This window comes from Barbus barbus (genome assembly GCF_936440315.1).
Source record: "Barbus barbus genome assembly, chromosome: 2".
Classification (NCBI taxonomy): Eukaryota; Metazoa; Chordata; class Actinopteri; order Cypriniformes; family Cyprinidae; genus Barbus; species Barbus barbus.
In genome coordinates, this window is record NC_136730.1 from 36,324,834 (window position 1) to 36,385,781 (window position 60,948).

The following is a 60,948-nucleotide window of genomic DNA, read 5'->3' on the forward strand; positions in this document are numbered from 1 at the left end:
GACATGAGTCCAAACCAATGAAATATGATTTTCAAACCCGTGCTGATGACGATCGTGCTGACTGACATTTTCAAAGCATGCATAAGGCGCGCCTTTCCGCGAGCGCGCGGTTTCCCTTATAAACCACATGTGAAATATTTATTGGCAAGACTCACATCATAATCTGTTATGACTGACATGAACGTTTAGTTAATAGTTGGGGGGAAATCTGATGTGTAACATTATATTTGATCCATGTATTACAGTAGGTCTTAATATAGCCTAGATCTGTGTTACATTAAAAGAAAAGACTGAATCACTCGCTGCTGTTGATTAAATGCTGTTTATTTGCACCTTTGTTCTTGTTTTTAATAACAAAGATAAAATAAAATAGCTATATTGTGATTAATAATGTAGTAATTATTATTAAGAAAAGAACTGGAGAAAATGCTTTTTTTTTTCTGCTTTGGAATCTTTAACCCGATTCTTCTCAAAATCAGATCTGCTGCCTCTATTGCCTTCAAACGGCAGTCATTTTTATCCGATTCCAACAAGTCATATATCATTTTGAAGGTATTTTAATGGAGAATGTGAAAATAAAAATAACTCATTTTTGAAAATTTGCGCATTCCTACCAGGGTTATTATAGTTTTGCATTTTTCATTAGTTTCGTTTTGACTTTTTGTTTTCAAATTCAGTTTAGTTTTAATTAGTTTTTAAAGTGAGTTTGCTAGTTTAGTTTAGTTTTTATTTTTTGAAAATGCTTAGTTTTAGTTTAGTTTTTATTAGTTTTAGTGTTAGTTTTAGTCTTTCTTGTAATTTGGGTTATTTGTCAGGGGCAAGATTCAAAAAGGTCAGAAAAAGTATTGTGTAATAATAACTCAACAAAACCATCATACAATTTTAGAAAATATTTATTCAACAATAACACCAGTACATAAAATGTACATATGGGCACAAATATGTATGTAAACCGTCTCCGCAGTAAGTGCAAAATGTGTAAGTGACGTACGTGTGCCAAGAAAAAAACAAAATAGCCAACAGACTAAAGAAGACATACATGAACCACATGTATTCAACCCATTTTTGAGCCACACAAGACATTTCTGTCAAGATTGTCAGGGAGCTCAATCTGAGAAAAGAACATAACTAATAAAAATAAAAAATAAACTTGTGTCCCGACAAGTTCCAACATGGTAAACAAAATAATGTAAGTCCCTTGCATTAATGAATCAGCTGTTTAAAATACAGCTTTTCAATTTTTTTTTAGTGTGGATGTGTGCCGTGGGTGTGTGCGTGAGTGAGTGTGCATGGGTGAGTGAGCGTGTGTGAGTGTTTGTACGTGCGATCGCGAGTGAGCAAGAGTGTGTGTGTGCGAGTGAGCAAGAGTGTGTGTGTGTGTGTGTGTGTGTGTTACTTGAGTGTGTGTGTGTGCGAGAGTGTGTGAGCATGTGTAAGAATACCTCTAACAAAATCCACACGCCGTACCAAAAATCTGCATGTTCTAGAATTCACACCCTACAAATACCACAGCTGTACAATTTTCACACCCTATACTAAATTTACCCTATAGCCTACAGTCAATAGCCTACTCATCTGGATTGAAGCAGCAAACATTCAGTGTAAAAGTAAAAAAATTACATAGCATTATATTTGAATCACAGCTTATATAGTGTTTTGACATCGACAACCACAACCAAAAAGTGCATTTTACCTCAAACTTGCGACTAGTTAACTTTCTAAAGAAGGCATAATCGCTTCTCGGGTCAACATTAACACACTGACAAAATTATATTATATATTATATTAATGTTTGATTGAAGGTGTTCAAGAGATGGAGATACCAACCTTTCGCGAACTTTCAACGTCGTCGTCGAACGAAGTCGTTCTCATGGAGACGCGGTGTGCACGGAGGGGAGGGGCTGTGTGTGTGTGTGTGTGCGCGCGCGCGCGCATGTGAGAAACACATGAGTGACAGAGAGGCGGAGGGAGAGCAGGGAAAGGAAATGCAGCTGAACAAATACGCTGCATGTTCTAAATAGCGTTAAAAAATTAAAGACCTTGACAAAGACGAAAACTAAGGACATTTACTCTATAATTGTATTTTAGTTAGTTTTGCCAAACACACATTACAGTTTTAGTTAGTTATCGTTTTTTTGTAATGCCTCGTTTTTATTTTTATTTCAGTTAACGACAATGTTTTTTCCCACCTAGTTTTCGTTTTTTCGTTCGTTTTCGTTAACGATTATAACCTTGATTCCTACTCATTTTGCCAGCACCGGTCACAAATATTATCATTGAGGACCAGAAACTGTTTGGTTACCCACATACCTCAAAGTATTTTCGTTTATTTTCAACAAAAGAAAGGAATTGTTACAGGTTTGGAACAGCTTGTGGGAGTAAAAAAACAATTTTTGGGTGAACTGTCCCTTTAAGTCAGACAGTCCACCGCAAATGCTTCTCTGCAAACTGCGCGTTCATCATTAGTTACAGGACGACGCATTGATAACTTTCCCGTTCAGCTCTACATCTTGAGAGTCTTGTGTTCAAAGGGCGGACGTGAGCTCCTCGATGTTTTAAACCGCGCAGGTTTGCATAATGTTCCTACAAAGTTCTTTCCACCTACATTTTATTAAAAATACAACATCCTAAATTCATTTATTTGGAACATTACAATGTTTAATTTAATAAAATGTTATTTTAAGATTAGCAATGTTGCAATATTCTCTTTCAACATCATTTCAACACAACCTTCCGGATACGAGCAAGTATATAATTACACGTGCATTTCAACAGGTATCTGAATTATTAAAGATAATCACTTTCAAAAATCTCATTAACATATTGAACAGACTGGTGAAAATTGCATATTGTGTAAAATATATATATATGTAGTTTAATATTTATGACAACAAACTTTAACTTCACAGCTAAATATAAAGTATCATATTAACATTTAATCATTGAGAACTTCTATGTGAATTTGTGTGTGTGGGCGCTGAAAAACTATCACTGAGGGAAATGTGGTCCATGTCCTGTCTCTCCACACTCCATTGGTAAAGTAAACAGATTGGCTGATGTTACAAACTATTATTACAAAAATAATTAGTGTGGCTATGCCAAAAAAATTATTAGAATATGTGCTGTGAGTTCTACAAATATTACATTACTCAAGAATCAAAGGTAGTTCACAAAGGTTATACAATAGGATGGTTCAAGAATACACTGTAAAGGAGTACACCTGAAAAGGAAAGCTTAGAGAATAAGGTAAATGCTGTGTCAAAATGCTGTAGATGCCAAATTCATTTGACTTGGCATATGCTACTTTCATTGACAAGCTACTTTCATATCAGCATTAAGAAAAACGTCTTCTGAAGCATCATTAGATTATGAAAAAAACATAAACATTCAAATAATACATTTTCAACCAATTTTTAGGTCAACATAAATTGACCTAATTTATTCATCTTGATAGGTATACACATGCACACTACTGGAAATATGGCATAATATGGTAGTTAAGTCAACTGAAATTTCACTTTTATACCAATTTGAAACAGGAAAAGTCCCTTCAAATATAGTTAACATTTAGAAGTTATCAATAAAGTTATTAAATGGCAAAAGTGGCCTTGTTACATGTTATTCGCTGATAAACTGTCACATGATTTCAGTCAGGGAAGGAAACTCAGAGATAAAACTGGTAAGATTAATAGATTAATTATAGTAGGTGTTTCTGGGTAGACATTGACCCATTAACTGACAGTAAGAATTTTCACAATTAACACATCAGTTCAATTGTTAAAGAATAATTTGTAATGTTTTTATATAAAAAAAAAGCTGCATGGATAAAGAAATTTCATCATCAAAATTAATAAATAAAGAGAACAGTAGAAGTGAAATATGGCATTACTTTGGATACAAAACAGATGACAAAGGTGAAGGAACTGACCTTACTGCACATGTATGCAAGCGTTGCTATAGGCCTAAATCATGTTGCCACAGGAACACATCAAACCTTTTTAAAGGGGTCATATAATGCTATATCCACTTTTAAGTTGATTGTACTGAGATGTGTGTTGGCAGTGCCTGTACACAACCATCCTATAATGATAAAAATCCATCCAGTTTTTTTTTTTAAATCTCCTAATATGTTTTCCCCTGTCTCAAATCGAGCTGTTCGTCTTGTGACGTCACAAGATCGGAGGCCCCTCCCACGATTGTTGATTGACAGGAGCGTTTCAGCACAGACTCGCCCTGAGCGAGCTGTTCTGATGGCTCATACTGTACAGCCTCCCCCTACTGGACGCATAAGGAACAACAGGGGCGTAAAACCGTCTGGACCGTAGATCTGCCTCCTCCAGGTCTGCAGCCTCCCCCTACTCGAGTAGTCCGCCGTTGTTTATACGCTGGAGCAGAATGGCGTCTAAGCGATCGTGGTGTTCTGTTCGTGGGTGTAATAACGAGCACAGCAGTCGTTTTGATGTTCCTAAATCAGAACCGCTGAAAACGCAGTGGCTGTGTTTTGTTTTCGAAGGGAATAGTCCCCCAGATCAACCTCAATTCTTTCATGTTTGCGCGAATCATTTCTCACCAGACTGCTTTATAAACGAGGGTCAGTTTAAAGCTGGTTTTGCCAAGAAGCTGCTCCTGAAAAAAGGATCGGTACCAACTATTCGTGTTCCTGCGGCACCACCAGAAGAAGTGAGTGTAACGTTTTATTAACCTTTATATTAATCTTTGCTAATCGCTTGCATGTTTCACCATGAATGTGGATAAAGTTTACACTAACTTTCATCACGTGAAATCAAGTGTTCATTACGGCATGTTTTCTATCAATATAATTCATAATTCCACGTTTGTAATGAACAACGCTTTATCGTTATTGTGTTATTATAAACTGTGTGGTAAAGTTAACGTGGTAACAGTATATTAAGCTTACTTTTGTAGATGGTTTGTAACGGTGTCTAAAAAAAACGTGTTGTAACAGTTATAACTGCATGAAGATGAATGGTAACTTTAACACAATACCTGCAAAATACTGTTTACATCCTGCAAATGCATATGATTCAAGACTATAATAAATACTCTCATTTATGTTTTCCAATATAACAGCAGAAGTTATGTTATCTGATCACTTATTTGCCTTTGTATAGGCTAGCACATCAGAAGAATTGGACATGGTGCAACATGTGGCCAGCCAAAAGAAACTGTGCACAGTTGGCACCCAGCTGTCAATGAAAACTCTACGTCCGCACTACAAAAGCACAGGTTTGCTGATCCAGATCCTAAATAGTGTGAAGTCATATATTCAGTCAGTAATAGTATTTATTGCATTTTTTAATTTTATATTACTACACGGTATTAAAATGTCAACTATTGTGTAACAGGCACACAGACAACTATGTTATACCCAGATATTGGTGTTGGCCCGTCAATGCCACTGTTATCATCAACACCAATAAAGAGGCCAAATAAGAGATCTCGCTTGGAGCTAGAGGAGGAAGAGGAAGACCCTTCTGGAGCCAGCTCAAGTATTAATGTGGAAGAGTCTATGGATTCCACATATGATCCAGCTGACTCTGTCACAACCTTGACTGAGCCAATAGATGTGACGTAAGTGACAAGACTATTTTTTGTTAATGTTGCAATCAGATCGAATGTATTTTTTTTTTTTTTTATATATGTTATGTGTAGTTTGGAAATTATTAAAGTAAGTCTTTATTATTCTAATAGACTTGAGTCTTCAAATCCGGTTCATAAGACAGCAACTTACATTGTTTATGAAAACTGCCTGCTGCAGCTCTTTAAGCAGTGCCCCGTGTGTCAACGTGTTACCAATGTACGGAGAAGCGTACTTGGCACATTCCTCGCTGTGGAACAACTCTGCCCACACTGTGCCTTCTTCAGAAAATGGAATAGTCAGCCAATTATACAAAGCACTCCTGCAGGGAACCTCCAGCTTTCTATTGCAGTGTATGCCAATGGTGCCTCTTTCTTTAAAGTTAAACAGGTAGGTTGGTGATTGGTGATTTTAATGTCTAGCCTATAATTTACTATTGCAAGTAATATCACTAAGATCCACCCTGAACATAAATAAAATAACATACTGTCCCTGAAGTCATGCTAAATTAAGGAATCCTCTTTTCTGACCTTAGATATTCCAGGCAATGAAACTGAAAATGATCCACTACACCACCTTTCGAATTCATGCCCGGAGGTACATACAGCCTGCAATTGTACATAGCTGGAAAAAGGCACAGGATAGCATGTTGCACCAGCTCAGACTGAAGCAGGACATTGTCCTAGGCGGAGACATGAGGGCAGATTCACCAGGTACTAAATACTGAACAACTTTACATATTACTGTGAAAACAAAACATACAGAGTAATAATAATTAATAATAAATTCAAAATGTAATGCAAAATAAACATACATTTTCTACGTAAAGGTCATTCTGCCAAGTTTGGAAGTTACTCACTAATGGACTTAAGGACCAGCAGTATTATTGATCTGCAACTAGTTCAGGTGAGTCTAACATTACAGACTTATACAAGATGTAATGCATATGCAATGTAAGAAATTAAATGTACAGAAAAAAGGCACAGGGATTTTTTACGATGTACCTATTCGCTAACACAACAGGCATTGACAACTATTGTCAGTTACTTAAGAAGTAAGTTACTTCTTAACTGTAATACATTACAGATTACTCGTTACTGTTATTTAAAAGTAATTCCTTACCTTACAATATTACTGTCTCAGAATTGTAATGCGTTACATGACTCCTGTATTACTTTTGAATTACTTTCACTAAAATAACTACAGTAGAACTTAACATTCTAAAATGACAAAATGTACTAGAGCCCTGCTCTAATGGCAAAGTTTTTCTATTTCGTTCCGGATTTTTATTAAGTTCATTTAGAAAAAACGTTTGGAGCATTTTTTGTTCATTAAATACGTTTTTTTCTTTCTTAAAGTAGCGACCAAGTGCCAGCAGCAGACCGGCAGGCTGATCATAGCCATGTTTGATCAATTTAGCCTTCTCAAATCATCACGACTTGCCTAAAATAAAATCTATAGATATACTAAAACAGGTCAAGCATATAACAATGTTTAAACGTTAAACCTAGATAAATGTGCGGTGCATCCAGTAGTTTGTGCGGAGAGTGAAAGCTAAAGCGCAGGACATGGAGGCACCAGCGCAATCAATTGCAATTTTGTTTTAATGGAAACAACTTACGCCATAATTTTTGCTCATAAAGGTAAGAGTAATACATCATTCGTAACTGTAAAGGGTCTACTTTTATTTGTGTGCACTCACAATATCAACAAAACATTGGGCTTTTATCTTGAACAGGAGCGCTTCACAAAAATGAACCAAAAGTCAGCGAATACATGCCTCACAGACATGATAAATATATCTATAGAAAGCTTTAAATTACTACTTAACGAAATAAATAAAAACGAAAACTATTTAATACAATCGTTATCCGTGAAGATGCACTTCTCTCTAAAGGCACGTCTAACGAGGAGATGGCGAATCCTTACTATTTCCACCGGACACATTCATGGTAATTACTTTTGCTGGGGCTTTTGCTTTATTGTGTGTATTTGAACGCAGAACTCTTCAGCTGCGCTGACGGCTCGCTGCTGCTGCGGGACGCTAAACACAGAGCCGCTCTTGACAGTCGCAGTAGCACGGATTCGTGTTATTTCCACCAGCACGGCAATTTTGTTTTCATCAACAATTGATGGATGTCTAAAATATAAAGATAAGGAAAAGCCTAAGACCGGCCCGCGTCTGAACTATGACGTGAATATTGGCCCGAAGCCCGGGCCTAGGGACATAAAAAAGTCAGAGCTCGACTTTAAATTAAATTAAATAAAAAAAAAATTATAAAAAATTGGGGACTAAAAGTGTCTTGCAACGCAAGCGTTACTGAACATGTACCGAGTAAAATATTACTGAAATGATTAGTAATGCCTTACATCAAAAAGTAATACGTTACTGTAATGCATTACTTTTGTAACACGTTACTCCCAACACTGACTATTTTCATATATGCCCTTTATTTTCTAATCAGATTAATGAAGTTGGAGGAAGCAACAACATGGAGAAAGAGGGTCTGAGGAGGAGCCTTGATCTCTTGAGGGCACACGGTGTGACTTTTGACAGCATTGTTACAGACCGGCACCCTCAAATACAAAAATACCTGCGGGAGGCCAACATCACACAGTATTACGATGTATGGCACCTTGAAAAAGGTATTAGCTCCTGTCTGGGTATGTGTTGTTTATGTGCCTAATGACTGTCATAGTCTCACAGAATGGTTACTTATTAAATAGATCAGTAAAATTATATTACAAAACATTAAGATACAAAACCATACCTTTGATCAGAACTTCCTTTATATTATATTATTTTATGTTCAATAAACACACTGTATCTTTCTGCATGTCTGACTTAAAGTTTGTTTGTTTGTTTATATTATTAGGAGTATCAAAGAAACTGCTGAAGATTGCTCAGAAAAAAGACAGTGAAAAACTGCAGAAGTGGTATCGCAGTATAAAAAACCATATATATTGGACAGCGGCTTCTTCTTCAACAGGGCCAGAGCGAGTGGCAAAGTGGACGTCAATTCTTAATCATATCCGAGACATGCACACACATGATGATCCCATTTTCCCACGGTGTTTGCATCCGCGACGCACTACAACGGACAAGAGCAAGTGGTTGAGAGCAGGTGTGTTTACCCTATTAGCTGTGCCAATGTAACTCATGTTTCTATGTGCATACGACAAACAGTATGTTTTTTCCTTGCATTAAATTATGATTTTTTTTTTTTTTTAAATATAAAGTTTAATAAGTTCCAGTTTCCCACTAGGGACAACTGCCTTCACTCGAGTTGAGAAGATCCTCCGAAACAAGAGGATTCTGAAGGATGTTCAAAAACTGAGCCCTCACCATCAGACCTCATCACTGGAGGCGTTCCACAGCATAATTCTGCGCCTTGCCCCAAAGAATGTTGTCTTTTCTTTTCTGGGAATGTTATGCAGGTAACTCAATATAATAATTGGGAAAGGAGTGTATACACATTTTCAAGCACGCTAGTGTGACCTAAGTAATGTTTAACCATGATTTCTTCTCTATAGACTCTACCTGGCAGCCCTACATTTTAATGAGAATGCTGGGCGTCCCCAAGCCACAATGGCAGCTGGGGAGCCACTATTTAAGGTGGTTTTCCCAAAATACAAGAAAGGACAATGCTCTGCAAAGCCAGTGAAAGTAGAACCAACGTTCCGTGAGTGTAACAACTTTTATGCAATATAGTCATTGTATGTACAGACATAATATCAGAAGCTGAACATAAATTTTGTTTAAAAAAAAAGACACCTTATAGACTATTTTATTTACAAAACCATGTAGCCACAACACTAAGTGAGCAACCAAACTTAAGAGTAAACAGAAAATAAAAAACATTTTTTTTTTGTATTTGTACAGAGTACGTGGACAACCTGTTGGAACTTATCTTTGAGAACGTGGTGGTGGACCCAAGCCCTTATATGAACGATATCCTGAAGATCTCCATACCTGAGGATCTTACGTCCCAGTTTGACAAAACAGACAAACAGGAAGTGATAGACAGCTACGTGTCTAGGTTTAATCAAGGGCAGGTCTGAACCCTACATATTGTCCCTGAGCATTAGGGAACTCTGCCCTTATTCGTCGCACCACACAGGAGGGCAGCACAACCCTGATTCTCCAGCCCAGAATGCCCCAACACCAACTGACGAATCTTCTGTAGGCCAAAAACCTGTAACGGCTGAGAAAATTCAAACATTTTTTGTTGTGTAAAGTAATGTTATTTAATGTCGTAATTACATTTATTTATTGCTGTTCGTTTTTTGTCAATTATTTTTGCTGTTACAGCATTTTTGTTTTTATAACTTATTGCAAACCTCTGTGAAATTCATTATTTTTGTCAATAAATGTTAGTCCTAACTGTTTTGTGTTTATTCATTATTTAGTATTTAATGCTGAATGGCATGTTATGTGGTTATTAAAAATTACACTACAGATGATCAGTTACCCATAGTGAACTTTATGCTTTGCTCTGCAGTCGCTTATATTATAATAGAAAATTATGACTGAAATTAATCAAAACATAACTTACCTTGTATTCCCCTCAGACCTAAAGGCCCATAGTTTGCTCGGTAGATGTTTAATGCATTCTGAACTGAGAACACATTTAAACAAACAGGTTCCAGGCCTGGATGATCAACCATACATTGAGGTGGATTTTCCAGCTGCTATAATCTTCTTAAAACCTACAAATTATGAATATGCTAACTGCCCTGAGATTTTTACAAGATGATTGCATGATAGCAATACAATTTAGGAAAAGTACTGTACCTGTGGTATTTCCCTGCAGCATATATTCTCAGCCTCTGTAGGCATTTGCCCACAATTTCCACACAGACACCTATAACAGGAATATCAATGTAGTTACAATACTATAGATGTACATACAAAGATAGATCATCAAAGTGACATTACCTTAACCAACGATTCAGAAACGTCCTGTTCGAGCCTTAATTGTCAAACTTCTTCGGGCCCATCATCATGGTTGCACAGTGTCCTCAGAAACTCCAGCTGTCATTTCAAAAGATACCCTCAACTGTTGTCAAGGCAACACTCCACTGTGTGTTGTGTCAAGCCCCACAGATCAGAGGGGGCGGGGTGAGCAGAGCTCATTAACATTTAAAGGCACATGCACTGAAATGGCGTGCTGAACAGAGAGCTGTTTTTGACCAGGTAAAATTAGTGTTTTCTTACAATACTAACGACAATTTTTAATTAAAGTATATTACAAACTTTTCATTTAGACCCTAAAGAATCATATTAACTTGTACAAAAATTGCATTATATGACCCCTTTAACCTGTGGGAGGACGCCAGCTCGCATTACTGTAGTGTTCCAAGTCCAGGTAAGCATGAAGAGTCAGATTCCAGAAGTTACAATTCAAAGATTTATTGGCATCAGCGGTCAACAGCAAACACAGCCAGCATGCCACATGGTTGCACATATTCAACTGTTCTTCTACACCTTTTATAGGTACCAACTTAGTAACCCATAGTGCCCTCTTTTGGTGAATCAATAATACAAGAACACAACATATTCCCCCATTACTTAGAAAATCATACTTTCCTCCTGAATCCAAAATTTAAAGTTAACACAGTAGTTCCATATTATTCACACTAAAGCAAATATTATTGAACAGCTTAGCTATACAGCATAACTGATTCTAAATATACACCATGGAACAATGCACTACTTTAATACTAGTTACTTTTTAAAACTAAGTAACATAATCCTGCAGCCAACGTGTGGTGGTCTTACACGTGCTGAACCTCTTCCAGGAGCAGTTGCGGGGTCTGTAGAAAGAGGAACTTGAATAGGTGGGTTCGATTGTTCATTTTTAAGCAACACTCACTCCAGAGGTAGATGAGGAACCAGTATGAAGGGGCAGGGCCACAAGTTCATTTTTAGTGGAACATTCTATAGGTGCCAAGGTAGAAGATAGATGAGATGCATGCCACTTTTTCCCATCTGACAACTGGTAAGTACATGAACCAATCTGACGAGTGATTTGCAAAGGTTTTGAGAATTTTGGATGTCCTTTTGGAACATGAACTGGACTCTGTATACGCACCCAATCTCCCTGTTTGAAGTTAGGGGTACGAGCTCTTCGTCTAGAGTCTATATATGCTTTCATTTTGTTTTGTGACAGGAATACTTTCTGACTCACAACACTTTTGCTGGTTAGAGGAGGAGGAAAGATGTTCAGACATGTACACATTTTCCTACCACAGAATAACTCAAATGGAGATAGTCCAGTAGCAGCATGAGGAGTAGGGCAGTAAACTTGAAGAAACTGTGTTACTATTGGATTCCATGGCTTTCCAGACACAATAGCAGTTTGAATACAGCTCTTGAGCACACAATGAAATCTCTCAATGGCGCCATTTGCAGCTGGATGAAAGAGTGATGTACATATATGCTGAATATCTCTCTTATTCAGAAACTCAGCAAACTCCACTGACCAGAATTGACATCCATTGTCAGATACAAGGTACTGAGGATTTCCAAATCGACTAAAAACAGATGTTAAGAACTTAATCACATTTTGAGTTGTGATCGAGGACGTAAATGCCACTTCAGGCCACTTACTATGGTAGTCAATCAGAGTTATCATATAACGACAATCCCAAGTAGCAGTTTCAAACGGGCCCACAATGTCAACAGCTACTTTATCCCATGGGCCAGAAGGATAAGGTACAGGTTGCAGAGGTGCAGCAGAAACAATAGCTCTTTTATCAGAAGAGCCACAAACTTGACAGTTCTTAACCTTTTCCTTGACCAAAGAATCAATACCTGGCCACCAGTAGAGCTCCCGAAGGCGCTGCTTTGTACGTACAATTTCTTGATGGCCATCATGGGCCAGATTCACCAAGATGTGCCGTAGTGAAACAGGAACAAGAAGACGTGATCCTCTGAATACAAAGTTCTTTTGGACACTCAGTTCATCCCTTACTTGAAAATAGGGACGTAGATCTTTATTAACAGCCATTGATGAAGAAGGCCATCCACGATCAATTTGTGCACGTAACAAATTCAAATTTGGACATGATGCAGAGGCAGAAGCAAAGTCAGTTGGAGTTACAGCAGACATCTCAGAAGACAAAAATGCAACATTCAGGTTCTGCATCAGAAAGATCCTCTTCAGTGGCTGGCAAAGGCAATCGAGACAGACAGTCAGCAGTATGATTTTGTGAACCAGAACTGTAAACAACTTCATAGTTAAAACATAAGAGTCGTGCTGCCCAGCGTGCAATTCTCTCATTTAAAGCTTGATGATCAGTACGCAAGAAAATTTTTCGCCCCCATAGATTGATTCTCCATTTTTCAACAGCCCAGACACATGCTAAGGCTTCTTTTTCAACTGTTGAATACTTGTGTTCAGCAGTTGACAAAGTTCTGGAAGCAAATGCAACAATGCGTTCAGTTTTATCTTCATGCACTTGAGCCAGTACAGCACCTAGTCCATAATTTGATGCATCAGTTGAAACCACCATGGGCAAATTAGGATCAAATAAAGCCAAAGCAGAACTTTTAAGCAGCAACTTAAGTTAACATTGTTGAAACTTTTCTGAGCTTCTTCCGACCAACTGAAGTCAACTCCTTTCCTGATACAAGCACGCAATGGTTCTACCACAGTGGCAAAATTTGGAATAAACTTGCTGTACCATGATATTAACCCAAGAAAGGAACGAAGCTGATGTGCATCTGTAGGAACTGGTGCATGAAGCATTGCATTAAGATGATCCTCGTTTGGATGAACACCTTGTGCGGACACTGTATGACCCAGAAAACATAAACTTGTCTTACTCGATTGGCATTTTGGAGCATTCAATTGAAGTCCTGCACTCTGCAAGAGTTGAACAACTTTGTTGAGCATGCAATCATGTTCACTCTGTGTCCGGCCCCAGACAATGATATCATCGAGATAATGGGCCACATTTGTCAGTCCTTGCAGTATGGTTGATAACATTTTCTGAAATGCAGAAGGTGCCGAAGCTAGGCCAAATGGTACACGGCAAAACCTAAATAGGCCTTCATGTGTTATAAATGCAGTCAAATCACAGCTTTCTTCGTGTAATGGAAGTTGGAAGTAAGCGCTCTCCAAGTCAATTGTAGAGAAAACAGTTGCTCCACATAGCTTAGACAACAATTCATCAATATGTGGCAGAGGATAACTGTCCATAATCACAGCTTTATTTGCTTCTCGTAGATCTACGCACATGCGAATGCCTCCTGATTTTTTCTGCACTACTACAATTGGTGAAACCCAAGGTGATGCATCAATTTTCTCAATAACACCTAGGTCAAGAAGACGTTGAAGTTCTTCAGAAACAGCATTCCTAACAGACAATGGTAAACGTAAAATGGAGTTTTTGACGTACAGGTGCAACATTAGAAGAGGTCTTTACCTTATGCAGGAAACCCTTTGCACATCCCAGTTTAGCCACAGGCACTGAAGCAGAAAGCCCCATCACATGTGCAGGAGGTTGAGCAGATTTTGTCGGAATAGAAGATCCTCCAAAGTAAAGATGCAGGCCATTAATTAAATCCATTCCTAGAAGAGCAGTGCCAGACTCAACTATAAAAATTGAAGTCTCACAGTTAACATCATTCTTGGTGACAGTAACAGCTAAGCATCCAAGCACTGGTATTGGATCACGGGAATAAGTCACCAATTTAACAGAAGGAGGCAGCAAGGAGTCTTTCTTAAAGTATATCTCGTACACAGATTTTGGCAAACAGAAACAATGGAAACAGAGGACCCAGAATCCACTATCAACTCCACAGGTACAGAAGCAGAAGCAGTCATGATTGTAGCAGTACACTTAATCTTATCGGTTAGCACATTTTGCAAACCGATAAGATTTCTTGAAAAATGTCCAATCTTTTCACAATTATGGCATTTTTCTGAAGCAGCAGGGCATCTAGAATCATTTGCAAGATGTTTTGTTGATCTACAACGATAACATGCACAAACTGATGAAGTCATCTTCGAAGATTTAGAAGTCTTAAAAATCTTAGAGAAACCAGAAGGCTTTGTAGATGCTGAGTATTTAGATTTATACTGACCAACAGCTGCCATAGACTTTATTTGTATTGCTTGCACAGGCACCCACATCTGGTCTGATATGGTTTTAACTTGTTCACCAGCAACTTCAATTTGAGTAGCAATTGTGATGGCTTTACTGAGAGTCAAGTCAATCTCCAGCAACAGTTTTTCTCTAATACGATGACTGGCCACATTTTTGACTAATTGATCACGTAACTTTTCATCAAGATGATCCAAACTCACACGTGGCTGCTAAATCTTGGAGTGAGGTTACATACTGTAAGACTGTTTCACCAGGTACTTGAGTTTGCTTTCTAAATCCTTTACTTGAAAATTACATTACATTAGTTCAGAGTTACTGCTAGTTTTAATGTAAAAGAATGCAATTAACTTCACAAACTAGCCTATATCATTAAAAAGGTCTAAGACTCAAGCTTCATATCGATCTCGACTTCGTTTTTCATTTTCATAACTCCTGGCATAAATTAAGAAATGACTGTCACTGGAAGATTAAAAAAACGAAGCTCTTTATATTAAAACTAGCAGTAACTCTGAACTAATGTAATGTAATGCGAGCTGGTGTCCTCCCACAGGTTAAGTGATTTTAAACAAGCACTGTTAATACACATTTAGGTAGGCTAACCAAATTAAACTACACATTTTAATGCTATAAAAGTGTGCATACTGAGAGAAATAAAAAGCAGATGTTCATATTAACAACTTCTTTAACTTGGGAAAACGCTGCTAATACACATATACATTTGTTAATAAAGTTAATAAAATGAAAAATGCATGCTTTAAAGCTAGTGAATAAAAGGAAACGATCCACCCGCTTGCCTCAATGACTGGATCAGCTGTGATCTGCGTCTCGGGCCGATGACGTCACTTCCAGGGAGGCATGCCCAGGCCTGTTGGACACGCCCCCCGTCCCTTGACTCTGCCCCCATGTCAAAACAGTGCCACAAAGTGACACGCGCAGAAACGTGAAGCGCAAAAGGAAAAATGGTATCGCAAGCTCAAACTTGACTGAAACGCAAATTAAAAGCAGCGTTGCAAATAAATTAGTAGATATGGCCATGGAAAATATGTTTTGCAAAATCATTGCAAATCATTGTTTCATTTGTATTTTGCAATTCTTTATTTCTGGTTGCAAAAAGCATATCTATTTTTCTCAATACTTTCATTTTCGTTTGCAAACCTTTATTTTCTTTTGGAATGCTTCAATTCTCTTGCAAATATATATGGCATTAAATTGATTCCATCAAGTCGTCTGGTCTACTCGTTACTCCTCAGTGTTCCTGTCTGTGTTCCTGACCAAGGGCGATCATCTTCTTTCGAATTTGGTTGAATTCCATCCGCTTCCTCGCCATCTTGTTACTGGAATCGGCATAGAAGGACAGGGTCTGTTCGTTGTGTCTTACAGTGTAAGCCTCCCTCGCACCTTTCAGAATTGCCTGACGATAAGCGTAATCCAAAACCTGAAAATCAAAGTGCGAGAACGCAAGGATTCAGTTTCTCTCCTGTTGTAAATGCAATGTGCACTCTCAATTTTGATCTCACGACCAGCCAGGGAGGGTATCCACAATGGTAAAAACTTCTTGAGAAACCCAATCAGGTCTGATTTTTCTTCAGATTCTGGTATGCCCACTAACCTCAAATTCGAACTGCGGCTCCTGTCTTCTTGGTAAGCTTTGTGGAGAGCGATAAAATCTGTCGATCGTGGTCACTAATATCTTGATTTTGAGCTCATACAGTAGCATGGAGGTAATCGAGAGTTCACTTTTTGGAAGAATTTACCCAACTCTTCAACGTCATGCGTGAGACAGCTGACAGATTAATTTGTCTGCTTGACTTGACATTTCAAATCTGTTAGTTGCGGTATCACCAAGTTGTCTACAGCCCCGTTACTGTTGCTCTGTCAGGGCCTGTTTCAACTGCAACTGCATCCTCCAGTCGACTGTGTACCAAAAAGTCCACATGCCCTGATGGTGTTTTCTGCTTATTGTAAAAATCTTGTTAAAGTATTTTTTATATTTTGCATTTTTAGGGATTTTATGGTACTACATTGTTTATAGAGTAGTTATGATTAATATATTACCTGTTAACTACTTTTTGAGAATTAACCTGAAATGTAATTTCCAATTTAAAAGTTGGGTCTCTTTTTAAAGAAGACACTTGTCAGATTATTACTGAAGTGAAAAAAGTGTAAACTGTGTGAAAATCAAAGCCATGTCTAAACAAGATGTATTCCAAACTCAAGGTTGATATCTCAAATATTAGCTTTCAGTAAGCTTTTCTTTGGGCGCAGTACCAAACGTTTCCACTAGATTAAATTAGTTTACCATTAATTTCCAATGTGGTCAACAGTACAGTACAGCGAGCAGTACAATTGTGACTTTTATTTTTTTATTTGTATTTATTTTATCCTTTTTTAATTATGTTCCCCCAGCTTTCATTTATGAAATGTCAATCAAGCAGATATGTTACAAGTACCTGGTATTCACATGGCTAATACACTTAGCTGGGGGACACATGTGGACACAAGTCTGTTCCCATTTGTTCCTGTGCGCAGCAGAGTTTTTATGAAGTGGAACAAAAAAAACACAGTTAAAAAAAAGTCTACACTTGCAGCGAAGACCATGAGAAAATAATGGAACATCAGTCCAGTGAGTCATTATATTGAGGGGTGAGAACCAGACAGGTGTAAGTGACATTTCACCAACTTGGAGACTACAGTAGAGCCAAAACTAAAATTTTACCATAGTTTGATCTGACTTTGTGTACTGATTTCAATTGCTTATAATAAGAATTTGTACACTCGTGGATGAAAGTATAATTTTGCCAGTAGAAAGAGCTCATTAAGAGCTTTCATTTGATATATATATATCTCAATTTCACCAAAAATGTCACTTACGCCCTTCTGATTCTCACCCCTCGATATGACGAGTCAGATCTTAGGGAAGTACATAAAATTTTAGATGACCCACTGCACATATTGCACACAGAGTATGAATTGTTGCCCTCTGGAGGAAAGATTACCAGTGTGCGGAAACAATCGTTTTATAAAAAAAAACAGAAAACAAAACACTTGCTATGTGTACTGCGTTAGGCTATCCAAGACTTGTCAAAGCGCTTGCATGTTGTTGCTCTTTTGTTGGTTTTGATTGCTTCTATTGTCCTCATTTGTAAGTCGCTTTGGATAAACGCGTTTGCTAAATAACTAAATGTAAATGTAAATAAAAATCTAATTTTACACAACAAATGAATGGTATCTTAGTAAGGGTATGTATAGGGACTTGTGTTTTTATAGGGAAGGCTTTTTATTATTATGTATTGTTGTATTTATTTTTGTTTTGATTCAACTCATTGTTATTGTAAATGCTCTTTGAGTCCAATACAAATTTCCTCTTCGGGATAATACAATTTATTTTCAATGCCTGACATTTTTATACATTTAATCTATGCTTTCAATAATATGAACTTAACAAACAAAACTCCATTCTTTGAGAGTGCTTACAGTCTAAACATTTATCAATGAGAACAATGCCCAAGTTCATATTATCAATTTGTTTTATTGTTTCTTTCACTTTCTTTCTTCCATTCTTTTTTTTTTTTCACAAGATCTTTTTTCATTCAGTTCAGTTTCCAGGTATTAAATAACATGAAAATGTTTGTTTGAAGACTTCACAATTCTATTTAATGATATCAATTCCTCCACTTCTCACTCCAAATCCTGTCCTTTTCTCTACTCAGCTGCACAGAAGAATTAAATATTGTAGCACCGTAGAGAGATAATCTACTCAAAAACAGAGCATGTGAACACAAGTTTCTTACAAAAAGAAAAAGAAAAAAAACAACAACACAGAAGGTCTGATAGTTAAGGTTTTAGCAACAAATATCTAACCAATCTAAGATTATTGTTTTCTATAGCACTACCTGTACATTTTCCAGTTTATTTACTCTATTTTGGATTGTAAACACTGAAGCAACAAATATAATCATAGTGCATACTGAAATGTAAAAAATATATCCCAACAAAGAAAGTTACAACTAATTTTCTGTGAAACTTCTGCATGTTGGGACAAAGTCACACCCATATTTGATGTGTATTACATATGAAGAGTGGGATTTTGGACTAATGAGACATCACGATGGGTGGGGATACCCAGAGTGATATCCCAAAACTAGAAACCGATCAATGGTCAAAATTTTCTGTTGCTTTTCACAGTCTCAGCTGGTTTGGACAAAACAAAAAACAAAAAACATGGGTGAGATATTATCACTTGTTGCTTTATCAAATTTCACGTAGTTACATCTCTCCATAGCTAGTTTGCAATTTTGCTGTCAATTGTAACACCACCTTAATGATGGAGAAGGAACACCATTCAGATGGAGAAGGTAAGATATAGTAATATAAATCACTTAATTCCTAATCAGTCCAAGAACATAAATGAGAGAAAAAAAAGTGAAGAATTAGACCTAGAAAGACCTAGAATTTGCAGAATGGTTTACCATAGAATCTCTGTAATTACACAAATCACAATTTAGTCCAAATCACCCTAGGTATAGATAATTGTTTGTAAAGCCAGATCCCAGTTAGTGACTCTTTTTCAAAACAGATGGGGCATCTCCACTGGGTGTGAAAATTGTTAAGCAGTGCAGACCTATGATTAACTATAACACTCGGGTGTCCATTGGTTCATATCTCCTTTGGTGATTGTAGTCATTCCAACCTTGTGAAATAAATCACGGCTGGTGAACCTTAGGAAAGGTTCTACAAAGAATATATACTGCAACTAATAATTGTAGAATTGATTTGTATTTAATGTTTTCAGCAGCTTATTTTCAGTGGTGTCTTTCTACTCATCTTTCTCTACTACGATTTCTCCATGAAGTACCCTCCTCCTCTGACGTAGCATGTGGAAGTACAGCTGAGGAAACACTAAAAGAAAAACAGACAAAAAAGTAAAGTAAAATATCTTTGTCAAACCATTATAATCAGAGGCTGTTTTATCAGCCTCAATTTCCAAAGCTTTAACACCATCCCACAAGTTATTATACACTAAAATTAAACTATTGCAAAAAGCAATAATGACAGAAAATTTACATAGGAATTTACATCATCAGGGTCGAAAATTAATCTGGGCTTGGGGCAAAAGATATCCAGAGAAAATGTATTTTGCAGTGCAGACAGTTTCTTTGATTATAACAGGAGTTTTTTTTTTTTTATGTGTGTGTGTGTGTGTGTGTGTGAAAGTCATTGGTCACTGGCCACTTTAAAGTGATAGGGAATGCTCGCTTTCTGTACAGTATATCATTTATTTTCAGGTCAATTAAAACAAGGTTCAGATGACTCTAAGTTGGGGTAACTTTTAGATGACCGTTCATATTTAATCAATTATAAAAATCTTTATAATATATAACAAAATTAAACTTATTTCATGTTTCTTCTAAACAATATTGTTTTGTAGGTATCAAGCTGTCACACTTGCCTACGGAGCTGAGCAAGGAACGAGGAGTAAATACAAGTCACAGTCTTTTAATCTTTCCAACACGGGATACACCGGGAACGTGGGAGACACAGGAACACATGGATAGATGTTTAGAACCGACAAACACTAACTGAAAGGACTGGGGCTTTTAAATACAGGACAATCAGGGAGGAAGACGAGACACTCCTGGAATCAAATTAACAATTAACATGAGGGAGAAACTGGGTCACAGAACACATGGGGAGCAAAACACAACAAAAACAGGTCCATGATCCTGACATGACGCCCCCTCCCGGAAGGTGCATCCTCGGACCATTGAAACATCCAAAGGGGAGGGGCTGGTGGGAACTTAGGAGGCGGCTCAGAAAGAGGACGGACACCCGGGAGGGGGCCGGCAGACAGGGGCCAGGGAGGCGACGAAGGAGGGAGGAGACAGGAGGGACCCAGAGCAGGAGGAGCACAGCTGGACCCAGGCCGCAGCCATGATGGTGGAGCCGAAGGAGGGAGGAGCCATGGAGGAGGAATGGCCGCCGCAAGTGGAGGAGGATCCCGAGGCAGAGACTAAGAGCTGAAGAGCAATGGCGACGGGGAGGATCCGGGAAACCAAGGCAGAGCAGATGGCGCCGGCGACTGAGGCAGAGATGGGGATCCAGATGGCCGCGGTGGAGCCGGAGCGACAGAGGACTGAGGAGGAGCCGAGGGGATGAAGGAGCCTGACGGAGCCAGAGGGATGAAGGGACGAGGTGCAGCCAGAGGAGTGGAGTCCCGAGGCGCAGGATGGTCGACACCAGACCAAGGTGGAGCCGGAGGGACGAGGGAGCCCGGCGGAGCCCGTGGACAGATGGGCCAGAGGGAGCTAGGAGCCATGGTGGAGCCGACGGGTCAACAGGCTTAGGCGGAGTTCGGGCCTCAGAGGCGGGAGGCGGAGTCGAGAGAAACTTCGACCACGGCGACGCTGGAGGATGGCAGTCCTGCCGAGCTTGCACCAGAGACGAAGGAGAGCTGTACGGAACCAGCGGGGAGGACGGAGAGAGGAGAGGGGGCAGTTCGATCTCCAGATCAGTCTCCCAGTCCATCAGATCCCCCTCCATGTCCAGCAGCCCCAGCTTTATAATCAGCTCACCCTCAGCCACGATGCAGGGGGTGGAGCTCCTCTCCGCGGCATTATCCCACTTGGCAGGCTCTGTTGCTGGCTCTCGCACCTTGACTGACGTCATCAGCGGCTCTGGCTCTGCGGCGATCCTCAGCACTGTCGCTCCGTGCGGCGATAGCTCGTCGGTCGCGGCGGGCTCCAGCTCTCCGTCAGCGGAGGGCTCGGGCATGCGCTCCGCGCAGTGGTGAGATGAGTGGATCTGGCGAGATCATTCGCGGGGCAATGAGATCCGAGTCCACACCACGAAAGGCGGCAAATTCCGCTCAAGGACCATCTTCAGACGACAGTGCTCTGCACGCGGCGTTCAGGCTAGCATCATAGAACACGCAGAGCGCGTCGTCCGGGTAGCTGGTGAGTTCCGCGAGGGCCAGAAACAGTCTGGTATGGTCTTCGAATGAACGCTCCAGCAGGAGGAGGAGGAATTCGGGCCGGAAGAGGGGAACCATGGGGCACACAATGGAAACAAAAACACTGATAGAAATCGGAGGTAAGGCAGAGGAAATGGAGGGTAGACGCAGAGGTAACTGTTATTGGTCGGTTCTTCTGTCACACTTGCCTACGGAGCTGAGTAAGAAACGAGGAGTAAATACAAGTCACAGTCTTTTAATGTTTCCAACACGTAGAACGTGGAAGACACAGGAACACATGGATAGCCGTTTAGAACCGACAAACACTAACTGAAAGGACTGGGGCTTTTAAAGACAGGACAATCAGGGAGGAAGACGAGACACACCTGGAATCAAATTAACAATTAACATGAGGAAAACTGGGTCACAGAACACATGGGGAGCAAAAACACAACAAAAACAGGTCCATGATCCTGACACAAGCTCAAAGGCACCCTTTGTAATTATATTTATAAACTTTTATTTTCTTTTGTTTTTTTAATTATAACAACACATTCAATTTAGAATAATAAGGCACAATTAGGAAGCATAAGATGCCAATCAAATCTTTGCACTACAGAGGTGCACAGAAGAACACAAAAGTGGCATTTAGGTATATTTACAGACAGTTTAATGAAGCTTAAAGGTGGCATGAAAGCACTTAAGTTCATAATAACAATTTTATGAAATTAATGTTTTAAATATAAAGTATTGAATATACAAATGTGACCCGTGACCAAAAAAAACCATCATAAGGGTCAATTTTTCAAAATTAAGATTTATACATAAATCTTAAAAGCTTAAAATAAATAGCTGAATAAATAAGCTTTCCATTGATGTATAGTTTATTAGGATAGGACAATATTTGGCCGAGATTGAAAACCTATTTCAAAACCTAGAATCTGAGGGTGCAAAAAAATCTAAATATTGAGAAAATCGACTTCGGCTGTATAAATGAAGTCTTTAGAAATGCATATTACAAATAAAAAATTAAGTTTTGATATATTTACGGTAGGAAATTTACAAAATATCTTTATGGAACATGATCTTTACTTAATATCTTAAGGATTTTTGGCATAAAGGAAAAATCTATAATTTTGACCCATACAATGTATTTTTCGCTATTGCTACAAATATACCCGTGCTACTTAAGACTGGTTTTGTTGTCCATGGTCACAAATAGCATATTATTTAATTAACTAAAATGATACTTTAAAAATTAAACAAAAATGGCTCAAAAGTCATAGTCTTTGTCAATGAATCATTCATTCAGTCGGTTCGTTCAAGCTGATTTATTCAGGAACGAAGCAAGACAGTTCAAAAAGATTTGTTCAAAAATGAACATTCATTCATAAATGAAACACTATGCTTGCTTGGAGATGTGCAGTGGCTCAGCTGTGGATTTGTTTGGAACTCTTGGACTAGAGCAAAATGAGATGATTGTGTTCCAAAAATGTCACTGAATATTAATACATTTTTTATTGAACTGTTTTATAAAATCAATATCACATATGCAAACTCCCTTTATGATCATCAAAATGCTGTCACTCATCTTAGCTCATCGCGATCTCACAAACTTCCGTTGCAATCTATGAATTTCTTATTTACATCGTCTCTACTCTTTGTTGGTTATAATGAGAGGAATTGCGAGCTTGCACAACTCAGCACTGAACAAAAACTGAGATATTTTGAGTGGTGTGGCTTTGACTGACTTAAATGTTAACACAGCTTTCCCTATATCAATTTTTTTAACTAAGATGTTCAGATCTTCTGCAAAAATCATGGTTCATTCCAGATAATTTACTTGAAGCAGTCTGAAGCTTTCATAATCTGTGCTGTGAGAAGCAGGATGCACAACAATAGACAACGTAGACATGAGCTATAGAGTGGTGCACACACCCATACCGAAAACACAAATTTTAAAGCAGTTATGTTTATTTTTGAAAATATATGTATCTAATAACTTACCAGACAAGACAGTTATGTTAGTGTGTCCATTTTATACTTACACCACTCTATTAGCAGTCAGTCATGGTCAATGTATTCCTTCCAACAGTAGCAGGGTTAACATTATAAAGACTGATTCAGCTGGTCTTGTGACAGAAACGTGGCAACCCCAATCAGGAAATAGTGGCATGCAGGTAGATGTTTTATTGTGAATTGAGTTCTTACACGGGATGTAGGACAGCATGACGATGATCAAGAAGTAGTAATAGTCAAATGACACATTGTATTTGTTGGGGAGCCTCAGGGAATACATGCCAGATCTCCGCACATACGGTAAGGAGGCATGTATGGTCAGCAGTTCTCCAATTACTCCCAAGGGGTACATGACAATAAACATGTTATACCTGAGGAAGACAGGAGAAAAGAAAAAGACAAAGAAGGGGAATAAATGAGGCTCAACTTGACATGAGACATCACACATTATAAAATACACACACCAACAATTATAATGTAGCACTAGGCTAATTTAGTTACCATGCATTGCATAAATATCATGTGGTTAATTATAATCAGGTTGAAGAGGTATAATATGCAGGTTAAATTGTGAATTAGAGCAACTTAGTTTTGGTCATACCTCTTTTTTTTGCAGAGTAGACAGTATAAAGTAATTACTAAAGCACTAAATAATTTTCCACTGCTAAAAGATTCACAACTATTTATCCAGGAAAAAGAAAACAGGTACATGAGACATGTCTCATTGATCGGGGATTTCCCACTCTCCAGTCTACACATACCTGCTACTTATCCCTGTACTGAATTATTTTTCATTGCTGGTGGGGTTAAAAAATATCCCCACTGGTGATGCCAACAGACCGTATGAATTTCCAAAAACAAAGATATTTTTTAAAATATTGCCAAGTATAAAACTGCAACGTGATACTGGCAGAACATTTGTAATGGGCTGAATTGGAAAGTCCCAAGCCCATTATCACTTGGAATCTGTTATGGAGTTCATTTATTATTTACATATTTTCCCTTACAAATTTGCTTGATGCAGCATTTTGTATTTATATAATTAATTATGTTGTGGGTGTTTTAAACATTTTAAAAATAATTAATATATCATAGAGTTGTTTGAGGTGGAGTTGATGTCACATTCGTGTTGCATTGTGGTATATGGAGCTGCTTGAAGTATACATATGAAGTATACTTGCTCCCTTACTCAAAATCGAGGGGCTCCATCATTATAAACTCCCCTCATCCACTTCACAAAGTGGAAGGTACTTCAAAATGGCAATGGAAAAATTAAGGAAGTTTGCGAGTGTGTGTCTAAAACCAAAGTGGAAATTGTGAAATTTAGTGGTTTTTCAAACTGGTTTTGGAGCAACCCCAGCACTGCACATTTTATATGTCAGCCTTATCTGACACACCGACTTCAGGTCTTACAATCTCTTGTCCACACTTTCAGACTTTCACTTTCCTAATGGACATGTTTATTGATGACTTGTATACCCTACACTTTACAGTAAGTGTGCTCCTCTCAGTTGCTCACGGCCCAAGTGAATGCTCCACTCGGAAAAACTTTGAACAGTGACACTGACAATGCTAGGAACGCCATCACTTTGGGGTGTGTCTTTAGAAAATGTATTTAATCTATGTTTAGTTCAGTGCACAGCCAGTAATCATCATAGATATATGTGAATACAATTGGAAAGATGCTCTATGTCTTTTAAATGTAAAGATACTGTGTCAATTTAATAAACTTTTGTAAACCCAGCCAGTATAATCACAATGAAAGCATCCAAACTGCAATCTTTATTTAACAACTGCAAAGCATCCATGAATGCTTAAATCTGACTGGTTGACGAAATGTCTAAGGTGTGCATTTATTTTCAGGGAAACACATGGCTTAAGTAGCTCTAGGCATGTTTTGACCACATTACATGACTTTGCCAAATAATTTCCATTATTTTAAGGTCCTTACAGTCTACAACAGTAAACGAACCAGAACCCACAGTGACACCGACCACGCAAATAAATATAGTAAACAATAGGGGGAAAATTATTTCCATATTTTTGCCACAAAATTCTTTTATTATGTACAGAAAGCACACACTCTCTTTCTCCCACTCTGTTTCCCATACAACCACATACAGTACAGACACTCACACAAATGCAAACATACATGCACACACACACACAGAAACAAGTACAAGTGATTCAAAAGCATTTAGTGACTTTTTTTTAACACTTTAGTATAGGGACCGATTCTCACTTTTAACTAGTTGCTTATTAGCATGCTTATTAATAACATATTGGCTGTTTATTAATACTTAGCACATATTCTGCATGACCATATTCTACATCCCTAATCCTACCCAATATCTAAACTTAACAACTACATTACTAATAAGCAGCAAATAAGTTTATTGAGTTTATTGAGGCAAACGTTTTAAGGTGTTATGGTTGTTATATTTTACTGATAAAATTGTCAGAGCACTGGGCGGCCCCGCCTCTCGTGTTTCTCTTCTCCCAGTCACCTCGGAGAAGGAGACAGATATAAAAAAAATAAAAATAAAAAAAAGGCTTGAGTGATTTTTGCGTGCCGGCATAGCCCTGCGTTTTTCACTCTGCATACAGTCTTTGATCTGCCAGTGTGTTTACACTAAGGATTAGCGCCTCTTGCAGCTCTTTGATCTGCCAGCGCTACTTTCATTATGAAAGCGCGTCAGTCTGTCCCTGCCGCGCTCACGGTCCCTTTCTTCAATGAAGGTGGCCACACCTCCCCTGCTCTAGTGTTTCTACTCTCCCAGTTATCTCGGGGAAGAAACTGCAAGCTCCAGGGTTCGAGCGATCAAGCTTGAGTGAATTTACGCCAGCGCAGCCCCGCGTTTCACTCTTTGATCTCGGCTCGCCTTCTTCAGTGAAGATGGCCCCTCCCCTCGTCCGCTACGAGCGGATCTGAGAGGATGCGCGCGGCACTTTTGATCTGCTGGTGTGTTTACACAATGGTAATTAATACCCCTCTTCTAAGAGTGGTTGATCCTTTTAGGCAGATCGAAAGCAAGTTGTCACTATGATTATAACTGACAGCTTCAGACTCCTGACGCTTCTGGGCTGTGCCCACGGCCCAAATGGCCTCTGTCACGCCTCCAAACACCCCGTTTAGCTCCGGGTGCCGATGGCAATGAGTTTGTGGTAAATACTGTTGTGAACACTGGGCCCTTTCAAAAAGCGCCCACACAACTGATCGCTGTTATAGCAAGGAAATAAAACACAAACATTTTCAAAAGGGAGCACATTCCTCTCCCTCTTATCACGAGCTTCAGGTCCCCGCTAGGCGGCCTGCCACTTGAGTTTATCCAGCCCCTTGCCACGCGGGCCAAGGCCTGGAGGGCCATCCCCGGAGTGTCAGAATGGGTTATACGGATAATAGAACGAGGTTACTCACTCCAATTCGCTCGCAGACCCCCGTGCTTCAGCGGCGTGGTCTCCTCTTCTGTAGACGGCTAGAACGCTCACGTTCTACGTTCAGAAATAATGATGCTGTTGGAAAAAGGAGCCATAGAAATGGTTCCTCCAGCTCAGAGCGAATCAGGCTTTTACAGCCGTTACTTCCTCGTTCCCAAGAAGGATGGCGGCCTCCGGCCCATCCTCGATCTCAGACGCCTGAATCGCGCCCTCGTGAGGAGGTCGTTCAGGATGATCACACTGAAGCAGATCCTCTCGCAAATTTGCTCAGAGGACTGGTTCTGTTCCCTGGACCTGAAAGACGCATACTTTCACGTCCAGATAGCCCCCCATCACAGACGATTCTTGAGATTCGCCTTCGGGGGAGTGGCTTATCAGTAGACGGTCCTTCCCTTTGGACTGTCCCTGGCCCCACGCACTTTTACGAAGTGCATGGACGCGGCTCTTTCCCCTCTCAGGCAGATGGGAATCCGCATTCTCAATTACCTCGATGACTGGCTCAGTCTGGCCCAGTCAGAGGTACAACTACTCTCACACAGAGCCCTCCTCCTCAGCCACCTAGAATGCCTGGGGCTCAGGGTCAATTTTGCCAAGAGCGCGCTGTTTCCCAGCCGACGGGTGTCGTTTCTGGGAACAGTTTTGGACTCAGCTCAGATGAGAGCTGTGCTAGCGCCGGAACACGCTCTGGCCATTTAAAAGCTCGCAGCCTCCTTCCAGAGCGGCACCGCTCGCCCCGTCAAAGCGTTTCAGAGGATGCTGGGCCTCCTGGCCACAGCATCGCCGGTGCTACAGTTGGGCCTGCTTCGCATGCGGCCCCTTCAGCGCTGGTTGAAACCACGGGTTCCGCCCCACGGATGGCGACATGATCGCCTACATATCAGGGTGAGCCAGGCCTGTGTAACAGCCCTGGTCCCCTGGAAGAACCCACGATGGTTCAGAAAGGGTGTGACCATAGGGATGGTCTGCAGCAGGAAAGTTGTCACAACAGACACCTCCAACATGGGTTGGGGGCGCTGTGCGAAGGCAAACCGATCTTTGGTCGAAGGCGGAGCAGAACCTCCACATCAACTGCTTAGAAATGCTAGCAGTGTGTCGAGCCTGCCAGTTTTTCCTGCCAGAGCTAAAGGGACGACATTTGCTGATCCGCTCAGACAACATGTCAGTGGTGTCCTACGTAAATCACCAGGGAGGTCTCTCCTCGAAGCGCCTCTTCCTTATGGTAGAGCGACTTCTGGAGTGGGCTCAGCTCAACTTGCGCTCGCTGAGAGCAGCAAATTTGCCGGGCAGATTGAACCGAGGAGCGGATATGCTATCACGGAGCAACATCCCCTCAGAAGAGTGGATGCTCCATCCGCAGACGGTTCGAATGATCTGGAGAATCTTTGGCAAGGCCGAAGTAGACCTTTTCGCCTCCAAAGACAACTCTCACTGCCCAGCCTATTATTCGAAGGTCAAGGACGCGTTGGCCCACGACTGGCCCAACCTCCTCTATGCATTCCCTCCGATCGCTCTGATTCCTCAGGTCATCAGGCGAATCAGGGAACAACGACACGTCTTGTTGGTGGCCCCCCTGTGGGAGAACCAGCCTTGGATGTCAGAGCTGACCCAGCTGCTAACCGCAGCCCCCTGGCCCGTGCCCCTGAGACGAGATCTCCTCTCTCAGGCGAACGGTTTGTGGCACCCTCGTCCCAAACTGTGGGCGCTTCACCTCTGGCCGCTCAACGGGAGCCTACCAGCCTCCCAGAGCGAGTGCTAAAAATCATTTCTGAGGCTAGAGCCCCGTCTACGAGACGCCTCTATGCCCTTAAATGGGCGGTTTTCTCCGAATGGTGTCTAAACCGCGGTGAGGACCCCCCTACATCTGATTTGGCGGTGATTCTGTCCTTCCTGCAGGAACTGCCGGATAAAGGACGCTCTCCCTCCACACTCAGGGTGTTCGTATCGGCTATAGCGGCCTTCCACGCCCCTATTGCGGGCCAATCAGTGGGCAGGGACAATGCTATCGTCCGCTTTCTAAGGGGTGCCAAGAGGCTGAATCCGCCTCGGCCCCTTACTGTCCCTACATGGGACCTACCCACTGTGCTGAGGGCCCTGAGGTGCCCTCCTTTTGAGCCGCTCCAGTCCACGAACCTTTGGTCACTGTCGCTGAAGACTGCTCTGCTACTAGCACTAGCGTCAGTCAAGCGAGTAGGAGACCTGCAGGCGCTCTCTGTGAGCCCCGCCTGCCTGGAATTTGGGCCAAACAACTCCAAGGTCGTCCTAAAACCAAGGCATGGATACGTACCTAAGGTACTTTCCACTCCGTTCAGAGCTCAGGTCATCAAACTCTCCGCGCTTCCTCCCTCCGAGGAGGACCGGGAGTTAATTTTGTGATGCCATGTTAGAGCCCTACGGATCTACTTTGAGCGTTCCGCCTCCTTCAGGCGCACGGAACAGCTCTTTGTTAGCTTCGGTAACCGCGCCAAAGGGCTTCCGGTCACGAAGCAGAGACTCTCTAAGTGGATAGTGGATGCCGTTACGCTGGCTTACTCTTCCTTGGGCCTTCAATGCCCCATTGGAGTCCGAGCCCATTCGACTAGAGGCATTGCCTCGTCACAGGCCTGGTCTAGCGGTGTGTCTATTAAAGAAATTTGTGCGGCGGCCGGCTGGGCCTCGCCGTCCACATTTGCAAGGTTTTATAAGCTGGATGTACCGGCCTTGCAGGCCAGGGTCCTATCTGCTTAGATGAGTATGACTTACGTTGTGGGAACAACCCTAACGGAGAACTCTTGACTGCACGGGCACTCAAGCTCTCTGATGGGTTCATTACATATCTCAGCCCTGAAAGTGCTGAGTATGCGAGGAATACATGGAATGACCCGGGCCGAGCGTGACCCCTACGAGCTCAGCTCGCTTTAGCCCGAGTATACTATTATACTTCCCTCTGAGCATGGAATGCTTATGGAGGTATTTTACACAGTCGTTCCTCTACCATAGCACGGCGTGATTGAATTGTGTTCCCATAGCGTCTTTAGCAAGACGCAGTACGAGTGGAGTATCGATAGGGAACGTACTCGGTTACTATCGTAACCTCGGTTCCCTGAGATATGGAACGAGTACTGCGTACTTTGCCGTGCCAGGTAGCTGCACGACTCAGTCGTCGCTTCAATCGAAGTAAACCTGAGGATCCTATGGCCAGACGGCCGATTATATAGCCAGATAACCCCGCCCATTCTGGCGGGATCTGGCGGGCTCCGTCGCCATAGGCTCGTGCAGCTCCGCTGCCGACACATTGGTTCGTTTTTAACACACTGGACGAACCAATGATCGTGCAGTTTCACTGCGTGATTGAATAAGGCTTCAGTAAAGGAGAAAAAAGGCTTTTTCCCATAGCGTCTTTAGCAAGACGAAGTACTCGTTCCGTATCTCAGGGAACCGAGGTTACGATAGTAACCGAGTACGTTTTTCAACATATTTTGGCCTTTCTGTTGTTCTTTCATGACCTCTTTCATAACTATTTGGTCTCATAACTTTTGGTTATAATTTGTTCCTCTTAAGATGTTACTTGATTGCCTGCCCCCACTAACACAAGTAATTGGATGCTTTGTCATGATAACCAATAATTTTTTGCCTAGGCTGCAGTTTCTCACCGGCATGTTTTATGGCAGGACATACTTTAATGTTACACATCCTAATTCCCAAACAAATAACTCCAATAAATAAACCGCATAACAAACTTGTATTTAAGATATTTTATTATAAAAAACGTATGTAAAATACACATCTTCTGGAATAAAACAATGTCTTTGTCTCTACACACAGAGGGACTTAAACGTGAAAGTGCAGATGCAAAACAATGTGTAAAGAGCAAAAGAAAAAGAGGTTAGGTTGGTTCAGTCCACATCAGGGTGACGCAGGCTTTGTGTCCCTGCTACAAGTCTGTTCATGGTGATCAGAAGGCCCTCCATGAAAGCAGCCTGTTGGCGCCTTTCCTCTGCCCGCAGCCGCTCATGCTCTTCCACCTCTCTCTGGGCCTGTTCCTTCAGCATATAAGGCTTTGCATTTGTACGTGGCTTTGTCTGCAGTCTTTCTCCTCTTGTTCCATCATTTCTTTTACAAGAGTCAGGATACTCATGTCACCCCTTTTTCTCTTTCCTGGCAGAAGAGAAGACATTTAGTCCATTGTTATACATTCTGTGAATATACTTCAACATACATAATATACATAATACATACACTTCAACATGAATTCAATTTCATTACCTAGTCGGACAGGTGAAGAACAGCTAGGGCAGCTGGACGAAGTGGGACGACTAGGGATGCATGGAGTAGCAGAGAGGTCCAATATATCGGCATTACAGTGATATTTTCCTCAGCCACCAAAGAGGACTCTGGTGCGATCTCTTCAAAAAAAAATAAAAAAATAAAAGGGTTAGGCTCAGAATCAGAAATCAAATTTTTTAAAAAAAATTGTACACAGGTTAACATGTAATTGCTCAAAAGAATAAGCTTTGCACCTTGTTGGTATATAATGAATTTCCAGCTAGTATAAAGGGCTTTAACATTTGCTTTGTAAGTAATGTGATATGTGTTCACTCATTAGAAAGTAACACTAAATAGCATAGCTAATAGCACACTAAATAGTGCCCCCTCGTATAGTGCAGAAAACTACTATCTGTGCTCTTTTAAGTCGTATAAAATTACAAAATCAGCAGACGTCTTAATTATATGAATCAAACTGTTAATTATATATGAACCACTAACCTTCAGCGATGGCTTTGGTCGGTAAAGTTGAGCTCGCCATGTTGAGTGTCTCCACAAGCCCCACAGTGGAATCTTTGGTCCCCACATTACCAACATAAGCCGGTCTGTGGCCAAGGATACTATCAAGAAGCAGGTACAATTTGCTAGTTTTTCGGGCCGATCCACTCTGGTTGTTGTGGTCTTTAATTTTTTTGTAGTTCTGCTTTAGTTTCTTGATTTTTTCGCGGCACTGCTTTGCTGTGTGATGGATGCCCAATGCCATTAGCTGGGCAGAAATGCAGGCAAACATTCTTATGTTTATCTTGGTTCCTTCAAAGTCACATTGAATTTCCTCAGTAGCATAAATGTTTAGAAGTGCTTGAACTTTGGCGTCGGTCCATTTAATCACTGTTTTTCATCTTGTAGCCTACTGCATATTGCTCCATGAATAATAAATCTGTTTTGTGTTTATCTGGCTTTTTAAAAATGGTGGGTGCCGTTATTTTCACACATGCGTTCGGCCAATCAACGTACACTGACGTCACTGGTAGTTCCTATAGTGCGGGTTTAGACCATACTCTGAAGTAGGAGCTAATTTAATTTTAATTTAGACGGGTATTTTGACATAATTTTGTATGCATTTGTCGGTACAAGAGCAAGAAGAGACAAATTCTGTGTTCAAGCGATTTGAGTGTCTCTCTGCGTGCACCCTGTGCGCACAGAACACCGTGCGCTGGTGCTGAATTGGGCTCTTTCACATCTTTTTCTGTTTGCATGTTTAAACTGTGATTTGTATTTGTTCGTTCAGGTGCAGGAGGATGCAAAGGAGAGGTCGGTTCGGTCTTGCTGTCTGTGAGACGCGGCTCTCTGCGCGGCGCGCGGGTACTCAGTTGAGCTTTTCCGCGTCTTTTGTTTGAATGCTTTAAACTCTTTTGAATGTTTAAATTGGCAAGGCTTAAAAACACGTGCAAATGATAAGCTTTCGTGACGACGTGCAGCAGTGGCCCGTCAACTGTCCTGAGCGTCTTTTTAGGTTGGCCTCAACCAGTCGGTTGAGATTGCCGGGGGTCCCCTATAATCATCACCACCTTTCACCCCACTAGCGACGGCCCTGTCTGTGACCAAAATAAATCTACCTTCTGGGTCTCCAATTTGCATAATAATAGAGTGTGACTGGTAAGAGACTGCTAATGTCTGATGTTATACCTGCTACCAACATAAGGTTCAGTATCATACTCAATGTGAGAAATGCTAAAGTTTATCTGCTCCATTAAAGGGGTCATCAGATGCGACATGCACTTTTACAAGTTGTTTGAACTGAAATGTGTGTTGGCAGTGTGGGTACACAACCACCCTAATGATAAAGATTCACCCAGTGTTTTTTTGTTTGTTTTTAAACTTGTTAAATCATTTCCCCTTTCTCATATCAAGCCATTCTCAGATGCCTGTCTGTGTGATGTCACACAGACACAGGCCCCTCCCACGATTGTTGATTGACACTAGCATTGTACCTTAGACCTGCCCTGAGTGAGCTGTCATCAGTCCACCACCGTTTTGATGCCGGAGCAGGAGTAGACAAGAATGGCTCCTAAGCGTTTGAGGTGTTCTGTTGTTGGATGTAATAATGAACATAGCAGTCGTCATTTACTTTTAATTTGTTTTTGAAGGGAATGCACCCCTGATCTACCTAAATGCGTTTATGTTCGCGCAAATCATTCGTGATCCAGCCTCACCTACAGAAGAAGTGAGTATAAGGTTCTTTTATGAATCTTTGCAAATCGCCTTACCTAATAACGTGCTAGTTAGCAAGTTTTGCGGCTAACTTAAACAGTCTCATGAGAATGGCTCGTCACCCCACGGAAGAGAGGAGCAGAGTGAGCAGAGCTCATTAGCATTTAAAAGAACATGCACTAAAACGGGTTGCTGAAAACAGAGCTGATTTTGACAAGGTAAAAAAGGTGTTGTTTTACACTACCATTGAGAAATTTTAACCAAAGTATGTTATAGACTTTTCATTAAGACCCTAAAGAATCATATCAACTTGTGGAAAATGGGCATCCGATGACCCTGTTAACATCATTATCCTGGAATACTCCTACAGAAGAAAATGGTGGAATGTATATAAAGTCTATTATATGGACTTAAAGTCACATTTGCCATTTCAAACAGATTAGAAACAAACCCAGAAACCAAGGAAAATTAAGTCACTACCCCATTTTCGGGGAAGTCGTGGCCTAATGGTTAGAGAGTCGGACTCGTAATCCAAAGGTTGCAGGTTCGAGTCTCGGGCCGGCAGGGATTGTAGGTGGGGGGAGTGAATGTCCAGCGCTCTCTCCACCCTCAATACCACGACTCAGGTGCCCTTGAGCAAGGCACCGAACCCCAAACTGCTCCCCGGGCGACGCAGCACAAATGGCTGCCCACTGCTCCGGGTGTGTGTTCACGGTATGTGTGTGTTCACTGCTGTGTGTGTGCACTATGGATGGGTTAAATGCAGAGCACGAATTCCGAGTATGGGTCACCATACTTGGCCGTATGTCACTTCACTTCACTTCACTTCATTATCGCACCAGACTTTTATTTTGACGGCGCTGAGAACGACAGGGCCTGAACACACAGTGCTCACATTCTGCTGTTGTCGTTAACAGTTCTGTCTAAAGCCCCGTTCAGACTACACGATTTTAGCCCGATTTTGCCACGATCTGCTTGACGTGGGTGTCGTGGGGATTCGTAAACGACAATGGGCGTCGGGACTCAGGATTCAATCGTTTCATCTCGTGTAGTGTGTCATAGTGCACGACACCTCTTGCGATGCTTCACGACCTCAACACAGAAAGACTAGCATGTTTAATTTGGAACGACAAGTTCCATCACATCTGTGACACTGGCCAATAGGAGCACAGAAGCGCCTTTGTAAAAGCTTTTAAACAAGCCAAAACTCTTGCTAGGTGTAATTTTACAATGGAGAAAATGTTTGTGGAGTTACAGCAACAATACTCCTGCATTTATAATGAGGGACTACCGAATGCGACACAGAGAATAAAAACTATTTTACCTCAGTTCTCTTTGACAGTCCATGGCTGCATTTCCCGAAACCTTCTTAACGCTACGTTGTTCTTAAATTGTACCTTAAGCTGTACCTTATCGTTAATACGTGTTTCCCGAAACCTTCTTAGTTAAGTATACCTTCTGTAAGTCATTCTTTCGTAAGGTTGGTCTGGACCACTCTTAGCTATACCTTAGCGCTGTTCACAGTTCACTCCGCTAGTGGCCACCACGGCTGCGTCCGCGGAGCCAGTAATTGTATGTGCACTATTTCATAAAATAAAACTTTAGTCCCCTGGCTTCCATGTCAGAAGATAAAATGCTACAAAAATTTTGCCTGCCACGGGAGCAAATTCAAGTAGCTTTTACATCTTGTTGGTCCAACTTTGTCTAGACAAATTCAGCTGCTGGCGGCTCTCCATTTTTATGCTGTTGGGAGTTTTCTGGAGGTGGTTGGCTTTTATATTATTAGTAAAAGAAAGGCAAATAGTATAATACTTTCTTATTTGCCGTAAGCATTCAGCAAATATGCATGTATATCATTTAAACAAATCTTTGATTGACTAATGAACATTTAATTTCACAAACCTTGAAAACTTATTCGGATCCAGCTGTGAGATCTTATAAAGTGTGCATTTGTATCCTGCATAATCGCATGTGCTCTGCGTGACGGTAGGTCCGTGTGAATTGAACGCGGACAGGAGAGTTCAGCTTCACTGGAGATGCACAATCGAAAAACTTAAACTCGTGATTTCAAATTATGCTGCGCTTTATGCATTTGTCCACTGTCATATTCATGTCATTTTCACTGTGTGCTGTATGCAAAATGGGTGTTGCCTTGGCTTTTGTTGAAAAAAATATAATTCCCAATGCAAACACACTTCCCAGAATACTGAGTGCCCTGTTGGTTACAGTGTTTACTTCCTTTTTAATTACATTTTTATTAAATATTTAATTATTTGTGAAAAAAATACTTTTAGTATTTAAAGTATAAGTATGTTTATTTTAAAATAATTTAAAATTTCTTAAATATTAATTAAAATAAATAAATTATATCGGCCGCCCTGCTTTCCAAGATATCGGCATCGGCTGTCAAAAAACCAATATTGATCGACCACTATTCAAATCATACTGTTATGCATGTATAATTTTTTTTTCTTCTTAAATCAGCATCTCTACATGTATGACAACAATTCTATTCCAGTGTCTGTTGAATTTCAATTCACATTATTGACCTAGACAGTCCAGAGAATTGTACAGCTGTTTTTTTTTTTTTTTTTTTTTTCAGATTGATCGAAAAGCCTAGGACTCGTTTGCAAAAGTAGTTTTTAATTTTTTACTTTTTTTAATTTTACATCTTCTCAATCGTTTAACAAACAATTTGACTGACAGCAGTGGGTCTAGAGGCAAAGTTGTCCGGAATGAGGAGTTCTATCATATGATATGAATATTGCGCATATGTGCAAAAATCCATGCAATGTACAATTGTTTATGGCCTTGAAAAATGCAATATTGTACCCCCCAGTGGCCACTTTCTTTCAAATTTCTCACAGACCTGAGAGACAGGCCAACCAAGTTTTGTTCCAATCGGCCTCCGTTAACCTTGTCTAATAGGTGCTCAAACTTCATTGGCCAAAGGCGGCTATGTTTTTTGAGATGTGCAAATGTACTTATAGACGGTTTTCATGTTGATAGGACAAATGGTTGTGCAGTTATAGCGATTTTTATGCTTTTTCCATATTATAGTGCAATATATAGTGCCATAATATACAATTATAGTGCCCCCCCCATCCCTTTGCAACGCTGAGTCGAAAGTTCAACCTTTTTTATAATTATTGATGTTCATTCTCCAGAGAATCTTTCTGCACTGTTTTGGTTCCTATCAGATGAAAAACCTAGGACTAGTTCGCAAAAGTATATTTTTCAAAAACTTCAAAATACCTGAAGATCTGAGATGTCTATTTTGTCTGGCGTGAGCCAAGGATTCCAACGGCATAAACACTTGAGCCTGCGACTGAGTTATGAGTGATTTCATACTTTTGAACGCTGCAGCGCCCCGGTCAGGCCGATTGGGGTGAACCTTGGTCACGTGGTAGGTAGTGTGAGTACTACCATCCCTCCAAGTTTCAAGTCTCTATGACTTACGGTTTGGTCTGCACGATCAGTTTTACATGGAGATTGCTGATCCTTGGCCATTCTAACAATTACAACAGGGTTTCAGTTCTACACGCTTGAACCCCTAAAAACCACTGCTCTAGTCTAGGACCAGCTGGATGGCAAAAAAGTGCTAGTAGTACCTGGAATCAAATAATAACTATAAATTTAGCAATACTACTACTACTACTACTAATTTTACAGAAAACTGTAAAATTACAATACTGATACTGATTTTATGGCTGTGTGAATCATAGGGCTATTATATTGGTGGAAAATTGCTGGTATGTGTTGCGTTTTCAAATGCACAGCACTTGTAGAGATGGATTTTGCATGGAGAAATGTACTGCAAAACAATCCACCTTACCGCACCTTAATTTGCTACCACATTGTGAAAATAACTTAACGTCCAATTTTTACTCAGTAAAATCATTTTAAGACATCTTGAAAAAATAAGACATGTTGAAACCACACCATGCAGAGTAAATAAGTGAAACCAATGCATGCAATTTTGCTGTTGGGAAATTAAATTTAGTGACATGCCACATTTGTACCTGGCCCACTTGATGAAGTATGGCAGATGATTGAGCAAGTTGAAAGTGTAGAAAGAGTAGCGAGTGATCTCTGTAATCGTCCAAACTACTACGAACAAGATCACACTCTCCTCATTCTGAATCTTAGCGCATGTTTCAAATGAAAGAAAAAATAGTCAAATGTAAAAGCCAATGTAGAGATTATACATAGTTTAACTGTTAATAGTTTCCATAATTCACACTGACATGCACACTGACCTGTCTGATGCTGTTTGTAACAAACCAAACCAAAAATATCCGAGAACATACTTGGACCCCAGTCACAATTACAGATGTCCGCACAATTCCTTTAGCACACCAAAAATAACACCTGGAAATCACTTTATGTATCTGGAATTAAATGCTTCTATAACACTTTAAAATGCAGTACATACCAATAGCACAGTGTCCAACCTGAAATAAAAAACAGAAGTAATGAACTAAGGACATTTCCTTTATAAAAAGAATGAGCACAAAAAATTATGACAGATTCAAAAGAAAGATGCAAGCATGCTAAAAGACACAACTCAGTGAACCCGTTTTGATGCTGCATGCCTTTTTACTCAGTCCCATAAATTATGAAATATCATTGATAAGTCAGTCATTATATTTTAGCCAATTTGTGGGTAAATTGCCTCATAATATTGCTTTCAGGTAACAGTTCCTCATTTTTTACAAAATTATTCTGAGAGTGAAAAGCAACAAAAATGCAGACCATACTACATCCCCAGCATGTATATGTAATACTGAATGTGCAGCTCAGATATGAGATTATGGTATGGAATTAACCTTGTTCTTTATTCCATAGGTTTAGAACACACTAACAGTACAACTGGAAGTAAACAACAGTCTGTGTTCTATATCTACTTCTATATATTTAGTTATATTTATATTTAGTCTGCTAAATTACTAAAAGTAAAGTAAGTAAATATATGCCTAGGTTGACTCAGAGGTAAGGTTACAATGCTTGAATGACAAGCACCATCTAATGGTCACACTTAACATAACACTTACATTCACTGAAGTGAACTAGTGGCACTGCACAAACCACTGGATAGGCAATTTACTTGACCAACAATTTACAGTAAGTCGAGTGTTCATACACACAGCTTCATTTATTTAAAACTTCCACAGAGCACATAATGAAGGGTGAATACCATTCAAATGTAAGCATTACTATGCACTGCTCTCTTTAAATGGCAGAGGGCTTAAAGTGAACACTCTGAAGGGTGCATGGCATTACTGTCTCAAATATGGCTATTTGCAATAACCCACAGAAAGCTAAATACTACTGCACCTTTATTTTTGAAGCATCTAAACTTTCGAAGAATCCCAACTAAGATAACTTAAAAAAAAAAAAAAAAATTGCTTCCTTGCTTGGAAGATAAAATAAAATGTGTTGACTATTTTGGCTATCAAGCTAACATTGTGTCTGTGAGAAAGATTCCTGACATAGTTGAGGCATTGTTTAATTTGAATGTTAACTTGAGCAACCAGGTATATGTTTGTAGCTGTTTAGATGTAGCAAAAAAAATAAAAAATCTCTGTCATATTTATTTGAATGCATCTATGTCTTTTGTGTGGGGCTTGGTAAATACATATTTTAATAAAAACAATATTTCTCACAGCGTTTAAATCCCAAGTTAAGATATTTTTCACATTTTTTTTTTCAAAATGAATGATGAGGATGCACCACTCAAGAGTATGTGATCATAAATGCCAAAGCCCTTAATCCTCCTTTGTGTGAGAATTAAGTTGCTCATTTTTTGATTTGAAAGTAGTGACTTTCTTGCAAGCTGTTTGGAATTCACCTAAATAAAAATGATTTTAATATGCAGAGTGAGGAACTCCAACATTTAAGTTATAAAATAACTAACTAACTAAATAAATAGAATGTTCTCCCAATGATTAACCCAAGTGACCACTGGACAAGAAGATCACATGACTGATTTTTTATTTTATTTTTAAATGCAGGAATTAAGCCCACATATGGTTACCTGAGAGTAACTCAGTAACAACTGTTAATACAAAGAGTTAAACAAAAATAAAATAAACTAAATTATACTGCAAAATTGGAGTAAAATAAAGTGCATGTTTATATCACAATGGGGGTTAAAGGCAGCTGATCTTACCTCTAATAGTGCAAATGTCTGGAAAAATTTAAGTGTCCTGGCTATATTTCTGTACAAGCCTTTATGGGTGCCTTTCTGAAGGTAATACCGGACCATGGCAACAGCCAATACAAGCCACCTGCAATAAAAGACCAATAAAATAAAAATAAATAAAAATAAAAACTTTGACTTTAACGACAAAACTAATTAAAAGGCCTATAATGTAAGGCTGTGCTTATTTCCAGATAAAGAGACAGTTCATACACTTTATAAAGGAGTTAGTCACTTAAACCACACTTTTAGGAAGTAATTGCACAGGATAATAATAATAAAAATAAATAAAAAATCAAAGTGAAGTTGCAATTCTGAACAATGCATTAACTCTAAAAGTAAAATTCAAAAACTCACTACAGTTAAAATTAGAGTAGGCCTACTTAACATGTGTTTTAGTACGTTGGTCGACACTTTTTCTTTTTTCATAATGCCCTTTTAAGTCCACACTGGTTTAGAGCACATAAGTTATGTTGAATTGAAAAACGGTTTCACAGCGCTTTCATTAAAATTATGCCGTCTTTCACTTTTCCTAGTTGCCATTTGTCTGTCTAGCATTTCGCCATGCCAGGCCAGAGTTTCGGTGTCAGCGCTAAACATATCACTGTGACAGTTGAGGAGACGGGGACGACACGTGCTGTACAGTCAACCGTATTAGGAAAGGCTGAGCACGCTTCGGTAGCTGTGAAGAATATTCCTGTAACAGCTGACCCTTTATAAAACAAAACTAACAATTACGTGCGCACACTTTGAGTGTTTAGCACAATAGTCTATCTTGAAGCTTTTAAAGTTGTCTTTGGTAACCTAACAATCGTATGATTTACAATGGCCACACACTATAAACAGACACACGGCTGCATTCAGCAAGTACATTAAATAAAAGCAGTTCCAACTTAAACTTTCACCAGCAAGTACCCAGCTGTCATGGCGATATTGTAGATTGTGAGCCATGCCGTCGCGATAGCGCCTTTCGTCCGCTTCTTGTTGTTGGTTTCTTTCTCCTCGCCAGTTCCGTCCTCCTCGCCAGACGCCATGGTACCGGGTACAGACTGCGAAAGTCACAAAAACATTGCGCCAGCACAGCTGTCGGCGGGGGCTGGTCATCCTTCCACGGGACCCTTTTGGAGGAGTCATTGGCCACTTCATGAGTGTCAACGGATGAAAACAAGACTCGCTTGACAGATCATGGACATCGGTCAAATACACCTCCAAAACGTTATAAGAATGAATTTAATCACAATTAACCAAAATAAAATAAACAAAGAAATAAATACATACACAGGCTACATGCATACTATGTGGGTGTTTTATATTATGTAGGCTATTTGCAGTGATGGACCAATACTCGAGAAAACTTCAAGGTAAGTCGCATCGTGTGATCAAACTGTACTATTAATAAATTTATTTATTATTATGTTGCATACTCGTTAGCCTAGGTTTGGTGTTTTCATTGCTCCTTAGATCGATGCTGGATTGTAATGTTAGCGAAGTTTTTATCAGAGGACTTGCTAACAAGACGGTTGAGCGGTCTGTAATTATACATAATTAACGAATTTTGATTGTGTCTATTAATTTTTAATGTTTAAGACTGTTGCGTGGTAATTAGTGATGAGCTAACATCAATATTAATGTTTAAGTGCTAGCTAAAGCCTCTTGCAGACCCTTTAGGCTGCTTGTATTTGATCAAAAAATAAAACAAGTAATATTGTGAAATATTATTACAATGTGAAATAAATGTTTTCTATTTTAATATATTTTAAAATGTAATTTATTCCTGTGATTTTTTTTAGCATCATTACTCCAGTGTTCAGTGTTTTCTCTGATGAATAAAGTTCAAAAGAACATAATGTATTTGAAATATAATTGTTTGCAACGTTATACATGATTTTTACTTTTATCAATTTAATGCCTATTTGCTGAATAAAAACAGTAATTTATATCAAACATTTAAACTGTTGTATATCATAGTTTCTGCATATACAGTTTAAGTCAGTTTACATACACCTTGCAGAATCTGCAAAACGTTATTTATTTGACCAAAATAAGACGGATCAAACTAAATGCATGTTATTATTTATTAATTATTTAGTTCTGACCTATATATATATATATATATATATATATTATGTTTTTCCTACTTAAAATTGGACACTATAACAATATCAATAAACATTTTCATTATGTTTTTAAACAACGGACAAACTTAAACATTTGACATTTTCATGCAGAAAAAATGAATATATTTATGGAAAACATCAATTTCTTTAACCAAACACTTGAACAAACAGATTTATCTAGTTTTTTAATGTATTGCATATATCATATTTAATAAAAAAATAACATTTCATATCTAGCTGTTGCTCTCAGGCAACATTGTACCATAGTAGATCACAAGTATAACCAAACTATCATACCTGTTATACCAAAACACTATAATCAGTGTTGTTTCAATGTAAAAAATAAAAAATCATCGTAACCTTATACTAATATGCACTTTAACCTTACAAGCATGCACATACACAAACAAGCATATGCATGCAAAATCTCCTTCTTCACTAATGATGCCTCATTGCTTGTGAAAGCTGAGAAAGCAATTCCTCTCAACAGAAAAATCATAATATGTACAGATATAGTAGGATAATTACTATTCTTGCAAATGCATAAAAAATCATGAGAAAATTCTAATACATTTAGATAATTTCCTTACAAATATCATATACTTGTATTCTAACCTAGTATGACTGCATGGCCTTATGCGATTCCATTACGGTACAATGTTGCCTTGAGGCAACATGCAGTTTTTTGTAATTTCCTACGTTACATTTGATGAAATATTATGTAAAGTTTTTGAAAATACTTCTTTACTTTCCAATGAAGGTGACTAAGATTTTTTGTAGGTAATTATATGTACGGAAATTGATGAAAAATACACTTTTCAATGGACAAAATATGGAGTCATGTGACATGTGCAGATGTCCTGAAAGTGGAAACAAAAGGTGTGTTCGACTTGAAGCGGTGCTGCACAGTATGATCAGTGTATGACATCAAAGTGCCACGACAGCTATTTGAAAGCATAAGGATCCGTCTGCTCTCTTATGGCTCTCGCGGTACTGTCACGGAGTAATCAGGAGGAAGCAAGGATGCAAGCAAACACGGATTTATTGGGTCAGATGACAAACACACTGAATCAAAGTCTCTCGGGTGGGCAGGTGGCGCAGGGACTCGACAGACAGCGTGCAGGTGGTGAGTGGTGTTGGTGAATCCAGAAGAGGTGTACATCCAGGTGAGACGAACCACGAAGACGGAACAAAGCCCAGGAAGCAGACGACACGCGAAGACACACTGAGGACATCAACCAACGATCTGACAATGAGAGGAGAGTGCGGTGAGGCTTTATAGGTGAGTGGATTGGCAGCAGCTGGTGCGGGGAATGAGATCAGCTGGCGCGCTGATGAGCACTGAGCGGACACGCCCACTCACACATACACACACACACACACACACACACACACACACACAGAGAACAACAATTACACGAGACATGAAGCACCCAGTGAATTCATGAACCGTGACAGGTACTGTGATGTCATACACTGATCGTTCTGCGCAGCGCTGCTTCAAGTTGAACACACCTATTATGGACCCCTTTGGGTCATGTGACCACTTTTTTTGTATGTTAATTTATTAGTATTTGACTTCTACTTCCCTGAGACAGCATTGATCAATTAAAAGAGTGTCTCATCCTAAAAAAATCAAATAAAAAATATGTTGTGTTGCTTGGAGGCAACACGGAACCATAGGGGTAAAAATGTCCCAGTTCAAAAGGTCCCACAAATTCTTTTGTTTTTCAGCATTTTTGTGTATTTGAACCCTTTCCAACAATGACTGAGATCCATCTGAGATCCACCCATCACAACTGAGGGACTCATATGAAACTGTTACAGGTTTACTATTAAGGTTCAAACGCTCACTGATGCTTCAGACAGAAAACTGATGCATTAAGAGCCAGGGGTGTAAACTTTTGAACATGATTTGCATTTTTCTTATTTTGCCCAAATATATTTTCTTTTTTTTCCATTTAGTACTGTCCTTCAGAAGCTATAGAAAATACTTACATGTTTCCCAGAAGACAAGATAAGTTAAATACCCTGATCTTCAATTTCAAAAAGTTTTCACCCCTCTCCCTCACCTAAATAAATCATAACATGCATTTTGTATGATCCTAAAAAATGCTAAAATTATTCACATTTTGCAGATTCTGCAAGGTGTAGCCTATGTAAACTTTTGACCTCAACTGTAATAAGCAGCATAACTGTTTTTCAACATGGATAATAATCAGAAATGTTTCTTGAACAGCAAATCGGCATATTAAAATTATTTCTGAAGGATCATGTGACACTGAAGACTGGAGTAATCGCTGATGAAAATGCATCTTTGATAAGAGGATTAAATTACATTTTACAATATATTTGTCACGGTCGGTGGTTGTAGTAATAGGCGCCCACACAAGAGGATAACAAAAAAGGTATATTTAATAGCATCAACGCACTCTAAACCATTTACAACATTAAGATCCGACAAACACAGAGGGAGAACTGAGGACTTATAAAGGGAGTGGAACAAACGAGGAAACAAGATAATTGATTACACACAGGTGATGAAAATGAACGATGATTAACTAATGACAGGAAACTAGAACAGGAACTACCAAATAAGGTCAAAACAGAACTGAAAGGAAACTAAACCGAAACTGACATGTTACATATCGCCCCCCTCCCGGAAGGTGCGTCCCGCACCGTAACATACACATCACGGGCGGGGGGGGCGGGCGCTCTGGAGGCTGGAGCAGGGCCCGGACAGGGAGGAGACCAGGGAAGCCTCCAGGGCGGATCAGGGGCCTTGGGAGGCCATGGCAGGATAGGAGACTCGGGAGGCCATGGCGGATCTGGAGCCTTGGGAGGCCATGGCGGATCTGGAGCCTTGGGAGGCCATGGCGGATCTGGAGCCTTGGGAGGCCATGGCAGGACTGGAGATTCGGGAGGCCATGGCGGATCTGGAGACTCAGGAGTCCATGGTGGATCAGAGTCCTTGGGCGGCCTTGGCGGATCGGGGTCCTTTGTGGCCTTGGCCTTTGGCCTGGCCACACAGACTGGGACTATATGGCCCCCCCCCAAAATTTCTTTGGGAAAGTTCCCCTCTGGGGGCCACATTGGAGGAGAGGGCTCTTGGGGGCGCTCGGGAGGAGCGGTAACCTGAGGGCGCTCTGGAGGAGCGGGCACTTGAGGGCGCTCTGGAGGAGCGGGCACTTGGGGGCGCTCTGGAGGAGCGGGCACTTGGGGGCGCTCTGGAGGAGCGGGCACTTGGGGGCGCTCTGGAGGAGCGGGCACTTGGGGGCGCTCTGGAGGAGCGGGCACTGGGGGGCGCACGGGAGGCGCGGAGCTGGACGGAACCAGCGGAGACGAAGGAGAGCTGGACGGGACCAGCGTAGATGCAGGAGGGCGCTCTTGCAGCGCGGACTCCTGAGGGCGCTCTTGCAGCGCAGACACTTGAGGGCGCTCTTGCAGCGCAGACACTTGAGGGCGCACGGGAGGCGCGAAGCTGGATAGAACCAGCGGAGACGAAGGAGCGCTGGACGGGACCAGCGGAGACACAGGAGGGCGCTCTTGCAGCGCGGACTCTTGAGGACGCTCTTGCGGCGCGGACTCTTGAGGGCGCTCTTGCGGCGCGGACTCTTGAGGGCGCTCTTGCGGCGCGGACCCTTGAGGGCGCTCTTGCGGCGCGGACCCTTGAGGGCGCTCTTGCGGCGCGGATTCAAAGGGGCGCTCTTGTAGCGCGGACATTAGAGGGCGCACGGGAGGCGCGGGGCTGGACGGGACCAGCGGGAACTCAGGTGGGCTGGACGGGACCAGCGGGAACTCAGGTGGGCTGGACGGGACCAGCGGGAACTCAGGTGGGCTGGACGGGACCAGCGGGAACTCAGGTGGGCTGGACGGGACCAGCGGGAACTCAGGTGGGCTGGACGGGACCAGCGGGAACTCAGGTGGGCTGGACGGGACCAGCGGGAACTCAGGACGGCTGGAAGGGACCAGCGGGAACTCAGGTGGGCTGGACGGGACCCTCTTGCGAGGTGCGGGGATAGGCGGACACAAACGAGGAGCAGGCACAGGATGGCACTGGCGAGGAGCAGGCACTGGATGGTACTGGTGAGGAGTAGTTTCTGGCGTGAGCATGGGAGCCGAGAATTCCGGGGGAAGAGCCTCATCCAATAAACCCCCTGTCCTTAACCTGAGGCGTGGGCGGCGGAACCCTCTTCACCGCAGCTGGCGCAACGTTCATCGCCCTTTTCGGCGGCTTCCTCCTCGCCGCGGGCGGAACATTCCTCGCCGTCTCAGGCGGAGCGAACCTCTCTTGGGCAGTGGGTAAGGGCGAACGGCGAATGGCGACCCGTTCTCCCCAAAACGGGTGGCCTCCGTAAGCCGCGCCAGGCAGCCTGACATCCCACGCAGCACGAGCAGGGGCGAGCCGCGAACGGCGGCGTGAACCCCCGCAAACTACGGGAACCAGCTCGATCATCCCGAGCGGTGATCTCGTTTTCTGTAAGCGGTCAGATCTTCTGTCTAGGTCGGATCTTCTGTCACGGTCGGTGGTTGTAGTAATAGGCGCCCACACAAGAGGATAACAAAAAAGGTATATTTAATAGCATCAACGCACTCTAAACCATTTACAACATTAAGATCCGACAAACACAGAGGGAGAACTGAGGACTTATAAAGGGAGTGGAACAAACGAGGAAACAAGATAATTGATTACACACAGGTGATGAAAATGAACAATGATTAACTAATGACAGGAAACTAGAACAGGAACTACCAAATAAGGTCAAAACAGAACTGAAAGGAAACTAAACCGAAACTGACATGTTACAATATTCACAAAGAAAATATATTATAACTAATAACTTTTACAATTGTATTTAAAATATAATTTATTTCTGTGATGGTAAAGCTGAATAAATACATGCTTTTCTTTTTAACTTTTTATTAATTAATAAATCCCAGGTTATTCAATTTTCTTGAATATTGGTAGGCAAGATGGTTTTGTACCCTTCCAAATTCATTCTGCTACTGTCATCATACATTAAGTCATCAGTAAAGTTGAGAGGGCCTGTTCCAGAGACAGCCATACATGCCCATGCCATGAGACCACCTCCAGCATGCGTTACAGATGAGGCTGTATGCTTGGGATCATTTGCAGTTCCCTTTTTTTCTCCACATTTTCGCTTTCCCATGACTTAGATAAAGGTTCATCTTTGTCTCATCGGTCCATAAACACAGTTCCAAAACTCTTCTGGCTGACCTTTGTGCTGTTTTGCAAACTCTAATCTTGCCTTTCTATTTTTGGTGCCGGTCAGAGGTTTGCATCTTGCTGTGTAGCATCTGTAATTCTGTGTCAAAGTCTCCTGAGGACAGTAGACTGTCAGAGCATCACCCCAGCTTTCTGGAAGTTGTTGAGATTTTACAGACACGTCTTTTAGGGTTAATTTTCACAGCTTTTATGATTTGTCTGTCATCAACTACTGTTGTTTTCTCAGCCGATCAGGTAATTGTTGGTTGCTGGTGTCACTGGTGGGTTCCAAACTCTTGATTTCTCTATGCCCTTTGTTTTTGCTATAGCTCTAATTGACTTCCTCTATTCTTTTCACATCCAAATTGCTTGCTTTTCTCTCAAAGTCAGCTCCCTCATCTTCATCCTGGTTTGTGTCTGTCATCATCGAATGCAAGATTCAGAATACAGAAGTAATGGATATAACTGATACACAGGGCCGTCGCTAGTGGGGTGAAAGGTGGGGACAATTCTAGGGGCCCCCACCGCCCAGGGGGCCCCACAAAATCCAGGAATTATACTATATAGGCCCATGTTCTGTGAATAATTCTAATATTTTAGTAGTTGTATAACTAAGATATTATGAAAACCACAAAAAAGCATGCAATTTGGTTAAAGAAATTGTCTACCCTCTACCCTCCCGAAAAATGGTTTAGTCTGATACGAAGTATTCTAAGAAGTCCCACCCCAGATCGAGAACAAGACGTCCAATCAGAGTTGAGACCGGTGGGCCGCTGTACAATGTGGACCGGCCCTTTGCGTAATATATATTAAAAAATTGGATTGTAGTAAATGTACGTATATCCTTCCATCGGTCCAGACGAATGGCCCAGGGCATTCTAATTAATTCTAATTAATTTAGCATGCTCCAGCTCAGTGCAGCGGCTCAAAAGCGCTCGTCAATGTCAAAATGTTTGAAACAGCCAATCAAAGTGTAGAAGGCGGGATTTACTGTTCACAGATGCTGAGCTGCGCGCGACTTGAATGCCAGCTGAGGTAAGATGTAAGCGGCTAAACATGACAAGACAATTCAGCAATATTTGCCAACCGTTTAGTTAAATAACAGACATTAATTTTTAGGAATGCAAACTATTACTGGCCTTTTCAAATGTCTCATATTTTAATGCCATTATTCGAATTGTCACTATGTAGGCTATAATGCAGTTTTCAGTCGACACGAGATAAGAGTTCTTGTAAATCTGCTTTGTTCCGTGATTTTACGTGTCTAAGAAAATGTTTAAAAATCTATAAAAATCATTCTCAATCTTACTCTAGAACACTGTAAATCTGAAGACTTTTGCTTTCGAGTGCTGTGCATAGGAAAGTGATTTATATTATAGGCCTAATAAAAATATAATTTGCTTAATCACACACTATTAGCATATTTTATATACACACTGGTAGTTAAAAGTTTGAAATAAATAAGGCTTTTTATTTATTTGAAAGAATATTTAATTTATTTGATCAACAATACAGTAAAACAATAGCCAAATATAATGAATTATTACACTTAAAATAGTGGTTTTCTATTTAGGATATTTTAAATGTAATTTATTGCTGCGATCAAAGTTGAATTTTCCAGTCTTCAGTGTCCCTTCAGAAATAATTCTAATGATGCCTAATTTGCGGTTTAATTATCAGTTATTAATAATGGTTTTATTATTGGTATAATGGTTCTCAGTTAAAGAACCGCATTTATTTGAAATATAAGTACTTTGTAATAAGTGTAAATATATTTACTGTCACTTAAATCAATTTAAATCAAAGTCCCTTTTTGTATTCTATAATCTTTGATTTAATGCAACATTGTTGAAGAAAAATATTAATTTATATTTTTAATCTTACCCAAGACTGAATGGTATCACATTTTCCACAAAAATATGAAGCAGCACAATAGTTTTTAACATTGATAATAATCAGAAATGTTTGTTGAGCAGTAAATCAGTATATTATAATGATTTCTGAAGATCATGTGACACTGAAGACTGGAGAAATGATGCTGAAAATTCAGCTGCACATCACAACAGTCAACTATATTTTACTATGTATTCGCATAGAAGACAGCTGTTTTAAATTGTAACATTATATATTTCACAGTACTGTTTACTGTATTTTTCATCATCAAAATAATTAGTATACTCTTCTCCACAATTGGAGCTCTATTACTTATAATGATAGATGTCAAGCTCCTGCAAAAGGACAAATACTGTATATGACCAATAGAAAGGCCTATTAAAACAGTCCACATTCTGCACTATTTAAGTCTTCTGGACGATACCAGAGCATTGTGTCATTTGGACTGATAATATTGGTATTTAACTTATATAACTTATATATTAAACTGTCCCTTGTAAAAATTCTTTAAAATTATTTACTATTTGCCATATACACCAGAAAAGACAAATTATAATGTCAAGATTATGCCACTCATTTATGGTGTGGTGTGGTGTGGTGTGTTGTGGACAGGGTTTGGTGGGTCGCTCTGTGCCAAAAAGTCCAGGGCCACTTTTTGGCCCCAGTCCGCCCCTGTATACATCTATATGTATTGATGTGGGGGCCAACATCAATATTTTTTCAGGGGGCCCCCAATCCTCTAGCTACGGCCCTGCCTATACCTGTGGAACAGTAGACAGCACACGCGGTGTTCATCTAATAAAATATCTTCATATAGCTCTAGCAAACAAGCCACGTCTTCAGCGCTCTTGATGTTCTTAAACTCTCTGTTATCTGAGTGAGAACCGCTTCAGAGACTCGGCGCGTGTGGCAGGGAACTGAACGAATCATTCAAACTGATTCGCGAACCGATTCACTGGTTTGCCAACTGGTTTGATAAAGCCTTTAAACAGAATCGACTCAAAAGAATTAATCATTCGCGAATGGGCATCGTTCATTGCCCAGAGAAAAGTAGACGGCGCGTTTGGAATAAACTGAAGCATTTTTAACTTGTATTGCATTAAGATAGAGTAACGAGAGGAGAGTCGCCCACAGTAAAGAAGTAAAAGGACCGTTTTTTCTCTAAAAATATACTTGAGTAAGAGTAAAGTACCCATTTTAAAATATACTCTAAAAGTATTAGTTACCCTAAAAATGTACTTAAGTAAATGTAACGAAGTAAATGTAACTCGTTACTACCCACCTCTGTTCGTTATAAAGATCTTAATTTGTGTTCTGAAGATGAACAAAAGACTTGCGGGTTTGGAACGACACGAGGGTGAGTAATTGATGACATCATTTTCATTTTTGGGTGAACCAACCTTTTAACTTTTACTTTTGTCATAAGAATTGAACTGGGAGTAGTATGAATACTTTTCACAAACACGTGGTGACATCACAATTCAAGATGTATTTTAAGCATACTATATATGCCTGTAGTGAAAAGTGTAACTGAAACTTGAGAATTTCTGCTTTTGTTTGTTTTTCCAGACTATATCCAAAATAGTGTTTCCACATCTGAGATAAAGACAGTCATAAGTACCAAGCGGAATGATGAGGACAAGCTCTTCAAAAAATGAAACCTGCCTGAATAACGAGGGAAGAAATGTGCATGATTGCGTGATGTGTAAATAAACATTCAATACATTTAGTGTAACTCTCAGCCTGTTAATTTAAGTTAAAAGAAAAGTAAAATCATTTATTGTTGCATTGCTGTTTGAGACATTCACTGTTGTTTTTTTACCTTAATTCATTATATTGCAGATGTGTGCAAATAAAATTTGTTATTCTGGTTGCATCTCAGTGTTACTGTACAGCATTTTTATTAGTATTGCACTTCGGTAGTATTGAATTGTACTTCAGTTGTATTATATATTGCAATACTACAGCAGTTTTATTGCAATATAACTGTAGTACTACTTCAGTTGGGGGCAGTCGTGGCCTAATGGATAGAGAGTTGGACTTGTAACCCGAAGGTCGTGGGTTCGAGTCTCAGGTCAATACCACGACTGAGGTGAGACCCTTGAGCAAGGCACCGAACCCCTCAACTGCTCCCCGGGCGCCGCATTGATGGCTGCCCGCTGCTCCAGGTGTACCTGGATGGGTTAAATGCAGAGAACGTCCCTTTCCCCCTTCCCCTGGGGGAAGTCGTGGAAGTCGTTAGAGAGTCGGACTCGTAATCGAAAGGTTGCGGGTTCGAGTCCCCGGCCGGCAGGGATTGTAGGTGGGGGGAGTGAATGTCCAGCGCTCTCTCCACCCTCAATACCACGACTGAGGTGCCCTTGAGCAAGGCACCGAACCCCCAATTGCTCCCCGGGCGCTGCAGCATGGCTGCCCACTGCTCCGGGTGTGTGTTCACGGTGTGTGTGTGTGTGTGTGCATTTGTTCACTACTCACTGCTGTGTGTGTGCACTTGGATGCGTTAAACGCAGAGCACCAATTTCGAGTTTGTTAGTAATACTACAGCTCTACTGCAGTTGTATTTCAATAGTACGTCAGTTGTATTGCAGTAAAACGGCAATAATGCAGTTTTTCGTGTCCAAAAAACTGCCTTTTTCTACATGTAACAAAAACTGCAGTATTACTTTTTTAAAAACTGCTGTATTTTTTTGTAAGGGCTTGGTCGCTACTTAAAAAAAAAAAAAAAAAAAAAAAAAAAAACTTGACTATAACAAACATAAAATGTTCCAAACATATTTCTAAATTAATAAAGAAACAAAAATAAATATAACCACTTTGCCATTAAAAAACAAAACTTAACTAGTTTAATTGCTGCAATAGAAGCTGTGTAATGGGAAAGAAAGAGAGAGAGAAAAAAGGTCCAGGCCCGTGCAGGGCTCTATTCGTTTCCTCATTTAAATTAAAAGTTCCCCCTCGGCTCGACGGGCCCCCAATCTGCCCGGCCCCATATGCACCTGCATACCCACACACTACGCCCCTGTTCAGACTGCAGACAAACTGAGATGCTCCAGTTTGAGGTGCCAATGGTGTTACGAGCTTTAGTGGCGGTGGCATCACCTTTACTGATCCAGGATCAGCGATCCGTAGCTGTTATATTTCTGATTTGACCTTGAGTTACAGAAATGCTTTGGAAAATGTAACGTTAGCTTTTGTTGATGCTACCGTGCTACTTGATCAAAAATAGAGCTTCGCTACTGAAAAGCTGTTTGATTCAGAAAACAGCGACACTACCACCACGCTACTGAGAAATGTAGTTAAACTACTAGCATCACTACTTTTAATGGGAGTTTTTGAGAGTGCTTGAACTCTGGCCAGACTGAATGATACTGTTATTTGATAATGTAAAACGTCCACTGGAGGCAAGCATAGTGAGAACCCAAGTGCAGATTTATTTAACTCCAAAATATGACCAAACAATAAACAGACTTGGCTATATGGACGAATAAATATTAAACAATAAGTGTCACATGACATAAAGCAACCAATGAGCAAACAGAACTGAGAAACACATGACAGGACAATAACCAATGAGAACAAGACACATGAACAAGACAACCAATCAGAGCATGTCACATACACTTGGCAGGATGCGAATAAGATAAGGGAACCACATGACTAAACAGGAACCATGATTTATGACAAAATAAAAGACATGAAAACATGAACATAAACCAAAACCCAAAACAGGCATGACAGTGCTTTGCTCTTTCTGTACAATGCAAATGTTATAATTAGTAACTTACAATGTTTTTTTTTTTTTTATTATTATTATTAAATTCACATTAAATACAAAGTCAGTCGTATTAAAAATATTGTATGGCATGACACCCATATATGTTACTTAAGTAAAGACACTACTAGGCTACAGTACTTTGCCCATAGCCCATTATAGATCATATACCATCATCTATAAAGGTGCAAAATGCATGTTCACATATTTGAGAATCGCAATATTTCATGAGATAGTTGACACGTTTGGGGATATTTTGAATAACAAGGAAAAAAAATTTATAAAATATGAGCCTATATCAGTGACCTAAATTATATTTAGTTACAACAATTAATCCTAAAATTCAACATTAGTAACTTACTTTTCATGGCTAGTTGTGCGTGCATTCAGGGGATTCTTGTCAGATTTGTGAATACATTTCACTGGAGACTCACGCTCTGAACTGATCTTTTGAATCAGTGATTTGTTGACTCAAGAACAGCTGCAGTCGGATCAGTCCAGCCCGTAAATGAATAGTTTTTGGTGCAATTTGCGAACCGATTTAACGGGTTCATTGAAAAGGATCAGTTGGTTCATAAATAGGACATCGCTTTTGCGTCTCGGACCATGTAATAATTTCTTCATTTCAAAATAAGGAGTAATGATGTGTTTTATGAAATGTAGTGGAGTAAAAAGTATGATATTATGCTTTGGAATGTAGTGAAGTAAAAGTAGCCTAAAAGTCAAAATAATACTACTTCAGTAAAGCACATATACTTGAAAAAAATTGACTTAAGTACAGTAACAAAGTAAAAATACTTTGTTACTGTACCATCTCCCTGTGAACTGTATTCACAAATATTTCAAGAATCCCCTGAGTGTACGCGGAACTAATGCCGTGAAAAGTAAGTTAAATTTTAGGATTAATTATTGTAACTAAAAATCATTTAGCTCACAACTGTCAGATATTTGTGAACTAAATCTGATGTAAAGGGGGATCTGTTTAAGCCCACTGCTTGAATGTGGCCTCGTCCACATAATGTTGTGTAGGTTTTAGGTCAAAAAATGAAATCAATTATTACAATAATTGTAATTCACGTTTATCTTCCCCGCAGGTGTAGCAGCCAGTTTCATTAAAATGTTGTTCATTTAGCCCTATGTGATGTCTGTTTTTTTATATTTTTTGTCAACATACGTTATGTATCTGGATCCACCTTACTGACTAGTGCTGGCTACTCTGACAAAGCCATTTGCTTTATACATTCAGTATATCAGAGTATAAGCAGTTTATTTCTTAATGAAAAAAACAAGCCAAAATAATTGCTGAAAATCAGACAAAATTGTTAGTTTATGCTCTGTAGATAATTAACATTATTCACCTAATTAGATTACAATTGATGGAAAAACAAAGGATGCAATGTTCAGAACATAGTAACGATACAATAATTAATTATCATAGTGGGAAGAGATGCCCACTGTGGGCATTTTACCCCAAGTAGCTGGGTGTGTTTTAGCCCATAGCCAAATAAAGAAAAAATTGTGAAAATATAATTATATTTTCCAAATATAAAATGGTAATCCCTAACAACATGCCTTATTTTCATATAATTTATAACTGTGAAAACACTTTATTTTACTGCTGAAATTTAGATCACTTATGGCAAATTTATTTTCTCTCAGGTACATGCAGTGTAAATGTAACGGAGCCAACGAGACAAGAGGCAAGTGGATCCATTTACTGAGCTTTATTAACAGGCGTAGTCATCAGACAAGCATGGGTCAAACAGAAATATATATGGCAAGACAAAGAGTAGCCCTAGGGCAAGCGTGGGTCTTCGATCGGCGAACAATATCAAACAGGGCAAGGCAAAGAGAGATAATCTAGGTACACAGCAATAATCCAAACGAGGTGCAAACAAGGTCCGAACGGCAAGGCAAAGGGTTAATCCAGGACACACAGGCAGGTATCAAACACAAGAAAACTAACAAGGCAAGACTATAACTACTGAGAGGGCTCTGTAGAGTAGCTATCGCTAGGATATACGCTAAACAATACTCGGCGATGACAGAGAGGAAATCCAAGGCTTATAAAGCTTGTGTGATCAGTGAAATTATATATATATTATATATAGCCTATGTAAAATTACAAAACAAACATTCATCAAGCAGTAATTTTTACTTAAGTAGCCTACATAAAAAAAATCACGTACTTTTGTACTTTCACTCGAGTAAGATTGAAAAGGAGTAACTTTTACTGGAGTAATATTTTATTATATGTATGTACTTTTACCTGAGTACTTTACTTGTGTACAGGGGTGGACTGGGACAAAATTTCAGGTTGGGAAATTTCACACTCATCCAGGCCATCCCATACACCCACAACAAATTTTGAAACCACAGACAACAATATTTATTTTGTATGGCCATCATCATCATCATCGCATTAAAAAAGTTTAAATCCCTAGGATGGGGCCGTGCAAAATAATTAATGCATGAATTATGGTTTTGTACTCAAAATTTTTTTTTTATCTAATTTTATGGAAGATTTAAGATAACAGATTAACAAAATAAAAAAAATTTAAAAACACCACCCCCCCCTTAGTAGATTTTATTTTGTTGCCCCAGGGCAACGCTATGCAGTATAGGTAGTAAATCACAGAGAAAAATGTAATATTGTCTCAACATTTATTAGGAAACAGGTACTCTTTTGAACTGAAAATGTGTTTCAAATATTTAATTGACATTTGTCCACTTCAAATATGACTTGACTTAAATATTTTATTTAACCAAAACTTGTTCTCAGTCCATACAAATTCAACAAATAGTGGCCATTTCCTTTTAAAACATGCTGTAGACATGTTTGCAGTGTTCACTTTCTCACTCGGTGTGAAACTTCAAGAAGCAGTTTGTAGTGCTTGTGAAGCAGAGGTGGGCATTACACTTCCTGCATTTAGCTTTTGGAGTGCCTTTGCAGCCTGGTACCCTGCACCTGCCCTTCTTCTCACTCATGATGATCCAGTGGGCTGTAGCATCCAACCTCACATCTGGGATTGGGATTGGAGCAGTGGGTCCCTGCCTCTTCTTTGTCTCATAATCACTTGAAATTCCACCACTGGGCCGTCCTCTTTTCTTTTCCAGACTTTTCCCAGATTTGCAGAGACCCTGTGCAATGTAGGATTTGAATGCATACAGCCGCATGACCTCAGCATCTGACAGGTTATTGCATTTACAATGCCGTTTGTACAACAACCAGCAGGTCACCACAATCATGTCTAGAAAGTGGAAAACCAGACGATGATACCACTTTTTTGATCTGATTTTGGTTCGGTAGAGGGCTATAAGTGAGTCGAGGAGGTCCACCCCTCCCATGTGCTGATTATAGTCTCTTACAACAGCAGGACAGGGGACATCAATGATTGCCTTGCTTCCTCTGTCCCATCGCTGGACATGAGTGACTGGGTGTGCTCCCACGTAATCACTCAGAAGGGTCACTGAGCGATTGTCATACCACTTTACTGCATACAAAGTGGTATTGCCAACAATTGCTGTCTTTTCTTGAAAAGACCCACGGCCAGATCTTTTCAGCTCAGCATCAGAAACCATGCTGCTGCCTGGTAATCTGGTGGAGCGAACAGTACCAAGACAGTGCACCCCTTGACGAGCTAGCTCAAGTTGTAGTGGGACACTGGTGAACCAGTTGTCAAAGTACAGTTTGTAGTTTTTGTGTTGTGGCACTGGTTGAGCAAGGCGGAGGACAACATTTCCACTGGCTCCTATATCTACCAAATGGGTGGGCTGCACTACTTTTCCAGTGTATACTTCAATGTTGTGTGGAATACCATCAGAGCCAGCCAAAACCATAAGCTTATACCCCCATTTTTTGGGCTTCTTCGGCAGATATTGCTTCAGGCGATTTCGTCCCTTAAATGGGACCATTTGTTCATCAATATTCAGCTTCTCTGACATGGGTATTGTATTCATTTTAGAGACAAGATGAGTAATCAAGGGTCGGATCTTGAACAGCTCATCAAAATTGTCATCAGATCGAACTGGTTGATCATCATTATCATTGAAATGCAGGAATCTCTTGATTTCCTCCCATCTGTTTAGAGTGAGTGTATCTGCTACTTGAGAAATTCTGCTTTCAGGGCGCCAAAACATTCGTGTTGCTGGCAGTCCAAACAAGGACATGTACAAGGTAGTGCCCAAGAACTTCTCCAGTTCGGTTGTGGTTAGGTTAAGGGGCTTGTTAAGATTAACCTGTGCTGCATACAAATTTGACTGTTCTACAACAACGTCAAGTATATCATCAGAGAAGAATGTCTTGAAGTATTGATAAGGGGATAAGATGTCATCAGCATTTGGAAGGCTGTCTTGCCAATCAGGGTATGCAGGGAAACTAGAATCATGGCTGGTTTTCCACCTTGGTTGCCGAGGGACATCCTCACCATCATCATCCTCAGATTCTTGTTCTTCTTCACTCCCCTCATTATCGTTTTCTTCATCACCTAGAATAAGAGAACATTTGTGGCTAAATGAATTGCAAATTGTGACTTTGATAGAATTACCTTCCTTTCCCCAATAGCTTTCTAAAATCCTATTTTCTGCAGGAGTTATGGTATATAATATTTAAACATGCCTTTTATTTTTAAACATGTTTTTTTTTCTGCTTTTCAAACCTCTTTCTGGGGTCCATTCTTCATCACTGTCACTTCCCTCAAGCTCACTGTCCTCACTACAAAATCCATTGTTTGCTATATTTCTGACAAATAGCTTCTCTCTGTTCTTTCTACCATAAAATGTCCCTGCATCCATTTTCCTGTAAACATCAGTGCACAAAACAAAGCAAAATCAGAAACACTGATATTGGCGTTTAAAAAAGTAAAATGTCTGTATTTAGCATGTTATTGCATTGAAAACTAGCCTGCAAAAATAAAGTAAAAATTATATATATTTCTTTATTATTATATTGAGCACAAATACATGTAATGATATGTGATTACATCAAAAAACACTGTCAATGAAGACCTCCTTGAAAAGTACCCCTTACTGCATAACGTTGCCCTGAGGCAACAAAAAGAAAAACTGAATTGATTAACATGCTAAATAAAAAAAAGAGAATAAAACCTGACAAAATGCTAATCTACTCCTTCATGCACACGTACATATTTTTTATTTACAATTTATGTCATGTTAAATAAGATTACTAAAGCAAATAATCTTACCTTCTTCTCACAGCATGCACTCCTGTGACCACGTGTCAGAAAAGGAAGTCCCGCCTTCAAATAATGCTTGATAGAGAGTGCCACACCTTTTTGGACTGTTTTTTAACAATTATTTGACCGTTTTGATTGGTTGAAATCTTTTAAAGAAACATGTAATGGAAATGGGGCTTAAGAAAACCTTCTGTTGCCTGAGGGCAACGCTATGCAGTAGAGGGTTAAAGGTTATCTCTTGAAATTCCATTTTCCTTTTTAGCCTCTTCATTTTCCCTGACATCTCTCTGTCTCTCATGTGTGTGTTTACTTTTGTCACAAATTTTCTTATACCTGTCACTCCACATTGTTGCAAAACAACCACGTCATTGTAATTTTTTTTGCACATAGTATACATTTATTTTAGAAAAATGTAAGTATTACATTAGGACCATGTTTTATTCTGCATGGCACAAACCAAGATGGCAGCAAGCTGGTTATACGTTACATGTCTACTCTCTGTTTCTGCGTTTGTGCTAATTTTTCAGTAATGCTGGCGCACTTCAGTATTTTCTGCAGTTTTTGGAATATCTTTGTCACCTGCCTGTATGTGTTTGCGATCATTCTTGGATTGCGGATGCTGGATGAGTGCTTTTGACAGTGAGTTCGGGGATCTGTTAATCCTCTGCTGATCCGGTGTTTGGTTGGATGCCGTCTTTGTGTGGCGAACGAGCTGCATGCGAACTCCTGGTCCTGTGTTGTCCTCTGGCTGTTTTGATGTTTACCGGATCTCAGTTTTTCTAGTTTGTGCTACGAGTACTGTTTGGATAAAGTTACGATAAAGCGCTGGCTGATAGCATTGACTATTTGTTTACACGCGATCTAATTCAACTTCAACATCATCTTTCAGCTGACTCGGTGGATTGCAAACTTGGACTGGACTTTACATGCCACGGATCTTGAGCTGTTTTTGATGGACTACTCACTAATATTTAAATCTGCGGTTTGTAAATATGGACTGGATTCCAATATGTCACGGTTTCAGAGTTGCTTTTTATCAGATTACTTATTTACTTCTAAAGGGAGAATATTTTAGATTTTTGCTGCACTATGTTTTTTTTTATTTGTGCAGCTCTGTTGAAGTTTTCAATAACTGACAAGCGCCAGTTGAAGTTCTGTCTACTCCATTTATATCAGGCAGCACATGCTCAACTAGCTGCATACCATGGGGCAAGTCATTGCCTTTATCATCTCCAATCATCACCAGCTCAGTTTTTTTGGTTCGCTCAATCAGCATTATGGTCGTACAGGACAATTTTTCTGTGCCCCTTCATCCTAGTAAGACTAATAAGGATTTTACCATCAAATTGTTCAGATAGAGATGTCTTATCATTCTTTTGTTGTTGATGTCTGGGAATATTCAGGCAAATCCCAGGCCATTTGATTGCTCATTTTCAGATATCTTGGCAAATAATTCTCTGCATTCATTAACTTTTGACTGTTTTTGTAATCATAAAGGTCTTGGACTAATGCATTTGGACTAATTTTTTATAGTTAAGTTTCAGTTTTTGGAAAATTTTGGAATGTTTAGCAACAGATTTTGAGGTAATTACTGAGCACTGTAATAATTTACAGTGCTCAGTAATTACCTCAAAATCTGTTGCTAAACAGTTTGAATTAGTACTTTACAAAATCGTTTTATCTAAAAATTTATTTATCACTGTAGCTGGTTGTTACAGACCACCCTCTTCTCCTGCATGTGCTTTGACTGTTTTATGTGAAATAATTGCGCCTTACATCTCTTCTGAATTTATTTTGTTAGGAGACTTGAACTGGGATATGTTTGACCCTCCATCATCCTTACAATTACAACTGGATGCACTAAACTTGTCCCAGATTGTGCAGGCCCCCACAAGATATAACACTAAGACTATGGGATCTGGTTCATTAATTGACATTATTCTTACTAATAGGCCAAAGAGGTATACATCTGGAGTGTTCAGTCAAAGCTTTAGTGATCATTGTAGTATAGTTTGTGTTCGCAAGGACACCACCTTAAGAAATCCTTCGGTGCTTGTTTTTTGAAACAATTTAATGAACAGGCTTTTTTGAATGACCTTGCTGATATGGACTGGTATAGAATTGGGCTTATTCCTGAAGTCGAAGATGCGTGGGCATATTTTAAATACTTGTTCAGTACTGTCTTAAATAAACATGGCCCTCTTAGAAAGATTAGAGTAAAAAATCGTCTTATCCCTTGGTTCAGTTCAGATCTGTCAGAGCTTATTCGCCAAAAACACACTATTGCGTAGAGCAAAAACTTCTAATAGTATCTCTGACTGGCAATCATATAGGGCTAAATCAAGTTATTTTAAACACCATTTGAATGTTAATGATCCTGATCCCCGAAAATTTTGGAATACCATCAAAACAATGGAAAATAAAACATCTCTTCCCATTTGCCCATGGTAATTAAATATGATGGTGTTATCACAGACAAATCCAAAATGGTTGATCAATTTAACAGACATTTTGTTAATGCTGGTGTGCCTACATGAGTAATTCTGGTACTTCTAATTGTTCTCTTGTTAATTTGGCATCTGTTGTGAATTCACCTGCCTTAGCTGCCACATCCTTCTCTTTTCAGCCGATACAAGAGTCTGAGGTACTTGGGGAATTGCTCAACCTGGATATTCATAAATCTGCTGGATGAATTAGATCCATTATTTTTAAATAAATCAGCTTATATTATTGCAGCGCCTTTCACTTAATCTTTCTCTCCAAACTGGTGCTTTCCCGAGGGACTGGAAATCTGTTGCTGTAACTCCACTTTTTAAAGAGGGTGATAACTCAGATTTAAATTGCTACAGACCTATTTCCATTTTGCCCTGTCTCTCTAAAATATTAGAGAAGTTGGTCAACAAGCAGCTTATGCACCATTTGGAGACTTACAATGTTCTTCATCAGTTTCAGTCTGGCTTCAGATCCGGC

At 40.0% G+C, this 60,948-nt stretch overlaps 3 protein-coding genes across 5 annotated transcripts; 1 reads left to right on the top strand and 2 right to left on the bottom strand.

Moving 5' to 3' along the window:
* The first annotated feature begins 4,198 nt into the window (after positions 1-4,198).
* On the top strand, positions 4,199-9,985 carry LOC306887558 (uncharacterized protein). 2 transcript variants are annotated; one of them, XM_079445389.1, is made up of 11 exons: positions 4,199-4,680; positions 5,133-5,247; positions 5,367-5,592; positions 5,713-5,989; positions 6,135-6,312; positions 6,429-6,505; positions 8,065-8,263; positions 8,476-8,724; positions 8,866-9,037; positions 9,134-9,282; positions 9,483-9,985. In XM_079445389.1, the coding sequence occupies exons 1-11, from the start codon at positions 4,396-4,398 to the stop codon at positions 9,659-9,661; spliced, it is 2,106 nt and encodes a 701-aa protein (XP_079301515.1). In that variant the 5' UTR covers positions 4,199-4,395; the 3' UTR covers positions 9,662-9,985. The 2 variants fall into 2 exon arrangements, with proteins under 2 accessions (XP_079301515.1, XP_079301516.1); XM_079445390.1 differs by having other exon boundaries at positions 4,372-4,680; positions 8,065-8,245.
* Positions 9,986-18,288: 8,303 nt separating this feature from the next.
* Positions 18,289-40,848, bottom strand: hacd1 (3-hydroxyacyl-CoA dehydratase 1). Of its 2 annotated transcripts, XM_079375742.1 has the most exons (7): positions 40,693-40,848; positions 39,748-39,865; positions 38,011-38,029; positions 37,835-37,923; positions 37,598-37,719; positions 23,877-24,055; positions 18,289-19,615 (listed from the first exon to the last, which is right to left on the bottom strand). In XM_079375742.1, the coding sequence occupies exons 1-7, from the start codon at positions 40,809-40,811 to the stop codon at positions 19,533-19,535; spliced, it is 729 nt and encodes a 242-aa protein (XP_079231868.1). In that variant the 5' UTR covers positions 40,812-40,848; the 3' UTR covers positions 18,289-19,532. The 2 variants fall into 2 exon arrangements, with proteins under 2 accessions (XP_079231868.1, XP_079231867.1); XM_079375741.1 differs by lacking the exon at positions 18,289-19,615 and having other exon boundaries at positions 23,604-24,055; positions 40,693-40,822.
* Positions 40,849-55,639: 14,791 nt separating this feature from the next.
* On the bottom strand, positions 55,640-59,254 carry LOC306881514 (piggyBac transposable element-derived protein 2-like; the record flags this gene model as incomplete). The annotated part of the gene is made up of 2 exons (XM_079435663.1): positions 55,640-57,270; positions 59,182-59,254. 2 exons carry the CDS (start codon positions 59,252-59,254, stop codon positions 55,640-55,642), a joined length of 1,704 nt encoding a protein of 567 aa, XP_079291789.1.
* Between the last annotated feature and the right edge of the window lie 1,694 nt (positions 59,255-60,948).

Bases quoted from the DNA above. Each gene is read 5' to 3' on its own strand.
- LOC306887558 (XM_079445389.1), top strand. From the start codon at position 4,396: ATGGCGTCTAAGCGATCGTGGTGTTCTGTTCGTGGGTGTAATAACGAG. The intron at 5,248-5,366 runs GTTTGCTGATCC...ATTGTGTAACAG, and splicing joins TCCGCACTACAAAAGCACAG to GCACACAGACAACTATGTTA. The intron at 9,283-9,482 runs GTGAGTGTAACA...GTATTTGTACAG, and splicing joins GAAAGTAGAACCAACGTTCC to AGTACGTGGACAACCTGTTG.
- hacd1 (XM_079375741.1), bottom strand. From the start codon at position 40,811: ATGGCGTCTGGCGAGGAGGACGGAACTGGCGAGGAGAAAGAAACCAAC. The intron at 37,720-37,834 runs GTCAGTGTGCAT...ACATGCGCTAAG, and splicing joins TTACAAACAGCATCAGACAG to ATTCAGAATGAGGAGAGTGT. The intron at 24,056-37,597 runs GTACAAATGTGG...TGTCTTCCTCAG, and splicing joins TACTTCATCAAGTGGGCCAG to GTATAACATGTTTATTGTCA.